The sequence below is a fragment of the Budorcas taxicolor genome, chromosome 13, assembly GCF_023091745.1.
Source record: "Budorcas taxicolor isolate Tak-1 chromosome 13, Takin1.1, whole genome shotgun sequence".
Taxonomy (NCBI): Eukaryota; Metazoa; Chordata; class Mammalia; order Artiodactyla; family Bovidae; genus Budorcas; species Budorcas taxicolor.
In genome coordinates, this window is record NC_068922.1 from 38,080,247 (window position 1) to 38,151,364 (window position 71,118).

At 46.7% G+C, this 71,118-nt stretch overlaps 2 protein-coding genes and 1 non-coding gene across 4 annotated transcripts; 1 reads left to right on the top strand and 2 right to left on the bottom strand.

Moving 5' to 3' along the window:
• Positions 1–18,929: 18,929 nt before the first annotated feature.
• SNX5 (sorting nexin 5) lies at positions 18,930–43,559 on the bottom strand. The gene is made up of 14 exons (XM_052650811.1): positions 43,485–43,559; positions 43,156–43,233; positions 32,965–33,069; positions 31,822–31,932; positions 30,870–30,991; positions 29,296–29,419; positions 28,477–28,572; positions 27,249–27,354; positions 27,090–27,165; positions 26,088–26,127; positions 25,903–25,989; positions 23,775–23,934; positions 20,810–20,895; positions 18,930–19,662 (listed from the first exon to the last, which is right to left on the bottom strand). The coding sequence occupies exons 2-14, from the start codon at positions 43,204–43,206 to the stop codon at positions 19,612–19,614; spliced, it is 1,215 nt and encodes a 404-aa protein (XP_052506771.1). The 5' UTR covers positions 43,207–43,233; positions 43,485–43,559; the 3' UTR covers positions 18,930–19,611.
• LOC128058930 (small nucleolar RNA SNORD17) lies at positions 37,495–37,730 on the bottom strand. Its single transcript, XR_008200531.1, has one exon. It is a non-coding gene; the product is annotated as a small nucleolar RNA SNORD17 (small nucleolar RNA).
• Positions 43,560–43,641: 82 nt separating the features above from the next.
• On the top strand, positions 43,642–54,185 carry MGME1 (mitochondrial genome maintenance exonuclease 1). Of its 2 annotated transcripts, none has more exons than XM_052650812.1 (5): positions 43,642–43,761; positions 45,759–46,340; positions 49,652–49,871; positions 52,593–52,725; positions 53,073–54,185. In XM_052650812.1, exons 1-5 carry the CDS (start codon positions 43,671–43,673, stop codon positions 53,232–53,234), a joined length of 1,188 nt encoding a protein of 395 aa, XP_052506772.1. In that variant the 5' UTR covers positions 43,642–43,670; the 3' UTR covers positions 53,235–54,185. The 2 variants fall into 2 exon arrangements, with proteins under 2 accessions (XP_052506772.1, XP_052506773.1); XM_052650813.1 differs by lacking the exon at positions 43,642–43,761 and adding an exon at positions 43,832–43,912.
• The last annotated feature ends 16,933 nt before the right edge of the window (positions 54,186–71,118 follow it).

A 71,118-nucleotide genomic window follows, 5' to 3' on the forward strand; every position in this document is an offset into this window, starting at 1 on the left:
AAAGCAGGAAGGAAAAGGATTGAAGTGAGTCCAGAGGGATCTGAAAGGACTGAGGGGGTGGGGAGGCCAGCTGGCCAGGGGAAGGGGTCAGTGGCAGAGGACTGAAGCTTCCTGTTTTCAGACTAATGGACACGGGTGGAGGGGGAGGAAGGAGAGGGTGGGAAGAATGGAGAGAGTAACTTGGAAGCATATATACGACCATGTGTAAAACAGATAACCAACGGGAATTTGCTATTTGAATCAAGGAGCTCAAACCGGGGGTCTGTAACAACCTAGAGGGGTGGGAAGGGGTGGGAGGTGGGAGGGAGGTTAAAGAGGGAGGGGATACATGTATACCTGTGGCTGACTCATGTTGATGTATAGTGGAGGCCAACACAATATTATGAAGCAATTTTCCTTCAATTAAAAATGAATAAGTTTGGGGGGAAAAAAGCTTTCTGTTCTAAGAAGGCAAACCACAGGCTGGCAGGAAACAGTCACCACACATAGATCTTAGGAAAAAACTTGCATTTAGAACATAGAGAGTAGTTGCCCAGCTTACTGGTAGGAAGGCAGACAACTCAATGGAAAAAAAAAAATGGGCAAAAGACATGAGTAGACACTTCACAAAGGATATACAGATGGCTGACAAGCCCATGAAAAGATGCTCAGCATGAGTAGTCATCCGGGAAATGCAAAATAAAACCACAGCCAAATACCATGTAATACCCACAAGTATGGCTAAAATTAAGAACTGCAATACCAAGTGTTGGCAGAAGGGAGAGCATCTGGAATTCTCATATTCTGCTGGCAGAAACTGAAAATTGAACAACCACTTGGGGAAATTCTGGAGTTCCTTTTAACATTAAACATATACCTACCCTGTGACCCAGCAAATCCACTCAGATCTTTCCCAGAGTGCAATTAAAACAAATATCCACAAAAAGACTTATGGCTATATTTTTATATACCACTCCCAAAAAGTCTTTGCAAGTGCCAAGGAGGAAAAACTTTTCTCTGACTTCTTAGCTTTGTGATTGGGGCCTGTAAATTAAGCTGAAAAAGGCACGGTAGTAAAAGAAAAAGCAGAGCTTATTTATTCATCCATGCAAGAGTCCTCAATAACAAGAGTAGTCCTTAGAATCTGGGCCTTATCTACTTACACACCTCACTTAATAGGGGAAATGGAAGAGGAGGAAAAAGACTTCTAGAGGAAGAACAAGCAGGTTTCTTTAGGAAAGAAAAATGGGTTTTAGGAAAACAAACTGGCCAGTAGAACATTTGTGATGGTGTTTGTTCATGCAGGTCCTTCCATTTTCTTCATACAGTGTGAAACTCTCCCAAGAGGGGCTTTTGGAAGGTTTATTCTTGGTCTCTCTCCTGCCCCAAAGAGGAAATTTATGATGATCCTCATTTCTCAGAAATTTCTCCTTTTAGTCAGATAAAGGAAGCTCCAAGAAGACTTCTTTCTGCATCTGTTGAATCTCAAATATCTTCAGTATAAAATAATCTTATATCAACTCTGGGGCTCTGAGCAGGTCTCACAAAGGGATGCACAGAAAAGTGATAATAGTGGTTATGTGTTTGTAGAGCAGGAGATGGAGGCAGGTAGAAACTGAGAGGTTGGGGACAGGAATAAAAGGAAAATATTTGGGGCACGTTTTTAATTTCTTTTAAATTCTAGACAGATATGAATGTGTTGCTCATTCAGAAAAATTTAAGGTCTAAGCATGTTTCTGATCCTTTTAAAGATAAGTTTCAACTCCCTATTTAAAAAAAGATGGATTTTTGCCTCATTAGCAAGGCCTGATAGGATCCAGCCATGAGGGAGGTGCAAAGATTTTATCATCATTTGCTGCAACTTCTACTGGGAAAGGTTATAAGAATCAGGTCACTCTTTCCACTTTGCCAGGAAGGATACTTTCAGCAATGTCTTAGCTATAAGTCCCAGGACTCTCCCTCATTGTCCCTCCTGGTCTCCAGGAACACAAGACCAGCTGGAGAAGACTGGGGTGGGCTGGCAGTGGGTCTCCAAGAGCCAGCAGACAATGGAAACCATCCCCCTTCAAGCAGATGTCAGCTTATTCCTTGTGTTTTACACACAGGTAAAAGGACAGGTGAAACTCTGACAAACATCTGCATCTTGTCCTGACATTCTGACTCACTGCTCTTAAAAGAATCAAGGTACTGTCAAGCTCAGAGAGGGAACTGTTCTTGATCTGAAGAAGACCCCAAAATAAGAATGCAAGGTCAATTCAAGGTTTTTCAGATATAGTTGGTGACGGGGTCTTACATGCCCTGAAATTTTAAAATACAAACCAGATAGGAAAAGAAAGGATCAAGGTTCTGATTCTGGGGACACATCCATTTCCAGAACATGCCAAGCACACTCCCATCCAGAGGGCATTAAACCCCTCCTCTCACAATCTTGTCACATTACCCCTGCATCTCATCCTGAGCTCATTCTTTTAAATGCACCTCCCTCAAAATACATCTAAGATAACCCTAAATATGTAAGTCCACCCAAGCGGTCTCTAAAACACATCCCTTTCATCATTTTAGTCTCTCCAGAGTCCATGTGCATGCATGCGTGTTAAGTTGCTTCACTTGTCTCCGACTCTTTGCAACCCCATGGACTGTAGCCTGGCTCTGTCTGTGGGATTCTCCAGAAAATACCAGAGTGCGTTGCCATGCTCTCCTCCAGGGGATCTTCCCCACCCAGGATTGAACTCAGTTCTCTTCTGTCTCCTGCATTGGCAGGCAGGCAGGTTCTTTACCACTAGCGCCAACTTCAGAGTCCTTACCACCCTCAAATTCTTTCTTATTTGTTCATTACCTGTCTCTAAGAATGTCTCCAACAGTGCAGCTATAACTGGCTCCTTCTTCCCCTTCCCCAGTGTTTCCAGCAAGTGCCTAGCACATAGTAAGGGCTCAGTATGTGCTCAATGGATGAATAAATGAATAAAAGTTCAACTTGAGATGTCTGCAAAATATCCAAGGAGCAATGTCAAATGAGAACTGTCTAAGGTCTACTGTACAGTACAGAGAACTATATTCAATATCCTATGATAAACCATAATGGAAAGGAATATGAAAAAAAGGTATATATGTGTATAACTGAAGCACTTTGCTATACTGCAGAAATTAACACAACATTGTACATCAACTGTACTTCAACTAAAATTAATTAATTTTTATAAGTATAGTTATGTTGAAATAAAGTTTTCAAAAGCAAAAAAAAAATTAATTTTAAAACACCAAGAGAACGAGCAAAAAAAAAAAACAAAGGAGAGCTGTTAAGTGTGGGCATCTTTAGAACAAATTCATTCTTTAAATCTATAGGAATCAGTGAACCACCTGAAGAAAGACTTAATGAAAGAAAGGGTCTGAGCTCCTAGGAACCCAGGCTTTCGAGGGTGAGTAGAGAAAGGGGAGAAAGTGAAGAAGAGCAAGAAGAGTCTGGCGAGGCAGAAGAAAAACCAGGAGAAGCCAGTGTTGTGGAGGCTGAGAGACAAGAGGGTTTGGAGAGGAACGAGTGGCCGCCTGTGCGGAACGTGACTGCAGGGTGGGCAGCATGGAGCCGGTGAGGATCTGGGCCAGGCAGGTCCAGTGTGGCGATGGGCAGAAACCAGCCGGCAATACACAGACGCATGAATGGGCCGGGGGAGGAGTGAAAGCCCAAGTGTCAAAGACTCTATGCGGAAGGTTGGCTGCGTCAATCGGTGGAAAAACTGGGTGTAGCTGTAGGCAGATGTGCATCCAGGGAAGATCCTCTTCTGCTTAATATTTTATTGTGAAAACTGTCAAACCTGCAAAAAGTTGAAAGAAGAGTATAACACACATCACTTCACCCTTTACCTAAATTCATTATTTGTTAACATTCTGCCTCATTTACTACCCCTCCCCATGACACACACACATAGTCATTTTGGGGTGCAGATACTCCTAAATACTGCAGTGTGCTTTTCCTAGGAACAAGACCATTCTCTTCCGTGAGCTCAATGCCACATCCCACTCAGAGAAACGGACCATTGAATCAATAATGTCATCCCGCGCACAGACCGTGTGGACATGCCCCAGCAACAGACACATTCTTTACACTTGCTTTCTCTTTTCCCATCCTGTAGCCAATCGGGGTCCACTCATTCCCTTTGGTTGTCACAGCTCTGTTCTCTCCTTTAATCAGAAACAGTCCTTGGTTTTTTTTTGTTTGTTTGTCTTTCACGGCACTGACACGCTTGAAGGGTCCGGGTTGATTGTCATGTAGCTCATCCCAAACACTGGGGACTTTGTCTGATTGTTTCCTCATGACTGGACTCAGGTTAAACATTTTTTGGCAGGATTACCACATAGATGATGTGAGCTTCTCAAGGGAGATTTTAAAGATGGAAAAAAAATACTCCTTGAATGATGTCAATGATTCAGTAGATCAGGGACAATGCTGGGGAGGGGCAGAAGTGGAGCAATGAAGGAGGTCATGATGTCTTTGAATTTGCTGGACGGGGGTTGGGGGGTGGTTGTATCATGGGGTCCCAGAATGCAGAATGAATGAATGGATAGACACAAGCGTTAGAGAAAATTCAACATCTATCTATAATTTTTTAAAAAACAAAAACTGTCAGAAAAATAGAAATAGAGAGGAACTGACTCAACTTGTGGCTGCTGAGCCAGCTAACAACTTCTGCACCCTCTTCAACTCTGAGGGTTTCTCTCCCTTACTGTTCCATGTGAGCTGGGATTCAGGAAGGAGCCGAGACTAACTCCTTTGCTCAGCCTACCCTGAACTCAGAAGGCAGGAGCTAGAATTTTACTCTCTGTTTGAACCTAAAATCCAAATTCTCTCCTTGACTGCTGGCCCCCTCACACAAGGCTTGTTTACAACCAGCCAGCCAGTCTCCTCCTCCCAGCCTCTCAGGTTGCAACTGTGCCTTCTTTCTCACCAGTCTGCACCTGATTCTTACTGTTCATTTAATCACATCTCACTGCAGGGCAGAGTGGGTGGTTTATCCCTCTGTTAGGAGGTAGGGCAGAGTCTGGAAAATTCACTTTTAAGTGTAGCCTGCCTGCCTTAGATCAACGTTGCCTCAGTTCAGTTCAGCTCAGTTGCTCAGTCACATCCGACTCTTTGCGACCCCAGGGACTGCAGCATGCCAGGCCCCCCTGTCCATCACCAACTCCCGGAGTTTACTCACACTCATGTCCATTGAGTCAGTGAGGCCATCCAATCATCTCATCCTCTGCTGTCCCCTTCTCAGTCTTTCCCAGCATGAGTCTTTTCAAATGAGTCAGTTCTTCACATCAGGTGACAAAAGTTTTAGAGTTTCAGCTTCAGCGTCAGTCCTTCCAATGAATATTCAGGACTGATTTCCTTTAGGATGGACTGGTTGGATCTCCTTGCAGTCCAAGGGACTCTCAAGAGTCTTCAACACCACAGTTCAGATGTCATATTTTTTACATTATGCAAGTAATATTTGGTTGTATTCTTTTCATAAACATTAAGCCCTTATGAAAGATTCCCCCTTTACTCACCACTCCCAATACAAGCAGACCTTGGTGATACTGCAGGCTTGGGCCCAGACCACAGCAATAAAGCAGGTCACACAAATTCTTTTGGTTTCCCAGGACACATAAAAATGTTCACACTGTCTCTTAAGTGTGGTAGCATTATGTCCAAAAGGCAATGTATATACCTTAATTATAAAGTACTTTCCTTTTCACTCAGGCCTGTGATACCGGCAGGATGGGCAAGTGTCACAGCCTTCATACTGCCAGGAAGCTCCATAGCCACTGACCAGTCTAGAAGTGGCATGATAAACAGTACAAGAAAGCCCATGCGGGCACAGCACTGAAAGCCAACCCTTTTGGAGGCACTTCTCACGCCAAGAGAATTGTGCTCGAAAAAGCAGGGGTTGAAACCAAACAGCCAGATTCTGCCATCAGGAAGTGTCCCAGGGTTCAGCTAATCAAGAATGGTTAAAAAAAAAAAAAATCACAGCTTTTGTACTCAATGATGGTGGCTTAAATTTTATTGAGGAAAATGATGACGTTCTGGTTGTTGGCTTTGGTCACAAGGGACATGCTATTGGCAACATTCCTGGAGTACACTTTAAGGTTATCAAAGTAGCCATGTATTTGTTTTGACCTTATACAAAGGTAAGAAGGAAAGACCAAGCTCATACATTCTGATGATGAAAGCACAATAGTAATAAATTTTCATATGCCAAAAAAAGTACTTTCCTTCCCATAGGCCACGTGGTGCAGCCTCCCCAAAAAAGTTCTTTCTTGATAAAAAATGATAACCATCATCTGAGCCTTCAAGGAGTCATAATCTTTTGCAGTACTAACACTGAAGATCACCACTCACAGATCACCATCACAAACATGATAATAATGAAAAATTCTGAAACATTGCAAGAATTACCCAAATGTGACACAGAGACAGGAAGTGAGCAAATGCTGCTGAGAAAGTGGCACTAATAGACATGTTCAACGTGGGGTTGGCACAAACGTCAAATTTGTAAAAAAAAAAAAAAAAAAGAACAATGCCTGCAAAGCACAATAAAGTGATGTGCAACCAAGCAAGGTGTCTGTACCAGACAGATGTGTCTGCACCAGACAGATGTGTCTGCAGTCGTTCTTATACATTTTCACATGTATTCACAAGCCCATAGGAAACATAAAGTGTTGTTTTATTGTGGGTTGTTTGCTTTTTTTTTTTTTTACATTTAACACATAAGAGCACTGTATCTTTTCAGTTCTGAGTCTCAGCCACTTTTCTATGTTAGGTCTTATAAATTTCTCACTTTTATTTTTTTTACCCTTACCTGGATTTTATACTGTGCACATAACATGTTTATATAGTCATTCTTTAATTAATAAATATTTAGGTTCTTTCCTGTTTGTTTTGCAAGCAGCACAGCTGAGCATCACAGCACAGGGTCTGTGGTCCTGTGCCCCGGGCTGGGGTAAACACTGAGAAACTTTTATAGCAATTTGGTAGAGTGATGCTATGTCAAATCTCACAATAAAAATCACCATCACAAACATGATAATAATGAAAAATTCTGAAATATTGCAAGAATTACCCAAATGTGACACAGAGACACGAAGTGAGCAAATGCTGCTGAGAAAGTGGCACCAATAGACATGTTCAACAGGGTGTATTGTATTTTGTAAGCCTTTGTGTTTTAAAAACTTTATTCCTCTAGCAATTCATTTCTACTGTAAGAGTAAAAAATGTATTAGTTTGTGACAGGTTGGAAATAAAGGCTGGAGCTTGCTCAGGATCACGGAGAAGTAGTGCTTTTGTGACCAGCCTCACCCACCCATGATGTCACGCTTCTGCAGATTCAAAGAAGTGATTCTCTTGGTTATAGGATGTGGACATTTTTGTATTATAATAGACCGTGTCAACTTGCCCCCTCAAAGGGGCTAAGACAGCCTCCCCCGACCTCCACATACACACACACACACACCAATCACTAGTGTTTTCTTTTCTTGGCCATCCTGAGAAGAATCTTAGTTTCCCCACCAGGGATGGAACCTGGGCCCTTGGCAGTAAGAGCACAGAGTCCTAACCACTGGACCACCAGAGAATTCCCACAGTTGAACTTTTAACTCACACGTTCCCGAAAACCAGGAAGGTGGGACTTCTTTTGATATGTTCATTGTCTCTTTCCGTTTCTTGGAGCCCAGGAAGTTAGCCAGGCCCTGGACTGTGACAGCCCTTTTTTCACATCATCTGCTTTGAAGTCCTAGGTGGTCCCAGGAGGTGGGCCAGACCAGGATGATTCCCTCTTTGTTCAAGGAGGCAGGGCTGCACCCGGGGCCCACAACGAACCTCAGACAGCTGATGACAGAGCCCAGGTCTCCCAGCCCAGAATTCTCACTCCAGACCCAGAAGGAAAGCCCAGGCCCAGGAGCTCAGCAGAACAGGCTGGGAATGCAGGTCAGGCTGTGAGGAGTCAGAATAAGAAGCCAGAACTAACTCTAACCCTAAGCTCTGTCTCCCTTCCCCACGCCCCCCCAGGGATCACCACCCTTTAGAAAGCCCTTGCCTTTGAATCCTTGCAACAGGTCAACTTCTGAGGGAACCCAAACTAAGGACTTCCCAGCTCTCTCAGGAGTTGGTAAGATCAGGTGAAGCTTGTAAACAAAGGTTAAGGTTAACCTCATGACCTCTCGGCACGCCCCCCTGTGCCACACAAAAGGAGCTCCTAGTCAGTGTGACTCCAGTGTCCTCCAGCTTTCAGACCCCAGGGAGCTCCCTGGGGGGACTCCAAGATAGAAGGGACAGGAACTGTAAAAGGCAGTCATTTTGGAGCTGATTTGGACTCTGCCTGGTTTGAACAGCTCCCCATACAAAAATCACAACTTCTAACTCCACGTGGCAGGGATTCCTTCAAATACACAGTTCTGCCAACACACCAGTCAGCTAAGCAATATGTTTTACGTATAGTCTAGCCCATAATGGATATCAAACAGAAGGTGTGACCTTGCCCTCAAAGGCCCACAGAACCCAAGCAGAATATCTAACGATTAGCCAAGCGAGAAGGAAGGGCAGCAAAATCCCAGGAAACCATAAGGAGCCAGAAAACATGGGGGCTGGTCCACAGGACTCAGGAGTCCTGATGGCGCTCCTAGCAGCCAGGGTTGCAGGACTGGCAATAAAGTAAAAAATGACTCTATCAGATTATCAGTCACAGAATAGAAGATCCCTAAGTCCACCTTGATAGAAATAGCTACCTGATTAAATAAGTCCATGGAGCAGAAAGGACAGCTCTTTTTTTGCTGTGGAAATCTGATCAATACAATCTGATCAATACACAGAGAGAAGGTGAGGAGGGAGGGAAAAACAGAGCAATGTTGAAGACAAGATCTGCTGGCTGATGGAGGCTAGAACTGTGGAAAGTTTGAGGAGAAAAGGCACCTGAACAGCCTCCAGGAATCTCCCCTGAGGTGTCTGTTCATGGGGCAGGGGTGAGAAGTGACTATGACCTTGCAGAGGGAAAGCCCCTTGGGACCTCTTTACCAGAGAGCCCAGTGTGTGCACACGTGTGCGAGTTCAGTCGTGTCCAACTCTTTGCGACCCCATGGACTGTAGCCCACCAGGCTCCTCTGTCCATGGGATTCTCCAGGCAAGAATAGCGGACTGGTTAGCCATTCCCTTCTCCAGGGGATCTTCCAGACGCAGGGGATCGAACCCTTGTTTCCTGCATGTCCTGTACTGACAGGCAGGTTCTTTAACCAGCTGAGCCACTGGGGAAGCCGAGAGCCAGGCATCATTGCACAAGTCAACACCGTGACCCTGTGGCCCGGGATCCCAGGCTCCATGTCTGCGGTGCCCTGGCCAGGCGCAGGCGCAGGTCCTCCACCCAGCTGTGAGGACCCCACCAAGCCTGGGCTGAGGGGCCTTTGGCCAGGTGACTGGTCAACACTCCTCGCGGGTATTCAGGTCCTGACAGACAAGGAACAGCTTGGGAACCTTTGCCAAGGGCAACACAGCAGAGACAGTACAAGCAGATGCGTGTGCAGGGTACTGGATGTGTTCCTGGAGCCAAGAAGGACTTTAGTGGAAAAGCTGGCGAGGTTCACGCAGGGCCTCAGCTTGGACTCAGGGTGTTAGTGTCAGTTAAACTTTGACTTGACCACTGGGCTACATGTTTGTAAGTTTGGGGAGGCTGGTAGAGAAGGATGGGAAGCTTTCTGTACTGTCCTTGCAACTTTGCTACCAGTACTTCTTGAAATGTAGTTCAGAATGAAAAGTGTTTTAAGAAGCAGCAAACGTCCAGTTTGCCATCAAAGTCCATCTTAGGAAAGGAACAATTGCCACACCTGTGTTGATGTGAGCGATGCTCAAAACTAGGGCGACAGACCTCAAAATATTCTGCTGTGTGTGGGAGGGAGGTAAGAGCCAAGGTCCCTAGGTTCCGAGGAGACAAAAATTACAATATCCCATCTGAACAGGATGACAGAGGATGAGATGGTTGGATGGCATCACTGACTCAAAGGACATGAGTTTGAGCAAGCTCCAGGAGATGGTAAAGGACAAGGAAGCCTGGTGTGCTGCAGTCCATGGGGTTGCAAAGAGTCAGACACGACTGAACAACACCAATATGAATAAATTTGGCAGAAAAAAATGTTCAGTGGCCTGTCCGAGGGCCAGTCACACACTAATCAATAGCATTTTGCAGCTCTGGGGTCCCAGCTGGGGCTTCCCCGGCTTGTGTGCCGCACCCACCCAGGCCAGGAGCTGGTTTCCTAGAAAACCACATGCAAATCTGTTTCACATCCTGTCCCCACAGCCTCCATGTGGCTTGTTCAAGCTGGGATCAGGAGCCCTGATGCAGCCAGGAGCATTTGGGGGACATTTGGGGGAAATGTGCTTGGGACCAGACTCGATGTGTGGGGGGCCAGACGACCGGTTCAATGTGAAGTGACCTGGGAGAGCTGTGCTGGGCCCAGCAGAGGCGGGGCTGTCCGAGGAGCCTGTTTGCAGAGAGGAGGGAGCCCCCAGGGCTGCCACGTCTGCTCAGCCCTTTAAGCAAATACTGAGCTGTTTGCAGCCAGGGGAGAAACAAATATTGATGGAGTGAGGAGCAGCCCAAGGCCAGGAGGCTCAGGCCACAGAGGGAGCCTGGCCAAAGAAGAGTCCTTGGAAGGAGCCCCGAGATCCCCAGGCCACAGAGCTCCCCTCTGCAGGGCCCCAGAGAGGGGCCTTTACACATGTTGCCCTCAAGGCTTTTTGGCTGAGATGCTGCTGGGGCACTTGGGATCAGTGGCCAGGATGGGAGCCACGCCAGGGGCTCGGTCGGTGGGCAGTGTTTGGCAAAGTCGTAGCACCAAAGGGCCGCCTGTGGTCTATGACGAGCACCAGGTCTGGAAGATCCTAGGTGAATCTGATCCTACCGCAGCGGGTGCTTCATGGGTCCCGGGGGCATCCTCGGGGGGCAAGGAGCTTCTTGATATGCATGCAGGGCTGTCATCAGAGGCCCCCGAAGGGCTCTGGGTAAAAATGTACTTTCCTCCCCCGAGCACTCCCGCCCCCATACCCCTCCATTCACCCAGAGATGGAGCCTTGGACTGTGCATTTTTAGCACCTTCCCTGGTGATTCTAAGCCCGTTCAGGTGTGAGGCCCGTTAGACCCGTTTCACAGAAGAGTAAGTCGAGACCCACAGCGGGAAGTGGGTGGGCACATCTTCCTTTGGTTGCGAGTGTGGGGGCAGGGCAGCTAGGGAGGGTGGAGGGGCCAGGCATCCTCCTCACCTCTCCCAGCCCCCAGGAGCAGCGAGCTTGCTTCTACCACTTTGGCCAGGAATGCCTTTCCCTCCCTCCACCAGGTTGTCCAGACCATCCCTCTGACCAGGGGGTCTCATCCCTGTCTATAGGACCCCCACCTCCAGCCCAGGAAGGAGGCCCTGGGGGTGGGGTGTCAGCAGGGGAGGGGAAAGTCACACTTGTGCAGAAGGAAAGCCTGCAAGACGATTGGGTGTCTCACCTCTCTGTCCTGCCACTCAGTGACTTCACTTACTTTTCTGTAGTTTCTCCCTTAGCATGTAATTTGGGGGAAATTAAACAATTTAAGAAACTTGGGGGACAAGAAGAAGTTTTCACGAAAAAAGCACAAACTGTGACATTAAACCAGGCTGAGTTGGAGTCTCCGTGGCCATGTGGCCTTGGGTGGGTCACTCTGAGCACTGGCTGCTCACTTGCAACACAGGGGATTGTAGGAACTTGCAAACGTGGCCTTGATGTTTGCAGCACCTCCATCAAAAAGCGGGGTCAAATAGCCCTCCCCTTGAATCTTATAAGTTAACAAAATACGTCAGAAGTGACTGTGCTGGGAGGGTGAGATGAATTGGAAGATTGGGATTAACACATACACTATCGATACTGTGTATTAATATAAAATAGATAATTAATGGGAACCTACTGTATAGCACAGGGAACTCTACTCTGTGCTCTGTGGTGACCTAAATGGGGAGGAAACCCAAAAGGGAGGGGATATATGTATATGTATGACTGACTTACTTTGTTGTACAGTAGAAACTAACACCACATTGTAAAAGCGATTATACTCCAATAGAAATTAATTTTAAAATGGAGAGACAGTGCTGGTTCCGAGCCCAGACTCACTCTCCTGGAAGCTTGTCCAGAGGCCATGAACATATGCTGGGTGAGGCTTGCTGAGGGCCAGGACTCCACAGAGCCGAGACCACCCTTCCCAGGCGTGGTCATTCTAAGCCCCCCGCCCCCCCCACCCCCACCCCGCCGGCCTGGCAGCCAACCTTGGCTGGTGGAGTAAGCCCAGGTACCAGAAATACTGCCTGTCTGGGTCTAGCCATTAAAAATCAAGAGCTGTTATTTTAAGCTACTAGGTGCTGGAGTGGTTGTTACACAGCACTAGCTAACGGAAACAGACCCTAAAAATGCCCCACTGGACAACCATCATCCTTGCTCTTTCTTTTTTTTAAATTTACTTATTTTTTAACTGAAGGATAATTGCTTTACAGAATTTTGCTGATTTCTGCCGAACATCAACAGGAATCAGCCATGGGTATATGTATATCCCCTCCCTCTTGAATATCCTTGCTCTTTCTTTCCTTTTTCCTCCACCTGGACTCTCTTCCCAAACACCCACGGGCCTCTCTCATCACCTTCAGGCCTCTGATGAGTGAAGCTACCCTTGGCAATTTCATGTAAAATAACGGCTCCAGCCCTGCTCACCCTCCCAGACATGTGTCTCAGCAAAGCAGCATCGCAACACCTCTACGAACCTGCTCGTTTGTTTACTGTTGCTCTTGCCCCCACACTCACAGCAGAATAAAGTCCAGGAGGGCAAGGATGGTGTGTGTTTCATCCCCTGCTGTCCCTCGTGCCCAGCATGTGGTTCAGGCTGTTGGTAGAGTGAGTGATGAGTTCTCCTCATGCTCCTGTGACTCCTGTTCATCAGGTTATAGACCACCCTGGGTAGAGTCATTCTGGGCATCCCCCCCTCAGCCTGCCTCACTCCAGACACTCACTGCCCTGGTCTTTGCCTTTGAACGCTGATGTCTTTAGAGTGTGAATGGGTCTCCACATCGCCTAGTGGTCCCCTTTCCCTCCATCCACCACTGGGGACGCTTTCACCCCTGGGTACACTTCCACTCTTACTTTTCAAATGGGAAATCAGGGGCTGAGTGACTTGTCCAAGGAGATGGGGGTAATTGGAGGCACGTCTTGTCCAGTGCTCAGTCAGGCCACTGGATAGAGGTGCCTCCTGCTTCCTGGCCCCGGGGCCCACAGAACCCCCAGCCGGGAGACCCCACCAGAACCCTCAAGGTTGCGGCTGACCTGCCCTCCCTGCAGTAGAAGCTCTGGCATCCCTGGTGCCTCAAGACGCTGACCTCAGCTCAGACTTGTTTAGTGTGAAGACTACAGCGGGGCTCTTGGACCTTGGCCTCGGGGCCCCTCTGCACTGAGACCTTCAGAGGCTAAGGGAGACGGGCAAGGAGGGGGTGCCCTGCCACCTCCGGGCAGCTGCCTCCTGCCCCTCAACCTCCCTCTCGCCCCTGTGGGCTCCTTGAAGTAGATACTGGTCATTGAGGAGCGCTTGTGTGCTCCGTCCTGTCTGACTCTCTGCGACCCCACAGGCTGTAGCCTGCCAGACTCCTTTGTAACTGGGGAAGAAAACCACCAAGTGTGAGTCTCTGGAGCTCCCAAGAGCGCTCTGTTTGCTGGGGTTCAGGCTCTTTACAAGATCAGGGCAGAAGGTGTGGCTCGGGAGGCCTGGCAGGGGGTGCGGAGGCCAGGGGGCTGGGGTCTGGGCCTGTGGACTCCCACCTCCAACCCACCCCACCATGGCCAAGGACTCCCAGCTCCTGCCCCTTTCTGGGTGGGTCCCTGCCTGGGGGAGCAGCTGGGCCCCGGGACAGAGGGCCCACTGTGTGTGCAGGGGCAGCAGTGGGTGGCCTTGGTGGTTGGTGTGGATCCTAGGGCACCTGCAGTGCCCGGCAGGACAGAGACCAAAGAGTGGCTCCCAGGGTGTGGGGTGTCCACAGAGCAGGGCCGGGGAGCAGAGGGCTCATGTGGTTGACTCGCCTCCTTCGGGGGAAGTGCTGGGTTGCCTCCTCCCCACCCCCAGCCAAGGGGCTTCACCTGCTAAATGGCCCCTGTGGGTATGCAGATCCACAGTCTGGGGCCGGGGTCTAGGGGCTACAGGGGCTGCCTGCCTGGCCAGAGAAAAGTCACCACCTGTCAACCTCTGACTGCCCTCTGGACGCCTGAGATATGAACCCAGGCAGAGATGGAATTCCTAGAATTAGCCCCCAGGTAAACGGCTTCCCAGATGGTATTTTTGTTATTGTTTAGTCGCTAAGTCACGTTTGACTCTTTGCAACCTCATGGACTGCAGCATGCCAGGCTTCCCTGTCCTTCACTATCTCACACTCAATGAGATGTAAGACATTCGATCCCTGGGTCAGGAAGATCCCCTGGAGGAGGGCATGGCAACCCACTCCAGTATTCTTGCCTGGAGAATCCCATGGACAGAGGAGTCTGGCGGGCTACAGTCCATGGGGCTGCAGAGAGTTGGACACAATTGAGCGTCTGAGAACCTGTTATTAAATGGCTCCAAACCAGTGGAACAAACAGCCCTAAATGGGAGTCTGCTGTGTGCACGGCCCTCAACCAAGAGCCGGTGGGGACAAATAAGGGGACAACGTCACTTTCAAGAAGCACCTACTATGCACTGAGTACTGTGCTTCCAAAGCCTTTGCCTGGACCACCTCCCTCAGTCTTCACAGCTCCTCCGACTAGTTGGGACTATTACCCAGGACAAGACTGATGTTCCAACGGCCCTTAGGTATACATAGGGGGCCCCAAACCTCTCCATCTTGGCCCTCCTGTTGTGCTCAGAGCAACCCCTCAACCACTAGAGCACCGCTCCCCCCCAACCCTGCCCTTGTCCCCATGCAAAAGTGCAGAGGTGTGAGCTTTGGGAGTGGCTGGTGGAGGGAGACAGAAGCAAACCAACTGGGTGATGAGAAAGCATCAGAGTCCTCACCCCCAGGAGACACAGACGTCAGAGGAACGAGCCTAGGAAGAAAATGAGCAGGAGAATTAAACCCCAACACGAGGCAGGGATGCAGGCGAGGGAACCACCCAGAGCCAGATGCTGGGCATCCGACTGCCATGCCCCTGCTCTCTACAGTCCTGTGACGCTTCTACAAAGCGTCTGGAAAAGCACCTAGAACAGCACTAGGTGGACCACTGCCTCCCACTCTACTCCAGAGAGCTTGCTAACAGGTTCTCCCTCCCCTTGCAGGGCTCTGCACACAGCTGCAGACCACCCCCCTCACCCCCAGAGGAGTCAGCCAGCTGGAAAAAGCAGCCCCTTCATTAAGGCAAGGAGGGGACTCCCACTGCAGCCCCCAGGTCCTGGGAAACTGCTGAGGAGACAAAATAAAATTAGAGGGAAGGGCAGTGAGCAGCTCACAGGGCAGGAGTGGGCGGTTCAGTCTCTCATCAGGCTGATTAGATGCGGTCCCAGCCCAGGCCCTGGGGAGATGTAACCCACCTCCTAAGGGGTTGAGGGCTTCCTCGCCAAAACCCAGGGAGCTCCAGCCACAGCCTTCTGGACAGAGCTTGGCTTCTCACTCTAGGAGGACCAAGCGTTCCCACAGGCACCCTCTGACCTGTGTGTCCAGCTGAGATTCATGTTCCTCATCTGTAAAATGGGTCTAATGAGCACTTGGCTCATGGTAATGACTGGATTCACCTAAACAAGGGGCCCTGATCCTGCCTCTACATTAGAACCAGGGGTGAGTGCTGTCCACTAACCCCCTACACTGGAATCAGAAACTTGGGGGTCGACCCAGGAATCAGCAATTTTAACACATTTTGTTCTTATTTTTTGGGGGGGTAGGTCACATAGATCTAGGAGTCTAAGCCTGGACACCAGGGGAGTCCCCGGGCTTCAGCATTTTAAGTCTCCCACAGTAGCTCTGAACCAGCTACCACCCCTCTGGACCACACTGAACCTTCCCATCCATCATACAGAAAGTCCCATTGGTCACCGTGGGTCTGGAGATACCTTCATTCACCTGCCTGGCTCCCGGGCTGGGAGGGCTTCAAGGCTGGGCTTAGCTGGCCCCTCCTGCACATGGCCTGGCTTCTCCCAGCATCCCAGCTGGAGAGACAGATAGACAGACACTGGGAGAGACCAGACACAGCAGAAAGCAAGGCTTCCTCCTGTCCCTATGGGAAGGTTCCACCCGCACCCACCCACAGTGCTGCTCTGTCCCATCCCATGGATTACAAGCATGTCACCAAAGCCAGCCTGGGTTCGAGGGGAGGGAGATCAGACTCCTGGGGCGGGTGGTCCCATTATAGAAGCACATATGGGGTATGGATGCCTTGGGAGCAAACCTCCTCAGGGCAGCGTCTGAAAATCAGGTGGGGCTTTGCAGTTGAGGACTGGGCCTTTATGTCGCATCAGAAGGGTCTTTTGTAGACGAAGGTCATAATCAGACACGGCGAGTAAACTTGGGAGACAAAATAAAATTAGAGGGAAGGGCAGTGAGCAGGGGCTTCCTGACAACCCTGACCCCTGCCGCCCTCCTCAGCTTGCCCACACTGGCCTGTCTGGGGCCCTGACTCTGTCCCAGCACCGCTCTGTGGGACAAGCGCTCTGCGGCAGTGCAGACAGGTCCAGAGGACTGAAGACACAAACAAGAAACACTTGTGCAGCAAGCCCCACAGGCTTCGCAGCAGTTTCCTTCTGGAAAAATCCACCGACTTGCCACTGTCTGGGCCAGGGCAGCTTCCTGGAACAAATGGACTTCATCCATCACCTGCCCGTGGGCGTTCAGTGGCTGTTTCCCCTGGTCCTCAGGAGCCTCTTCCTGGGTTCTTCCTCCCACTCTTGCCCTTAAGTCCATGCCTGGCTACTTGCCTGCTAGAGACTGACAAGGTTGATGATACAATCAACTGCCCAGAGCAGAGATGAGTGACTCATCCCCGAGTGACTCGCTCAGCTGTCTGCAGGCACCTCCCTTCCCTGGCAGGCCAGGCCTGCAGGGAGCTGAGCATTCCATCACTAGGCCAGGAATTAGCATATTAGGTCTGAATCTGGGAAAAACTGGCCCTAGCCTAAACCTAGCAGGGCTTTAACTTGCTGCTCTGGAATCTCGCCTGGTCTCAGAACAGGGAGAAGTCCCCTCCTGTGACCTTGCAGTGTTTTTCAGTTGTTGTTGACTCTTTGCAACCCCAGGGACTGCAGCACGCCAGGTTTCAGACACATCATTCCCACCCCAATCTTCAAACTGTACCAAAATGACAAGTCTGCGACATGGGAGTTAAAAAATAAGGCCAGTCTTTCCTGACCCCTCAAAACCTCCACCTCTTTGACTGATGCTAAAAACCCTCGTTAGGCTGAGGGTGCACCACATGAATTAATGCAAGAGCTGAAAGGCAGGTGTAGGATGAGTGGCTGGAGGATGGGATTACGGGCTCTCTTTTCCCAAGATTACAGGTCTCACAATTTAACAAGCTTTAAAAAGAGGTTTTGTAAAGCAAGAAAGACCCAATTAAAATTAAAATCCTCCTAAAATGGCTATGCTAAATCTTTGTGTCTAAGTGAAGCCTTTGCAGGATGGGGAGGAAGGCTGCTGGAAGGGGGGTAGGGCTGTGTGTGAGGCCCACCCTCACCTCCTCCACACTTGCCTGCAGGGGGTCCTGCCTTTTCTGGTGGGACTGACAGTCCAGACAAAAAGATGCACAAGTGTTCAGGCTTCTGGACTCCAAGGCTGAAGAAGCCAAGCCCAGGATCATTTTCTGTAAAATACCAACCACCACATGCATAGGTAGAGGGGAAATCAGAAACATTCAGTAACCGACTTTCATGGGATGCAGTATGATTGAGGATTTCTCCTTCCTAGCTTATAGCTTGAATTCCTTTCTAGTAGTCAGAAGTAAAGATTATAAACAGAAAAGTGAACACCTTTTGAATGGCAACAAGGAATCACTTGGCTCTGTCCGTGCTGAGGGGTGTGGGGGTGGGAGCCTGTCCTCTCGGCACCCAGTTCTCCTGGCCCCTGGGGAAGAGCCCAGGTTTGCAGAAAGGCAGTAATGGCTCCAGACATGGGGTGAGAGGCGATAGGACTAGAAATGCCCCCACCCACCCAGAACCTCATAGAGCTTCACGACCAGTGAGATGTTAGTGCAGAAGGTAAACACAACACATTACCTTGAGGGGCACCTAGTGTAAAGCTCTGCTGCACTACAGACCTGGCTGGCTCAGAATGGGAGCCCCTTGAGCCACCAAGCATGACCAGAACTTGGTCCCCAGCATCCTGGCCGCCTTTACCACACCCAGCAATGGCTGTCCAAACCCTGGTTAAGCCCTGAGGCAAGGTGGGCCGGCAGCCACAACTCATGGGTCCAGGTGCAACCCCAGACACACCTGAGTGTTGGTTACCGGGATGCCAGGTGAGGACGGAGACACAGTTAGGAACCCAGACTGTTTAAATCAACAAGAGCAGGAACGACTTGTGTCCAGGCCTGTTGAGTAAATTTTAGCTGCACAACTGGCTGGGAAGACAAAACTTCAACATCAGTTTAACATTTGTTCAAAACCAATGTCTTACAACCCCCACACCAGTTATAACTGATTAAGACTGCTAAAAGCAGTGGGGTGGGTGAACTTTCTTACAGTCTCCAAGTATATCTTTCAAATAATTATAAAAGATGTAATAAAACTTCAGAGGTGGAAATCTGGCAGATACCACCTCAAGGCTCAGTGACGGATGATGGGGCAGACGGACCCTTATGAACAGGCCTGTCCCCTGAATGTGAAGATGAGAAGAGAGGCCAGGACAGTGCCAGGCAACTACCCCACCACCCCAAAGCTGGGCTGCAGCCTCGACGCACTGGGCCTGTTTCCCCCAGAATCACTCCACAGACAGGAGAGCATGGATTATTTTATTGGATGCTTTATAAAAAGTCCAAGCACGCACATACTGTGCCCCCACCAGGAAGGGAGGGGTTCACATTAGTTGTTCTTATACCCTTAAGATAAGCCTCTCCCCACAAATATTTGTATCCCAGCTACAAAAATGGAGTTGCAAAGGGTATATATAAAGATACGGTATTTTTCTTGCTCTTGTTATAGTACAAACAGCTGAAGGTGACTACCGATCTGTGAGTAAGAAAGGGGAAATCACTTGACAAAGGGATGGAATGTCTGTTACCTGCAACGAGTAGCTGACTCATCTGCCATTAACAGGTACCTACCCTAAATTACAGGGACACGGGCACATGAAACTTGAGATGACATGTGCGGGGCCCTTGCTGATTACACTCGCTCCAGAAGGCACGTGATTCCGCACCCCTTCTTCATTACTACAAATTAGAGGAGAACCCAGTACTTAAGATTCTACCCACTGAGGTATTAACTGCATCAAGATTAGTTATGTCCAAGGAGCATGCAATAGAAATATTTTTAAACCAACATGGTTAAGTGTTAAGATCTTTAGAAATCAAAATATGTATTCACATAATTTTAAACTGAAGTCAAGATAAATCAAGTCAATCTTCTGTGGTAATGATTTGAGTGCAAGTGATGCTGGCTTTCTTCACATTCAGTCCTTCACTCAGTTGTTCTTGAACAGGTCGATGCAGCTTTGCAGGAGGGACACGTTGTTCTGGAAGAAAGGAATCCAGTGAATGCTCCAGACCTCCCACCTCCAAGTCACCTGAGCTCAGGCCTCAGCCCCACGGACGTCTGGGCTGGTGCTAGTTTTCCATGCAGTGACACCTGAGCCACAAGTCCCCTCACCCTGGTCACTGCCCTCAGCACCCTCACCCCACGCCCACCCCAGGTCTGCTCCCACTGTAGCCACGCCACCCCACTCATGTGGCTGAACCTACACGCGACATAAATGAGAGGTCAAAGGCCTTGGAAAGACTGGATAAAAAGTTGCTAAAAATCAGTTGTGGGTGAGATTACAAATGATGAATATTCACATAGGACTTGGCAGGATATGTTTTACAAAGTTTTCACTTCAAAGGATTTCAAATAACTTAGAATACTCAGAACATTATGTATAGATGACATACAGACGATACTTTAAAACTCAATTTAGAAGGTCAGATATGGTAGGACTTAAAGAACCAAGTGAGGAAACATCTCTGTTGTGGTCAAAATAAAGGAATTCAACACACCACAGATGTCCAGTCTTCCTGCTTTAACCAGTGCAGATGAGCAATGACACTGACCCAACCGTCCTGGACCAGACAGCACCCTAGGGGGTCAGGATCAGCTGCACCCAGCAACCACCCAAAGAGCTTCGGGCCAGGGTACAAAAACCCTGAAGAGCTCGGGCAGGACTCTAACGTGCTCCAGCACTGCTCTCCATCTCTTCTGAGCTAAATTATCCTTCACACAATACATATATAAGGACATTTTTCTTCCTTTTTAAACCAAAAAGGAATTAGTAACAGAAGTCTAAAGTTAGCAAATTGGCAAATTTAAGCTTGCAACTGCTATGATGGCTGCTTACAAATTACTAGGACAAGCCCTCCACAGCATGGCCCACAGGGCGTCAGGAGGGAAGCAGGGTAACTGCCACCAAGAATGCTCTTCTCACAAAGCAGCTTTTCATCAAGACTACATTTCAGATTTCTGGTTTGCAGTGGAAAAAAATACTCCATCAAGTGGCTCCCATCCACCCACAGGGGGGAGTAAGACCACAAAGCCAGCCCCAACTGCATGACGATACTGAAATAGTGAATTGGAAGTTAATTTGAAAAACACCTTCCAAAGCTGACTTGTGTGAAGATAAGACTTACCCTGGCATGCTTTATTTCCAGTTCAGACATTTCCATTAGATTCTTCCTGAACGCTGCCACTCTCTTCCGCTTGAAATTGATTAGCTCTACAAAACAACGTTTACCAAGAAAAACTGAGCAATTTCCGTCTTTAACTTCCATACCTCATTTTCACAAACAAAATGATCTCCAGAGCTCTGGTTCCCACCACACCTCACCTTTCACTTCTCTCTGCCATCGGAACACACACCTGACATGGAAACTGTCCCTGAGCACCTGGGGTTCCCTGAGCTGAGCTGCTTGGCCTTTTCCCTCCAGGATGCAGTGTGTGTGGTGAGTGGGCGGGGAGGGGGCCACACTGACTTGCAGCAAGGGTCTTTTTATGGGTTATTTTAAACTTCCTTTGATCAAATCCCCCTCAGCCTCAGGGGGTGCTGAGGGTCTGAGAAGTAAACTCACACTCTCGAACCTTACCTACACAGCACTGAGTAGAAAAGAAATGTCACGTTAAGAGCCACGTAAAAACTCAGAAACATATACTGACGTTGATGACAGTAGTTCAGACGTTATCAGGCTGGTTGTGCAGGACGTCGTAATAAGCTCTCCTCCGTCCCTCCAGGACCAGGCAGAACTCAAGAGACACCTATCCGTCTCCCAGGACGCCTGCCCACCATGCTGCGCTGGTCCAACAGCTCCCATCTAGTCAGCCACAACTTTAGAGCCTCAACCTCGGGCCACGAGGCTGAGAGCCCCTCATCTTGGTACCCTACAGGACGCTGCACTTTTACAGGCAGTACACCCAGGCTTATCAAATGCCATCAGCACAAACCTTCCGCAACAGAGTTTGGCCTAAACTGGCACCATTTTAAGAAAAACACAAAAATTATCAAAGCCACTAACTCTGGTCTATATAGTTACCTGAGATTTCAATGCAGTAGCTTTGAAGTGTCCTTTTTCCTTATACATTTAAATTAGCTGTTTTTTCTTTTAAAGCTAGAGTTTTACTTTAAGTACAGGGCAGTGAGGAGGAGGTGCCTCTCCAAAAGAAATCCCAAGGGCAGCCGCATGGGTGTGTCCACAGGCCACGAGCAGAGATTCTGCACAGAGGAGCCCAGTCCCTCCCAGGGAGGGCCCCACGGTCCTGGCCAGACTCAGCCAAAACAAAGGAGCAGAACCCTCCAGATCCACGGAGGAGGGGAACGTTCTGAGAGAACAGTCTTATGATGAGATATGGATTTTACATGGAAACCTAGAGTTTTGAAGGGGGAGGGTGTCTTGAGGATAAATCCAGTACGCAATCCACCGTAACGCACATTCACATTCTGTAAGACCACACTCTTTCAACTTTTGCTCTGCTATGTTCCACAGCCCCTAAGAGCTTCACGGTAGTGAGATCCCCTATGGAAAAGACTACCTATTACACTTATGTTTAATGGAAACGGTATGCCATCTCCCAATAAAGTTATAAAACTATGTTTTATCTTCTTGTTTTTGACATGTGGAATCTAAGTTTCCTGACCAGGGACTGAACCTGTGCCCCCTGCATTAGAAGCATGGCATCTTAACCACTGGATCACCAGGGAAGTCCTAAATTATTTTAAAAAGCCCATTATCCAGGAATGGTAGAGGGCAAGAAAGAACCCTGGAGATGGACCAGAATTGAGTCACTATCATGGACTCATGATCCCTGAGGAGCAGGTGTGTATGCACACACCCTGACACTTCCTCACTGTCAGTGGAAGGGTCTAGGAGAGGCAGCACCCCAGAAGCAACGGGCACACAGTGTACTCAACATGGGCTCCTGGAAGAAATGGTGATTTTCAGGGCTGGAGCAGAAGTCTAAGACTAAAACAGAGTATCTAAACGCTCAAAAATACGGGGGTGTCATAGCACACGCAGCTTAAAGGCATGCCCATGGGCTCACTCTGGACAATATAAGCACCAAAATAGCTCAATACACTGAAAAATTTTAAAACTTCTGGAAAATAGGAATCCAGAAGTCTAGTAAAAATGATTTTAAAAAAGTAAGGGAGAGAAGGGAAAGCTTGTGCTAATAAAGGATAGACAGCACTGAAGGCTGGCCTGGAAAGGAGGGCTGGAGTGCAGGAGAGACAACTGCCTCTGGCCACATCCAGGGAGGAAGGGCGATGCCCAGTCTCAGTCTCCTACAGTCTGTTCATCAGCAGCTTATAGGATAAAAAAGTCAAGTACACAGTGGACAAACCCCTGACCGTGTCATCAAAACACACAGATATGAGGGGATGATGGACGCAACAAATCCTCAAATGTGATGCCCTCAAAAGGACACAATTACACAGCACCCAGAACCCAATCGTGAGGAAATAGACCAAACAAAAGTGAGGGACATCTATTAATATTTGTAAAAAGAAATCAGTCTTCCAAAAGACAAATGTGATTTAAAACAAACAAACAAACCAACCAAAAAAACCAAACTAAACCTGAGATGTGTTCCTTCCAGGTTAAGGGAGATTTTAGAGTGAAAACTAAATGCAACCCACAATGGTAACTGCATTGCAGAAACATAGCCAAGTTTTTACAGATAAAACAACTAAGGATATAACTTAATCTCAAACAGTTAAAAAGAAACACCCAGATGTGTTTATAAAATTACAGTAGGAACTCATGAACGTGTGCAGGTGGCACAGAGGACATGTGCGCATCCTCTGCACCATTTGGACAACTTCTCTCTGTAAACTTTTAAAATTGTTTCCCAATGAAAAGTGAAAGTAGGGACTTTCCTGGAGGTCCAGTGAGCTAAGAATCAGCACTGCAATGGCGGGGCTATGAGTTGGATCCCTGGTCAGGAACAAGGATCCCATGTGCCGAGGAGCAACGAAGCCAGCCAGCGTGCCACAACTGGAGTCATGTGCAGCCACGAGATTATCTCACATCCTGCAATGAGGATCTGACAGAGCAAATACAAATATTTTTTAAAAAGAAAGCAAAAAGAACCGGCCTCACTCACCTTCTTTTGCAGATTCAGAGAGCTGTTCAAACTTCTGGCAGCATTCCTGCTGGTGTGTCTCGGCCAGCTTGACATCTTTGCTCTTTAACCGGGCCTTATCCAGGGCTTTATTTGAATTCTCATAGTCGATGAGGGCTTTGGTGCGTCGGTATAAGAGATCCTAGAAGGCAAATCAACAGACATGATACATGGTAGTTAAACCTATACTGAAGAATCTCTAGAACAAACAGGAAGACCATCTAAAGTCTCTAAGAACAAGACAAGTACCTTGGTTTACTGCCTGAAAGGTCAGACGGCAGCCACCTCATGTACTTCCACCCCTTAAGATCTCAACATGAGGCAGGGAAGGGCAATTAATTAATGCAATGTTGAGTCTTCCCAGACTTCTCTACATGCATCAAGAGAAGGAACCAAACAGTGATGACCACAGGGTTATTTCCCAAAAGAAAACATGTCAAAAGACTAATCGCTTAAAATAAAACTAAACTATGGGGAAAAGAAGTTCTACTTCCTGATGACCTTTCCCCATTAGCTTAAAATTTTATGCTGCCTAATTTAGTACATTTCATATAAAAATCATTATCAACAACCTCAGATATGCAGATAATAATACCACTCTAATGGCAGAAAGTGAAGAGTAACTAAAGAGTCTCTTGATAAGGGTGAAAGGAAGGGAAAAAGTTACCTTAAAACTCATCCAAAAAAAAAAAAAAAAAAGGTCATGGCATCCGGTTCCCAGCACTTCATGGCAAATAGATGGGGAAAAAGTGGAAACACTGACAAATTTTGTTTTCTTGGGCTCCAAAATCACTAGACATGACTGCAGCCACAAAGTTAAAACATACTTGCTCCGTGGAAGAAAAGCTATGATGAACTTAGCATATTAAAAAACAGAGACACCACTTTGCCATGGTTTTTCCAGTAGTCATGTATAGATTTGAGATTTGGACCATAAACAAAGCTGAGAGCCGAACAATTGATACTAACTGTGGCACTGGAGAAGACTCTTGAGAGTCCCGGGGACAGCAAGATCATCAAACCAGTCAATTCTAAAGGAAGTCAACCCTGAACATTCACTGGAAGGACTGACACTGAAGCTCCAATACTTTGGCCACCTGATGCGGACAGCCAACTCAACGGAAAAGACCCTGATGCTGGGAAAGACTGGGGACAGAAGGGGGCAACAGAGGACAGATGGTTGGATGGCATCACCGATTCAATGGACATGAGTTTGAGCAACAGACGAATGTGAGATAGTGAAGGACAGGAAAACCTGGTGTGCTGCAGTTCATGGGGTCGCAGAGTTGGACATGACTTAGTGACTGAAAGATAATGACATAAAAATAATTTAAACATGTCGTTAGGACAGTGTAGACAGTGAAGAATGCGTGTTCCGTTCCCAAATGTCACTCTGCTTACACTTCATCTTGCTTTTGGTTAAGCGATGCTTCATGACTCAAAGGATGCAGTGACAACTACAATTCAATAAAAGAACACAAACCCCAAAGCCCTTCCTGCCTCAGAAAGAGCCCCTTAGGTGTATGTCCACTTATGTCCCCATCCAGCAGCATATTAACTCCCCAAACTCTTATCTGTCTGTATTAACTCCCCAAACACTTATTGGCTCCAGGCCCCTGAAGAACACACACTAAGGACTTGGTATCACACCTAAGAAGGCACATCACTGAGAAGATCTCAATCGAAGATGGACCTGGGAGACACACACACCCTCAGAATAGAACGAACTGAGAGACTAACTCCCACAAATACCTGAGGCACAGAAGACCCAGCCTGACCTCCCCTCCCGAGCAGTGGGCGCCCAGCCAATGAGCTTCTGCTCGGGACCAGCGCCCTCATGCCAATGACATGCCTTCCCAGACTCTCTGTCTTTGCACTCCTTGCCCCAAAATACAGCCCACTCCAGACCTTCAATGCAATCTCCTGTGGCTTCCCATGCAGCATGCAATTCCTCTGCTCTTCCTGAATAAACTGGCATTTGCCTCAGTTTACTTCTTTACTTAGGGTGACATCACTTACATGAACGATCCTAACAAATTCCCATCTCCCTGCATTTCTAACCCAGAGAATGCACTTGCATCACCAGGCCCTGTTTGGGAGAAGCCCTCACCTTGGCAGCCTCTATGTTGAGCATGTAGTATCGCAGGAGCTCTGTCAGCTTCAAGTCTTCATCTGAGGAGACTCGACTCTCCACTTTCTGTTAAACAACAAAACAAAGCAAAGGCCACCGTCATCTAAGCAGGAATCTACAGACTATAAAATGTATACTATGAAGACCAGCGTAAAAATCCTTACCCTAAGTTTTTCAAACAGTTCAGCCACCTTCAACAGGTACCTGCAAATATACACAATTCTGACTTAAGGTCTTAAATACACTACCACCCACTAGACCAAGCCTAGTAGAACAGTCAGTCATTCATGGTAACAGCTGGGCAGTGGCTCCAGGACCCAGCCCCACCCTGCCCGGACCCTAGAATCCAGATGCTCAAGCCCCTGACATAGATAATACATGCACATCCTCTTATATATGTTAAATCATCTTTAGATTACTTCCTGTGCCTGATAAAATGTAAATGGATGCAAACAGTTTTAAGTACAATGTAAATGCTATGCAAACAGTGGCTGATGTGCAGCAAATTCAAGTTTCGCTTTTTGGAACTTTCTAAAAAATGTTTTTCTATCTGCAGTTTCTTCTAGTTTGCAGATGCAGAACCCATGGATATGGAGGGGACCAACTGTACCATCTCATACCAGAAATAACCTGAATAGAGACAGTGAAAAACCTCACTCAGTGACAAATCCAAACAAATTAATCAAACCACCCGGTGGTTCAGGTGATAGAAATCTGCCTGCCAACACAGGAGACAGCCCCTGGTCTGGGAGGCTTCCACATGCCGTGAAAGGGAAACCAAGCCCGTGTGCCACAACTACTGAGGCTGCATGCCTAGAGCCCTGAGCTCCACAACAAGAAGTCCACGCACCATAATGAGAACAGCCCCAGAGCAGTCAACGATTAACTTAAAAAACCACGAAAACAGACACATATATGTCTAACAGCAATCAAGTCCTTGACAACAGTTACCACACTTGGTACAGAAGTGCCCTGAATTCCCTATAAATGGCTTAGAAGTACTCCTGTTTGGAGGGTGTATAAAATGCATGCTGGAGACCATCCACCCTCAATGGGCTTGTACTCAAGACAGAACTGAACTATGCAGCCCTTATCCATCATACTCTTAATTGAGCAACAGTTTTCAATTAGGGGATGAGAGAAAATGTCTCCCAACAAAAACTTACTTCTTGATGACTGTAGGCTCCTCTAAAGCCAGACTATGCAAGCAGGCTGCAGTGTGGATATAATCATCTGCGACATCTGTGGGAACAGGGACAGCCCTTTCATGTGAACAGAGCTGGCACTTGAGCAGAGGTAGGGGGCTAGTGGGTGAGTGCACTCACTTTTATGAGATCTGGTCATCCTGTCAGCCTTTGCACAGGAATCCTTGATCCTGTTGTAATAGTTGATGAGGAAAGTCTTCTCTTGCTCAAAAAAATCATCTACCTCCTAAAAGGGAAGGAAAAAAAGTTTCAAAGAAGCAAAACTTCTACATAAGGATATATATTTTATATTTTAAAAATAAGCTTGGGCATAAGAAGTTTAACCTCTAAGACCACGGAAATTTAAATAATTTTTAAAATTAACATTTCACACCAGGGATTAGCAAAAGTGAAAGGCTGGCAAGAAACATCGAGAGAACCATTTTGAAGAGCCACTTAGCACAGCCCAGTAAACCTTGCTGACCTCCAGCAGCAATTCCACTAAAGTGGTGGTCCAGCTAGGTCTTGCTACCTTGCCTTAGATACCTGCATTTCTGAAACATGGCCTGGGATGCAATACTGGCATCTGGGGGGCACTGACCAGGGATGCCGAACACCCCTACTACAGACAGGTATCAGCACACCGTCACCACCGCCCAGAGACAGCCCAAGAGCTTCCAAACTTCTGACAAGGCCTGTGTTACCCACATCCTAGTCTCCTTACTCAAGACCACAGGTGGCAAAATCAGACACCAGACAGTAACTGAGGAGCAAAGAAATAAACCACACCTAGGACGCTACTGAGAAACTTGGACATCTATTTATGTTCCAGAACAGCACTGTCCAACAGAAATAACGTGAGCCAAACATGCCACTTAGAACTTTCTACTTAGCAGCCACAGTATAAAAAGAAACAGGTAAAATTACTTCTCATATTTTGTTTTCTTCATTACCAAAGGCCTACAAATACAGTGTGTAAACAAAACAGAAACCTTGGTCCCTTAATTACACCAGGGCACCGCACTGGTCAGGTGCTCAGCTCCACACAAGGCAGGGGCTGCAGGGACGCGCAGCTGTGGAGAGCAGCACCAAAGACTGGCCACGTAGCTTATGTTCTTAAGGATAATGGAGTGTCGCTTCCTTACAACAAAAACTGAAGCGTGAGGCTCTTATCCCTTCTCCTGGGAAAGAACAGGTATTTTGGGAAAATGAGCCAAAGTTCAGTAAGTTGATAAAAATTACCAAAACTTGAAAATATTTCCATTTTGAGAAGCTAATACCATTTGTTTCACAAATACCTATTCTGAAGAAAGAAAAGGTCACCTATTTACACAAAGAGAATTTTCTTAAACAGCTAGAAGCCACTTACTTTAACTCCTGAAAAAAGAACTTCATCAGCACTTTTCACCACACTTTTAAAAAAGCCACCAAACATCTCTTTAGTATTTTTTCGCCTGACACTTAGCTGAAAAGAAATTCAAAACAGTTAATGGTACATGTGTTTTCCATCAAGTTCTGAACACATCTATAGTAACTGTTCACTAGTATAAGCACACCCAAGACACCTTAAACCCCATTGTAACAGCATCTAAAATATTAAGCAAAACAACTAAACCTAAGGACAGGTGATAATTCTATGACTCAGGAGGTATTCTGAAAAACTATCTATGCGTCAAGTCTTGTGTGTGAGTGCTCAGTCATGTCTGACTCTTTTCGACCCCGTGGACTATAGCCCACCAGGTTCCCCTGTCCATGGAATTTTCCCAGCAAGATACTTAAGTGGGCTACCATCTTCTACTCCAGGGGATCTTCCTGGCCCATGGATTGAACCAGAGTCTCTTGCATATTCTATGACTCTGGAGATACTTCGAAAAACTATCTAGGCATCAAGTCTTGGTGCCCTTAAATTCTGGGTAGAATTGTTATGCTATTATTCATTGGTTAGAAGACTATGAGGAAATTTGTAAGTCAGTGCTTGACTCATATATAATAAAGAAAAAGAATGTATCCTTTTAAGGCAACCATGTCTCCTTTCAATGAAAAAAACAAATGTGGATCAACTTTCAAATAACCCCAAAATTAACTGAAGGGGTAAGGAAAATCCAACTCTGAAAGTCAGTTTTTCAGAAACTATGTATTTTTTTGTACATTGCAATTAGATTGTGGAAATGGAATTAAAATAACTTACATCTTGATCATATTCCAAGAACACGTGGAAGTTGCGGTCCTTACTGAGAACAGGGTGGGAAGAGAGCCGCTGGAGAAAGACTTCGTGTGAAGACACTGTCTTCTTGAAGACAGCAAGGTACTCCCTGCAACACAAGGCACACAGTGCCGCTCAGCCCACCACCCAGCACCACTCCTGGGCGCCAGCGCACTCCCCCACCGCCACACACACCACCTGAACTGGCCCCAAGCAGCCTGGCTTAATGCAGCATCCAGCTAGGTAATGAGGAAGCTCTAATTTGGGAATTTTTGGAACAGCCATGGAAGGGGATGGAGCCGGCAATGGCAGCCCACTACAGCACTCTCGCCTGGAGAATCCCAGGGACAGGGGAGCCTGGTAGGCTGCAGTCCATGGGGTCGCACAGAGTCGGACACAACTGAAGCTATACGACTGAGCGACTTCACTTTCACGCATTGGAGAAGGAAATAGCAATCCACTGCAGTGCTCTCGCCTGGAGAATCCCAGAGACGGAGGAGCCTGGTGGGCTGCCATCTATGGGGTCGCAGAGTCAGACACAACTGAAGTGACTTAGCAGCAGCAGCAATGGAAGGGGAAGTGGCATAACCAGAGTTGATGGACACATCTGTCAAGCCCAAACCCACGTGCAATTACAGCACACAATGGCTTCTTTAAAACCAGGACAGTCCTTTAATTCTGCAGCCATGTACACAGCCATGAGTCTAACAAAGCTGGGAACTATCAGAAATTACAAAGTGGCTTCATCTCAACCTACACACTCTACACTCAACAGCAGGAGACCAAGTCTCCAAGTTTGGTGCTCTATCCTCAGAGCTGCCCGTGCAGGCCTGGCAGGAGTGTGAGCCCGAGCCTAGCTCACCTGGGCCTGTGGCAGCATATTGGCAAGAACTGCTGAAATGGACCCCAATGAATAGGAGACGGGCAAGAGGAAGGAGCAGGATGATAGTTCGTGCAAACCTCCAACTATGGCATAAAGAATCCATTTTTATTTCAAAGAATTACAATCAGATTAAAGTAAACTTCTTGCAGACCTGGACTTCTTTCACGCCATCAATGTAGCCATTGTTAGAATGCTTCCTTGTTAACAGTACTTGCTACAATCTAATTTCAACTGTATTTCCAGTAAATAAACGTCAGGGAAGAAAGCTTTTGTACATTACAGTCTAAAGTTTAGTTCTTCACTTTGCCAGACCAACATTCCATGACTAGCATTGTTTACAAAGAGAAAAATTAGTCTAAACAGTATCACCAGGTGGTTCAGTTGCTAAGTCGTGTCCGACTCTTGCAACCCCATGGACTGTATGTAGCCTGCCAGGCCTCCTCTGTCCGTGGGATCCTCCAGGCAAGAATACTGGCGTCGGTTGCCATTTCCTTCTCCAAGTATCATCAGGGAATCATCTAAAGACCAGGCCCCCATACCCCCATGCAACTCACTGACAGCAGCCATGCCATTCATTAACTGCTACACTTGAAAACCTTAGCTGGCAGATTCTCTTTGCTGTACAATGTCATTTTTCTCCTCAGAAGACAGGGCCCCATCAAGGAAAGTCACTTACGCTTCTAGCTCTTGCTTCATCTTGGCAAATTCTTCTTTCGTCATTGACCCTTCACCCTCTCCCAGCTTCTGCATCTTCTCTCGAGGGCCATCGAAGTCAGGCTTGGTCGGCGCCGGCGGGATCTGCAGGCAAGGTACTGACTTCCTGAGCACCCTCACGGCCCACCCCTCACCCCACAGGAGGCGGGGGAAGCAGGGCTCTCTGAAAGTCAACTGTGCTTTCTCTTACCCTCGTTCCTTTTGGCCATTTAAAAAAGAAGGGTCCTCCCTACAACTGGGCACTCACTTTGACATCTGTTCGGTTAACAGCTTAACAATTTATAAGGCAAACTGTATATCCTGCTGCAACTATCTAATTGATATATTACAACCAAGGCTAAAATAAAACCAATGAAGAAGCACCATCCAGGTAATAATCTCTGGACTCACAAGTAATTTTTTAATTCCAGGACAAAAGATTCTAATTTTGCATGAGCATTCTTAAAAGCTTCAGTACTGATTTTAACTATTTGGCCAGATTCTTGGCCTGGCAGGTCAAGCCACATTTCTCTGTCATTTAAAATCAGCTCTCTTTCTGTAGCCAGGCATCAACTCTCCACAGCTGAGCACAAAGACAACTGCCTTCTCAGCAGACTACACACACCAACCACCACCACCACCAGGATCAATTCAACTCGATGGCTGAAAGGAAATGCCACACCCAAAAGTAGACAAGACTTTACACCACGGAAATGCTTACCCTTAGACTGTAGACTATAAAACTGTGCTTCTAACATTGTTTTCACTTACTTTAGACTTTACCAGTAACAGCTAACATATACTCTAGTTGACAGATGAACTCAGACTATTTTCACACCCATTATACAAAGTGGGTAAATCTCTCAAAACAAAATGAATACCAAGGTATTAGAAACTGGCTTCGATAATTATCTGATGATTCAAAATGCACTTACAATAAGCCCAGCATAGTCTGTAGTTTCAATAAGAGTGTCATGTAGCCACACAAAGTCTTCATGTTGCCTTGTAACAGAAAACTCTGGGCTCTGAAACGTGGGCAGTGTGGTCTGTAAAGAAAAAACAAAGTGACAGTTAACTACCATTTTCCGAAAAAGTGGTTTGGGTTTCATGCAGTGCACAATGGGAAAAACGCACAATAAATCATCTGGTTTTTAAGAGATCTAATAAAGAACAAAGTGGCAACACATGACCTCCCTACCACTAGGAAAGTCAGAGCTAAGATTCAATGTGTTCTTCAAAGAATTCTAGTCACACAACTCCACCTTTCAGCTTGACTCAAGACAGATATACGCACACTGCCTCCTGAGGAACAGGTATGCTAATCACGCACCAGGGCAGCAGAGAAACCCATGAGGGAGAGGACCTCAGGGACACACACGTGCTGGGGGAGGCACCCGCCAAAAGCTCTCGCTCCAAACGTCCTGCCTACGCCACTCTATCTAGACCTATACCTCAGTCCCTCACCTGTAAGATGGCCATCAGAAAAAATCATAATGGAAACCATGTCCAGAAAATCAGGTCCATGTAACCCCTTTAAAACAGTGCCTGGCATAAGACAAGCACTGAGTACACTTGACTAGCATGGAAGGAGAAAGGCTAAAAATGTTCCTGAAAGGGCTCTGAGAAGTTAAACTTTCTGTCATTTTCAGACTGGCATAGTGCTTTTGTCAAATTAGAAACCTGGAGGAGAATTAATACAACATGGTAAATCAGTTACACTTGAAAATGAAATTTTTAAAATTTGGAGAAAAAGTCTTGAATCATAACAGGTTAAGTGATGGCCAAGAACTGAGCAAAGATGGGAAAAGCAAGCACTTGCCACGCATGCAAATTAGAAACAAAGGTGGAGCTGTGCAGGACTGGTGTGCTTCCCAGGCAGAACATAAGCCCCACTCACACCAGCAGAGTGGGCCCAAGGCTCCCCCACAGTGCACAGGGCTGTAACAGGAGCAGGCATCTGATGAGTGAGGAGGGGCCTCCCTCAGGAGTGCTACCCTTCAGCAGCACTTCAGCTCACGCCCACTGTGGCAGATGTAACCTGGCACTGTTTTCACTACTGCAGTCATTCTGTCACTTACCTTGGTATGCACTGTAAATTTGACTTTATCTCTCTCACTGAGTGCATCAGGTATGTCAATCTGAAGCGAGGGATCAACATTCAGGTCCACTGACACAGATCTCAGCTGAAATACATTTTTTAGCTATTAGTCTCAAGTCCACTTTACTCCTAAAAGGCATCCTTCCAGAAATGGGGAGCTGGTAATAACTTTTAGCAATCTATCCATGGCCATTTAGCACAGTCAGCTGAGGTTATCTATTGCAACTGTGGGGACAACTGCTCTTCAGTGCATGGGTGCGTCCAGTGGAGTCCCATAATCTAAAAAAAGCAACTATGTGATTCTCATCTCATGTACATTACATACTTTGTATGAAAAATACATTTAACCAAATACTTAAAGAACTGTACTAAGAAAGCTTCAAATAGATAAAAATGAAATCGTGAACTTCCTACATACATGCCCAAATTACAAAAACATTCAAGAGGTGTTAGAAGCTGGGATAATCTAGAGACAGAAGGTACAAAAACAGTCATGTGGTGTGAGATCTTGGATGGAGAAAAAAATCTGCTCCAGAGTGGACCTATGTATATTCAGGGACTGTCTCAAGGAGATGAGAGATCTAGAACAGATGAGCTGTAAAAACCAACAAAGGTATAAACTATCAGAATTCCACTGTGATTACATATAAATAAAGCAGAAGGGTGAGTACTACCATGGAAACAAAAATAACTTATTTTTGTGAGCTGGAAATTCAAGAGGAAAATAATACTCAACTCCAATTTTGCCAGTTTTAAAAGAATTCTTTAAAGAAGTGTATTTTTTGGGAAAAAGTGGCTAAATGGCTTCTCTTAAAAAGAAAATTTCTACTATATCTAAAATATGGTAAATTCTTTCATTCTTAAGACAGATAGGCTGACAGTGGATCTGAAGGCCTGTCAGATGAGAAATTGCATGGATTAAGCATCTCATCCCTCCCCAGGCCCACAACTGTAAGCTGGAGCTGAAGGGAGGCTGCCGGGACATTCTGGGTTACTGAACACAGGAAGATGGAGATGCCAAGTGGAGACTGGACCTAAGAAGATGAGGGAACAGGGAATCCCAAGTATTTCCCTCTGAATTCTTTTCTTCAAAATAAAACCACCAAAGACAGGAAAGTTGGTTCCATCAAGTATAAAAAGATTAAATATATTTTCTAAAAATGTATGGGATTACTTCTTACTTCTTTGTAGTATCTCAGGAAGAGTCAGTACGTCCCGTTTTTCTTCAGCACTGTGACTAAGAAAAAAATTGATTGCAATAGCCAGAGTTAGCCTTGTAACAACAGCTTTCCTAGCTAGAAGAACTAAGCCTCATGTTCTTACCACCAGAACTTGATTTTAACATCAGCTATTTGTGAGACCACAACATACTTAACAGTTCCTGCCATGTCAACCTAAACATGTATTTCAAATAAATTCTTGATGACACCTATGAAATATTTGCTTGTTTGGCTTAATTTTCACATGTCCATTTATAAAATCTCTGCAAACAGAGATAAAGCTTCAAGGTCAGGGATACTTCGTCAGAGCTGTGACTCTGGCTCTTGACATTTCTGATAAAACCTCCCTCTTGATAATTCATGACTGGGCAAATACAGTATTCAGAAAGACCTCACAACACACACACAACTCACAATAGTCTGACTGCAGACAGTACCGGCCACCCGCCTGATCTTAATGTTTCTATGTGTCAGAATCGGTACATGAATAAAGCTGGTCTGGTTAATGGTGGAAAGAAAGGGCAGACCGGGGGCCAAGACTAAGGAGCATTTTCCTGAGCTCAGCAACACGGGTCACGTTTCCTGAGACTCTGCTGCCTCAAGAGGTCACAAATCCTGGCTTCCTCTCAATTTCTGAACATGCTGACAATTCCATCTAAGTGCTAAGCCCTATAAGCCAGCAAGCACCACCCAGCACTGCCTCCGGAATTAGGGGTGGAGCACCCAGGGGGATGTACATGGGCTCATCACAGCAGGAATCAAAGCTGCAATGGGCTTCACAGGTGGACGCTGAGGTCGGCCCTGTTCCCACACCTCCACCACACAGGTAACCCCAGACTTCTCACTGTTTTCCTGTCTTCCTTTCTGGTCAGCAAAGCTATTTCATTTTTTACTGTGAGATAGTGTGATAAGGCAGAGAAGGCAATGGCACTCCACTCCAGTACTTTGCCTGGAAAATCCCATGGATGGAGGAGCCTGGTAGGCTGCAGAGTCGTACACGACTGAAATGACTTAGCAGTAGCAGCAGCAGTAGCAGTGTGATAAGGACACAAAGTTAACAAAGCCCATTCGAGGTTGGAAAGACTGCACCTTAACAAGACATCAAGCACCCAGCTTCTTAATCTCACCCCTTAACATGATATAATACCCTTCTCCCACAGACAAAGCAATCAACAATTTAAAAAAATCTCACAACAGATAACATGAAAAGTTTGCATTTGGGCCTTAAGGAATTGTCTGAAAAGTAAGGTGCAAAATTCTGAGTATGCAAACCCTCACCAACTCAAAAACCGCCCCTATTCACAAGTCAAAGGAACTTCCTTGTACTGTAGCTCTCCAGACAAGGAAGAGATAAATCACAGAGGAGTAAAACGTTGAGAAATGTTTCAAGCGTCTAAGTCAGCACTGTATCCTCACTCCGGAAGTATCCAGTGTGATTAAAAGCTCAGCACTCCTTTTTCTGATCCATCAACAGAACCAACACCCCACAGTCCCATGCCACAGTACCTCCTAAATACATAAACCAACAGGGTGGAGGGTACAGGAGCAGGTGGCACGCCTCCACACAAAGCCCCTCTCACCACCTGTTCCCTAGTTTCAGCAAGAATCCGCAAGCTGCCTCAGCCCCATGGGACGCGTGTGAAGGGAGGCTTCAGAACCAAGTCTAACCTTAGGCATGTTAATTTTGTTTCTCATCCCCTTAGGCCACTTGTGAGAACCAAATTTAAAATATATTTACTCTATGTGGAAGGCAAGTGGTAAAGGACTACAGTGATCTTTGTGAGAAGAACAGGGAGTAAACAAGCATTTCTTCATTTGGAAAACAAAATTTTAACTGTTTTAAGAAATCTGGGGGCCTCCCTAATGGTCCAGTCGTTACCAGCTGGTGCTTCCACTACGAGGTGTGCAGATTTGCTCCCTGGTCAGGGAATCAAGATTTCACATGCCTCGTGACCCCGCAGAAAGGGAATCTGAATGCTTGATAAGAGAACTTGAAAAGGAGAAAAACTAAAACCAAACCCCTGTGCACTCCCTCACCTGTTCATCAGAGCTGGGGCACCTGACACTCCCCAAAGGATGGTCTGCAGAGTTCTGAGCTGCCAAGGACACTTAGGGTCTGGATCTCACACCTGACTCACTTGGTACAAGGCCAAGTTAACACCATCTGCAAAACTCCCTCTTCAAAAGGTGAAGCGGTTCAGAGATGGCAAAGAGTACACCTCTGTGGCTGGACAACACACAAAGCTAGATTCAGAAATTCAGAACCTTCTGTGGAAGATAAAAGTGTAATAAACGTTACCACTGGGTACAGACTCCAGTTTACGCTACTACCATAAGGCCAAATGACCAAAAAAATGTGAAGAAACCATCTCCACAGTGACTCTCATCTGCTAGAATGGGGTCTAGCTTAACATTACTTAAATCTAACCAGTTCTGTATACATGCAAGAAATATGCCAGCCCTGGTTTCCAGCTTAACGTGAATGTTACATGGAAATCGCCACAGGTAGAGGAAAAGCCTGCCTTTCACATTTAAGTGCCTCTCCCTTCTCTAGCCCCAGAGCAGAAAGCACCCAGCCAGCATGGGCTACACCAGGTTCTTCCCATCAAACTGATGCTCTCTGAAGGATGCTCCTTTGCTATCCCTTCACCTGACTGCCTAACATACCGAAGACCCCTACTGGGGACAGGACCAAAACCACAGGTAAACCCATGTAAGCAGCATGGAGCCATTATTTCATTTGGAAAGGGAGGGATGCCATGCCTAGTCCAATACACTTTAGTAAGGAAATAAATCCAAAAATGCTCTGCTGCAGAAAATCCAAATTACTGGATTTGCAGCAAGTTCTGAACGCAGACTCACATGACGCAGCCTTATGAAACAGACACTGCTCTGTCACTGTTTCCGCTCACAGGAAGGAAGTGTTCTGTAAGAAATTCTAGTATCACATCTATCTTTCTCCCAATTTCTCTTTATGGTTTTAGTTCTTCTGCCCTGAAGCTAACTGAAACCTGTCTGTGTTCTATGCCAGCTCAGCCCTGGAACACCAGTACAGGAAAAACTGAACTATGAACAACACAAGAGCTCTGCCCTTCCAGGCAGCACTGTAGCTGTGGTTCATCTCCTCCCTCCACTACTGTCTCTCCCCTCCCTGTAATTCCAGCCCTGCTAATATTGTACCTCAGTCTTCAAGGAACACAGAACCAAAGACTTCGAGAAGATCTCTCTACTCACAAACGTAACAGCTATGGAAAGTCACTAATTAAAAACCAGGTAAAGAGCTGCAGCAAGTGATCAGATTTCCACCACTCATCTTGGTGAGATGAGCCCACAGGGACCCATCCCTGCTGACACCAGCCATTCTTACCGGTAGTCCACCAACACACAAGCCGTCCACAGTAGAACACAGCAGACTGCAGGGCATTTGGCAACCACGTAACCCAGAGTTCCTAGAACAGGAACCCAGGCTTGGAAGAAGGTCAGTGCAGCGCACTCAGCGAATGGATAAACTGAATCATCATTTCACAAGGCTGCAAGCCCATGAGCTAGTCAGATGCCAAGATGGAACCAAAAAGAGATTAAGATGAATCATTGGCTAAAGTGAAATTCATTGAGAAATCCACCTAATTACAAGATATGTGGATTATTTTCAAGAGTTCACAAGGTGAACAGCTGAACTACAAGACCTATAAACATCTCCTAGCACAGAAATTCTATTGAGAATCAACATACCACTGCTACAGAGGATGTAGCTGCCACACACGTGTGCACACACACAGACTAGTTTCTTCCTTTCACAGCTGCTGCTGCTGCTAAGTCGCTTCAGTTGTGTCCGACTCTGTGCGACCCCACAGACGGCAGCCCACCAGGCTCCCCCATCCCTGGGATTCTCCAGGCAAGAACACTGGAGTGGGTTGCCATTTCCTTCTCCAATGCATGAAAGTGAAAAGTGAAAGTCACTCAGTCATGTCCGACCCTCAGCGACCCCATGGACTGTAGCCTGCCAGGCTCCTCCGTCCACGGGATTTTCCAGGCAAGAGTACTGGAGTGGTTAAAACCCTTCATCTACTGCTTCCCTGATAGCTCAAGTGGTAAAGTACCCGCCTGCAAAGCAGGAGACCCTGGTTCAATTCCTGAGTTGGGAAGATCCACTGGAGAAGGGATAGGCTACCTACTGCAGTATTCTTGGGCTTCCCTGGTGGCTCAGCTGGTAAACAAGCTGACTGCAATGTGGGAGACCTGGGTTGGATCCCTGGGTTGGGAAGATCCCCTGGAGGAGGGAAAGGCAGAATACTGCAGTATTCTGGCTTGGAGAACGACATGGACTGTATAGTCCATGGGGGTCACAAGAGTCTGACACAACTGAATGACCTTCACTTCACCTACTATTTGATCTCATGAAGTCTCCCTACCAAAAGTTCCCACTCTATCAAGTCCACAACTCTTTACAAAGCAGTCTTACTTTATGTTCAACCCAAGATCAAAGAGGAAAATTTGAGAAAAAAAATCTACCTTTACCACCAACGAAGATTACTCAGCAACATGGACAGAGCTGCCTGAGTTTAGGATTGTGTCGTCTGAGTTTGAGACACAAAAGGCAACAGAGAGAACAGAAGGCTGCCTGTTCCTGGTGGAATTCTTGTGTTTAGGTAAAGGTACCACACTTCCCAGATCTTTCAGATGTAAGTATTTTAACCTCATTTTATCACTCACCAGCTACCCGGCACCCCCCAGCACACATGTGAACTTTTTATGTCCTGCTGGCAACACTTGCATTTGTGCCCCATACCACGGGCACTATAACTAGACACAAGGGCTTGTGGAGCTACCCCTCGCAAACAAGTAAACCATAAACTCTTCTGACAGAAAACACGTACCACAGGTTAGCATAAGCAACTATTGAGAAAACTACAGTTTTCTCTCCAGACCATGTATCAGTGTCTGAACAGTTTACACCAAATGTGTAAAAAGAAAGAGGGGAAGTCAAGCCAAGGACCCAATGTCTGCACTGAAGGTCAGCTGCTCTTGCACCTTCACTCTTACCTATGTATTTATGTTTTGCCTTTGGGGTACGAGACAGTTGAGAAATTTCACTTTCCCCTTTTAGAGGGGGAAATCTCTTCGTAAGAGTTACTCCGTGGGGACTTCCCTGATGGTACAGTGACTGAGACTGCGCTACCCAGTGCTGGGGGGCATAGGTTTGATCTCTGGTCAGGGAGCTGGGCAGCTAAAATACATAAATAATCGTGTTTTGTGTTTTTTTAAGGAGTAACTCAATGGCTAGTTAGAAAACATACAGGTGTTGGGGGTGAAGTATCCTTTTCAGGGTGGGGGTTAAGGAGCAAGTTTCTCACAGTAATGTAAAGATACTTCTCAATTTAGACCCATAGAAAACAAATCTGCTATTCATGCAAGACAAGCTGTCCCAGCATCCCTTCCCTCTATAAAGCTGGGTTCACTGAAAGGTTGCTTCCGTAAATTCTACCTAACTTCACTGCCTGTGCCTGTCACCATTGGTCAATGGTACTATATCCTAATTTCCTCAAGCAATCAGGACAACAGAGAGCAATACATTTAAAAAGCAGGCTTTAAAACCACGTTCTACCCTGCAGCACAGTCTCAGTCAACTCAATTCTGCCCCACACCACTTTGGCATCAGAGCCTCAGGTTTCCACTGTCCAAAGTGACCGCGGAACTCCAACAGGCTAAGCGCAGCAGCCTTTGTAACCCTCCACTACCCAGAACCCTTCAGCATCTTTTGATCAGGTTCCTCAATACTGAGTGAAAGCTAATTCTATTAATGTCAAAGATAGTCGACAATGCTTATGTTTTATGCTATTTCTTTAGAATTTCTCAAACATCTAAAAAACCTAGAAACAAATTGGCACATTAAAGATTAGCCTCTAACATAAGCTGACCTACCCACCATACCATCTTAGAAAGTCTAAACTGGTGATTCTCAACCAAGACATCTGACAATGTCTGCATTTATTTTTGACAGCCACTAAGGAAGCCCAAAATGTCTGTCAGCAGTGCTCAGATTAAGAAACCCTGGTTCAAGCTGAAGCTCTACATTATTAGATCTTAGTCTTACTAAGTCTCATACCAAAGAACTCAGAGCTCAGAATCCAAAAAATTCTCACATAATCTCCCTGGGCCATTTCTTCCCACAGCAGATCAAGTGGGCAGATCGTGATCTGTCACGGTAATACTCACAAAGGGAGATCTTAAGACACTCTGTGCAAGTTGCTGATCCAGAACTAAGGCGTGGGCAACTCTGAGAAGTCATACTTCTCGAATTTAAAGTCGTGCCATAAACAGTGGAAAATTTCAGCCCACAAGAATCAGTTACTCTGGACTTTGCAGTATTGGTGAAAATTCAGGTTGTCTCTGTAATGTAAGTTATAGGACACTCCATCTAGGCTGGTAGAGTGGTGTCCCTACAGACAACTTCCACACATGTTAATTGCCTACAAACCAGAGCACCAGCAGGTAAAACATTAATGACTGGCTCTGAAAAGGAAAACACCATCCAAAGCCTAGGTAACCAACTAGTGAAGTTAAGGTGAAAGTAACAAGGCTAGGCTGCGGTGGGGAGCGGGCTTACAAAGCTGTGTACACTGGCACATTGACTTCAGCTCACTAACAAGAGTCACAAAATACCCTAGGAGACAATCAGGACCCACACTCCATTCGCCACAGGTTGGCAAGACTCACAGGATCACAACAGACACACAGTCTGTGGGTGGGAACCTAAGTGTGATGTTTAGAGGACCTTGACGTCAACAGGAGACCTGGAGAACATGCAAATAACTGGAGGCCTGAATATCTCAGGGGAACAAGGTTCTGCATAACCCAATTTTTCCCCCTAACCATTAAAAACTACAGACACCTTAGGATGTTGATCCAACCAGTGTATGTTTTGGCCCGGGCGGGGGGGCACCTCAGTACTGCACTAATTTCCTGGAGATGAACCTAATGGTATCAAAGTTTTAGTTAACTGTTCCAGGGGCTGGACTTGGCAAAACCTTACTTTTCTAAACTTAAGGACCATAACACAATCTTTCCCATCAGCACAGGATTAGTTAAAAACCAAATTAATCATGCAACTGCTTTCTGGGCAAGGGACAAATCAACACCATCAGCTCAAATGGAAACCACTAAATGGAAGCACCAGGCTACTGGGTACAGGCCAATTCTCCTGTTTTGCAAGCCAAAAATTCTGTAGACGGATTAAAAATCCTCGCGATCAACTATGCTCCCTGACTTATTAGTGGGGCCAACTTTGAAGAACCCCTATCCTCATGGAAATCCCTAAGCAGATAATCGCAAAGTTTAAACTTCTAATATTTTCAGCAAAAAAGCAAAATTTTTCAGTTAACTAACAACGCTGTATTACAGCAATGTAACTGTCTGCCCAAGATCTGTCCGTCTGTTATTTCACTCTTGTCCCATTTGGAACTCCCTTTTTTTGGTGAACATTAAAAACCATTTTAATGTTGGTTTCTTAAAAACCTCAGAGCTCAGTTGGTAAAGAATCTGCCTGCAATGTGGGAGACCTGGGTTCGATCCCTGGGTTGGGAAGAGCCCCTGGAGAAGGGAAAGTCTATCCACTCCAGTATTCTGGCCTGGAGAATTCCATGAACTATACAGTCCATGGGGTCGAAGAGGTGAACAAGCCTGAACTTTCACTTCAAAAACCATCTTAATCCACGTCACAGGACCAGTATCCCAGATGAGAAAGAAAAATGAAGCTGTGTTAAGAGTAACATTTAAGTTTCCTATTTCCTTACTTCTCCAATTAAAAAAAAAATCGGGGCAATAATTCTATATAGTCCTTTCCTGTAGTCACTAAAACCAGAAGGAAGTAGCCTTCACAATTCTGTCCTGCTGGAGGGTCAGAGGGTGGTGAAGGTACTTAAAACCAATCAGGGATATACAATACAAACAGAAAAGTCGACTGAATTTTAAACAGCAGTGTAAAACTAATTATGGGTCGAAAAAGGAGACGCAAGGTGAGGGATATCAAAATTTCTATTCGGTCACCTAAACTTCTAGAGAGAAAACTATCTTTGGAATCGTCTAGCAAAAGTCTTCTCAAGTTCCCACTTCTGGCTTTAGGGAGGGGGGAAAAAAAATTCTTTCAGCTTTGAAAGAAATAAAAACACCCCCAACGAAAACGCTCTCCTCACACTTTCAGTAACTAACCCAGCAGCGGTACAACCGTCACCTACTAGATGAAAAGGTCTGTCCAAAGACCTGTGGACCATAAAACGTGCTTTGGTTTCTAAAGCGATGACTTTCAGACTAAATCTGAGAGCACCTCGAGTTTCTAGATTACCGTTTTTCAATTTTCTGTTAGAAAAACTTTTCTGTTGACGGTTCTGCACAAACCGCGGTGGCTCACACCAACCCCTGTATTCTCCAAAGTAACTGGCCAAGACAGGACCAATAAAAGCGAAGACCTAATTCGATCTTTAATCGGCTACGGTGATAGGCATTTATTGCACTGGTTACCTTTTAGATCTCCAGATGCGAGTGGCAGGGAAGAATAATTTAACATCCACACACGTGTAAAGGGCGAAAAGTTCAGCTATTTGAGAACCTCATAAAATGACCCAAGTCCCGCAGCGGCGCACTGAGCGCTTAGTGAAGTTGCAGGGCACACGAGTCCGACTTCGGCCTGGGCGGAATTTCCCCAGAATTTCTGGAAGGGTGGGGGCGGTTCGGAGCTCCTTTGCACCGTGCAAAGTGGGTCTCACGTGCACCGCCGGGCTCCCCGGGGGAGAGCTGTGTACCGCACAGGCGCAGCGTGCGCCCGAGTCCCGGAGCGCCCCGGACCACGCGGAGGGAGGGCGGCGGGGTACCCTGGGGGCCCGTGAAAGGAGCGTGGGGCCCAGAGGCCCGGTGGGGCCTCCCGGCCCGGAGCCCGAGCGCGGCCAGGGCCTCACCTTACTGCGGTCCTCCTCCTGCTGCTGCAACACCTCGGGAACCGCGGCCATGGCGACGCGGGTCTCGAGCGGGGCCGCCTGGGTGTGCGAGGAGAGAAGAGGCTGGGCCGCCGCCACCGCCGGGGCGCCTCTCAGGGGAAGGGGCGGCCGCGGCCCCGCCTCCGCCAGCCTCCCTGCCCGACGGCGGAGGGAAGCCTCGAGATTCCGCCACCGTCCCAGCAGCCCCGGGAAAAGCGAGCGGCGCCCCCACGTGCTCCCCCAGGGCGTCCTCCCCCGTCCCCGCTGCCGTCCATCTTGGAGCCGGGCAAAGAAGCGACGTGGGAGCCTACCCTCGCTCCGGGCCACCCGGAAGCCGCCAACCGCAGGGCCGCCCTGGGGACGCGGAAGCCCAGGAGCTCTAGTAGCGAGGCGGGTCTCAAAAAAGGGCGCGCGCGCCTGTGCCGGAGGAATTTATTACTCAGCCAGAGCCCAAGATGGCGACGAGCTCTGACGTCACGAGACCTCGCGAGAGAGGAATGGCGCGATTTGGAGGCGCCCGCGCTCCCGCCGGAGGGAGAGTTTCCCCCCGCACTGAGCGCCGGAGAATGGACGAAGCTGGGGGACCAGGTATAGGGGCGGGGCATGAGCGCCGCAGTGCTTGCTGGGGCCGCCGTGCCTGGGCGGGGCCTAGCCTGAGGGCAAAGCGCGGGACGGACGAAAGGATCAGGCCGCGGGGTCGTTCGCGCGCTGAAGCTAGCGGAGGGCACCGGCTTCTGAGGTACCTCCCTGCCGGCTGTTCCCTACTGTGATTCTCGCGCGAGGGTCCGCCGCCGGCCTGGTCCTGTGGGGCTCCGCCGAAGCGCGTACATGGCGGCGGGGCCCTACTGACCGCCCCTGGCGGTTCAAACCGGTTGGAAGCGCGAGTTCCCAGTGTTGAATGGATCCTAGCGGCGCCCACTGTAGGGGGTGTGAGGGGTTAGATGAGAGCTCTCCCTCCATGCTACTTTTCAGAGAGTCTGGTTTTCAGTCTTATGGTTTCCTGGGGAGAAGTGGGGAGGAATAAATGGGAGATTTGGGAGTGACATATTGTTGCTCTTGTTCAGTCGTGCACGACTCTTTGCGACCCACGGACTGCAGCCCAGCAGGTGGACTGCAGCACGCCAGACCTCTCTGTCCTCCACTGTCTTCTGGCGTTTGAGCAAATCCACGCCCATCAAGTTGGTGACGTGAACTTCCCTGATGGCTCAGACGGTTAAGATAGTGATGCTCTCTCACCGTCTTATCTTCTCTTGCCCCCTTCTGCCTTTGCCTTCAATCCTTCCCAGCGTCAGGGTCTTAGTGGAAAGACCCAATCTTTCCTTATTGGAAAGACCGCTCTTCACATCAGGCGGCCAAACTATTGGAACTTAAGCAGCAGCCCTTCCAGTGACTATTCAAGGTTGATTTCCTTTAGGATTGATTGGGTTTGATCTCTTAGCTGTCCAAGGGACTCTCAAGAGTCTTCTTCAGCACCACAATTTGAAAGGGTTGTGACACATACCCCACTACTTCTGAAGAAGGAAATGGCAACCCACTCCAGTATTCTTGTCTAGAGAGTCCATGGGGTAGCAAAGAGTCGGACACCACAGCACATAGGCAAACAAGGACCTGCTGTAAAGCACAGAAAACTCTATTCGATACTCTGCAATGGCCTATATGGGATAAGAATCTTAAAAGAGAGGGGATATATGTGTATGTATAACTGACTCACTTTGCTCTACACCTAAAACTAATATAACATTGTAAATCATCTATACTCCAATAAAAATTTTTTTTCAGAAATCTGATGTTTAGGGATTAATGGTTAAACTGGTAGTGTGACCACCAGGCCCTTCTAGCGTCCTGTCCTGTGTTTCTTTGTATCACACAGAGCTCCCTTCATAGGCAGCAGTTGGCACCATAGTGAATTTTAGGGACACGTCCCAAGCTGTCTACTAGTTCACGTTTAACAAATGCTGGTCCTTCAAAAGTAGTTTTGTACAGATAGTACCAATTCCAAGCTCAGCTGCAGGACAAGACAAGAAATTGACTGATAAGTTGTTGAGACAAGGAATAGCAACTTTATTTGGAAAGCCAGCAGACCTAGAGGATGGTGGACTAATGCCCCAAAGAGCCATTTTTCCAGAGTTAGAATTGAGACTCCTGTTGTCCTAAAAGAGGAGGGAGTGTCACTGGTTGTTGCAAACTTCTTGGTGCAGGAATCCTTTGTTGTAGCTGCCCGGGGAGGTCTGGTCACAATGCTCCTAAAAACCTCGAACAAGACAATTATTTTCTGTTCTGTAACTTTTTATGCTTGGAAACATGTTAATACCTTTAAAGATCAGAACTCTGAGGATGGGCTCTCCTGTATATTCTAAGCTATAGGCATAACATTCTCCTACAAAAGGTGTAAAGACCATATTAAGCCCCGGCAGGGAACTACGGTTAGAATTAAAAGAATAGATCCAATATGGAGTCAGGTTTGTTCTCTGTTAAACATGTCTAAAAAGTTATTGAATACAATTTTAAAGAGCAATATACAGTTGCAGCTTTCACTTTCATGGTTCAAACATTTAACACATCTAACACCACTTTCTGTTTGATAGGAAAGCAAAAGTTAAAAAGGCCTTCAACATTACAAGTATACCAGAGGGAAGTGAAAAAACGTCTAAAGATGAAGGTATTTCAGACCATCTGTAGACAGCTTCAAAGTTCAAAAAGGTTTTTTGTAGAAGCAGCCCCCTGTGTTGTTTTCTCCACTTCCTCTTATTTGCGTGGCCGGAAGAAAAGAGCGAACCCTTATGAACAAGTGGACCAGGAAAAATACTCTGATTTGGTCAGGTCTGTCTTGTCGTTCAGAGGCCATGCTCAGACTCCACAGACTCTGTTCGAGGAAGATGCTTTACTCTATGGACCGGTGAGTAAGAGTAAGGCCCCAAAGCAAGAAGAAGAAGCAGGAGTTCCACAAAACTGGTTTCCTCTGTTCAATCCAGAGAAAAGCATAAAACCAGACCCAGCAAGGGATCCTCCAGTTCCTCTGAAAATCCCTTTGCAAAGGAGTTCGATACCAAGTGTGACCCGAGTCCTGCAGCAGACCATGACATCAGAACAGACTTTCTACCTGGAGAAGTGGAGGCAGCGCATGATTCTGGAACTGGGAGAGGATGGCTTTGCTGAATATACTTCAAGTAATCTTCTCAATCCTGATGCTTACAGTTGTTTATGTTTCCCAGAGTAGAAGGCACCCCTATAGCTAGTGAGGAGCTGCTTTCAGATGATAGTATTAACAGCATTTTTTTATAACTCACTTCTTTATCATGACAACCCTATGAAGCACAGTTACAATTATCCCCATTTTACAGATAAAGCAGAGAGATCAAGCACTTTGACTAAAAGATGTATAAAATTCATTTGTTTTATAAGCTATAGACTTAAGTATTAGAATTTCCTGTTTTGTTTTGTTTTTTTGATGGAATAGTCAATCATCACATAATGGAGTTCTGGTTGTTGCTAGGCATTCTGTTCAGAATCTAGTAAATGCCCGCTTGGTCTGCTTATCAGCAGAGACTGACTCATACATTTAAAGACTGGCAATAAGTCAGAACGTGTGATCTGTGTTTAGATCTTAGTAAACTGAGGTAGATGTTCAGAGCCTGCAACTCCTGTCCTAACTCACTAACTTGGACAAACAAAGAGAATAGCTTTTGTAAAACAGATTCCACCCAAAAGCAAGGTGAAAGAAGAGATGGTTAGTACAGGTGAATTCGCTGCTGCCCCAGCAGGATCACAGTTGTTAAAGCTAAGTTTGCACTGAGCATCCTTTAGTCCACGCTTCCTAGAGTGCAGGACATGCACCCATACTGGTCCAGAAGCGCTTTAATTTTTAATACAGAAGTAATACTTTGAGGCATCTTAGAACAAAGATATGTGTGTGCATAGCACATTAAACTTGTGGTCACATGTGTTTTAAAGGAAAAATGTTAAGTATTTAGGTGGCGTTTGGATATGGCGAAAATGGTCAAGCCCCAAATAAATTCCTCAGCTGCCTCAGCCAAGGACTGGATGCCAGAGCTGACTACCTTCTTAACGTGGTTAATTAGTAACAACCACCAAATTTCTCAGCTTGTTAAATGAGCAACATTTTTTAAAAATATTTTAATGGCATTTTAAGTTTTTTATCTGAAACACTAGCATTTAAAATGGACATTGTTTCCTATGGAAAGTTTTGTTTTGTTTTATTCTCTTTAAACCAGAAATATTACAGCTTGTGGGAATCTAAGAAACCTGCTGGGATGTTGCATACCTAGGTCTGTAGCTCTTGGCAGAAGTACTTTGCTGGCTCTTCGATAAAGGGGAGGAGTTGTTTGGTTTGAGCCAGCCCACTATCCCAGGCAGAAAGAAAACTGGTTGACTCCATGAAGTCAACTTTATAGATCTAGATTACTATGATATGATTTCTCCGTCAATTTAGGATCAACCTTAAACAGGCAGAATTAATTTTTTTTTTTTAAATAATAGGGCAGTCACATACAGATTCATGTCATGGCCCAAAATAAAGAAGAAAGAATAAGAGCAGGAAGGGACGTCCCTGGCAGTCCAGTGGCTCCACTGCAGCAGTGCTAGTTCCATCCCTGGTCAGGGAACTAAGATGCCACGTGCTGCACAGTGTGACCAAAAAAACCCCAAAACAGGGTCATTTTCCCAAGCACCAATTTACCTTTTGAAGATTGCAGAGGATAAGAAAGTCTGACTTTGATTTATACTTGTGTTGATCCTAGAGGGAAAGCTGGCGGTTATTTTTTCCGGGTTTTTTTTTTTTTTTTTTTTTGCTACATTGAATATTTTTTTAATTCTAAAATACCCATGCTTGTCAGTTAGAATATAGGAGATTCATGATTTTTTTGTTGTTAATATAAGACTTGAAAACACTGCACTTTTATTCCTTTAATTTATTCAAGGAACACTCTAACTTAATTGCTATCTGCAATAACTCTTAAATCTTTTAAAATTTATTTTCACAAGTTGAATCATGTTTAATGTTCTTAGCTTTACAATCCTAAGGGATCCTGTAACCCAGATCCTCGTGTTTGTTGCCTCGCACCTTACACATGAAGAGCTCGCCAGGGATAAAGACTGCACTGGAGAATGGGTTGTCTCTTAGCTTGGCTCTTGATAAAGCAGTTTTTTTCCTTCCTGTTTTTAACATGTTTGTGTTCTGCTTCATTAAAGCTAATCTGTAGATGAAAACTACACTTCTTTTCCCTGGGTTTTAATTCCATAAGTCTTAAACATTTGTAGGCCTTTTATGTACTGATAAATCCAATTAAGCCAGGTAAATTTGGAGTGGAATAACTTAGGTCCTCAGTTGAATTTCACTTCGCTTTCTAAGTTGTGTCCCTAAAGCAATTCCATTTTTTGCCAGTAATAGAACTGACCTTTCAAAACCTTTGTAAAAACTAGTTGGCAAAGGTAACATGGTTTGACATTGCCTCATTAGCTGAGATGACTCCCCATTTTCTGTGGGTGTCTCCAAGCACATATATTTCCTCCTCTGTTTCTGTATGTCACTCTACCTGATGGCCCCTGAGTTTTCTTCTTGCTCTTCTGGGTGATGGGCTGGAATGAGCTTGGACTCTGAGGCCAGGCCCATGCAGCTTTTTGCTTTTGGGCAATTTAATAGCCACTGCCTGGGCCTCATTAAAATGGGAGTGAAGAGCCTTATCTTGCCAGGTTGCTGTGTTTGAAAGTGCCAAACTTAGTGCTTAGCATAGCAACACCCTCTGTCTTTCCTTCCTTAATCAAGAGTCAAGTGAATATATAATATATCTCGCACTTGTTGAATATGTTTGTGTCCTCTTTTCTTAACTTAAAAGTGTATGAGAAAAAAAAAACGAGGACAGAGCCACTATCTCAGGCTGCTTTCATCCTAAAAGCAAGCGCAGGTGCAGAATGTCATGTTTTCCTCCCCTCCCCCAAGCCCCACAATGTTAATTCCTGCATGCCTTGATTTTCATGCCTGTCCTGTCACTAAGCCTATTGGTAAAGGACGCCTCCACCAGTGTTCATAAGTCAGATTTGGTTGTAAAAAGAACTATAAACAAGCGCAGTTCTCTAAATGTCTAACAACTATCATAGCTGGTTAACTTACTGGTTACCTACATTAAATGAATTCTAAAATTCACAGTGCTATGTGAATTCACTAGATATGGTCCTGTAGCCCCCAAATCTTCAATTCTAGCTTTGGCCTAATTCTACTAGAAATGCTTCAGTTTAATCCATTGTATTATCTAAGCTCTTCTAGTCCCTTTTGTTCTCAAAGTGCATTCTTAGGCATTCTTAGGAGGCTGAAATATGGTTTCTTAGAGGTTATCACTTAAAGGAAATTCATGTGATTTTTAATTTCACTGTTCAGAGTCTTATAGAGTATTTGTTCTTTAGTACTAGCTTTGTTTGGGATATTTTGTTTGTTGTTGTCCCTTTCCTCTGATTTTCTTTTCAGACATGTTTTTACAAGGGAAGCAATTTCATGGAGCCTTGGAAAGCATACTTTCACCCCAGGGGAACTTAAAAGAGAGAGATGAAAGTCTCCTTGAATCTGGCTACGTCCGAAGTGTGCAGCATGTTTTGAAAGACATCAGTGGAGTGCGGGCCCTGGAAAGTGCGGTGAAACATGAGACCTTACAGTATGTGGGTCTGCTGGACTGTGTGGCTGATTATCAGTAAGTATATTTGGTTTTTCACATCAAGTGTGGAGGTGAGTTAATTCTGTGTGGACGCATGGTTCCCATCCAGCACTAGTTTTTCCTCTCAGCTCCTGCTTCAAGGTAGAGCCTGTGCAAAGTCGCATCAGGTGAGAGCCACATCATCCTTGTCAATCTATGTGCCCAAGTCAGGGTGTTTGGCGGAGGAAAGGTGTAACTGTCCAGTGTGGCTAGGATGGCCTGTTTTCCAGCATGTCCCCCCGCTCCCTACGCTCAGGCAAGGTACCAGCCATAAGATCCAATCTGATTCCTGCATTGTTTTTCCTGTTTTGCTAAAAATGACACCGTGGTCTGTTGGCCCTGAAAATCAACTTTCTTCAAGGCTTCCATGCAGTGTTTGACATGCATAGGAACACTGAGCTCACTAAAACTTCCTGTGATCTTTAAATTGCTGCTGTTACCGTTTTCCCCACTTATTCCAGATTTCAAGGGTAGATATAATCTGCAGATATCCATATTCCCCAAAAAAAGCATGTGAGCAATAAAGAGGGTGGGGGCAAAATCTGTTAGTATAACCCATGGAACTCTAGTTAAAAGATACTGGGCTCTGGAGACAAGCTGCCTGAGTTTGGTTTCTGGGTTTTCTTCTTAACTTTGGGCTACTTACTTAGCTTCTCTGTACCTCCATTTGTTCATCTGTAAAATAGAACAAATAATAGTACCTACCTCACAGGTTTGTTACAGAGGTTAAATGAGACATTCCTGGTACAGTACTTAAAATGCATACTATCTGCTCAGAAAGTGTTAGCTTTGTTATTTTGACCCTCTTCTCTCTTTTTAACTGCTGTTTAGTATGAATGAACTGTATCTACTTCCATATTGGGAGCTCTGGGTTATTTCTAGAGTTTCACAGTTACAAACTGTAGCAGTGACCAGGTCTCCTCGTGTTCTGTCCGGACAGTTTTTTCCGGCAGGTGCACAGGTTCATTGGTTTGTTTTGGTGAGCAACCTATGAGATATGAATAAATCCAGTCGATCTGAAGTAGGCCTGGGCACGAATAGTTCTTAAATTCTCCAGGCACTTGTCACTTGTACCCGGGATATCAAACCATTGCTCTATGGTACAGACCTGAAAGGGAAATTGCGGGGTCACAGGAAACGGGTGTTTTAACACTGTGTCTCATCATTCCAGTCTGCGTTTTAAAATGAACTAGGCTAAGCACCTTTTCATTTGTTAAAGAGCTATTTGTGGACTGTCTTACTGCAATTTTAATTTGGGTTTATACTATTAAGAATTTTTTACATAATATTAAGTTCTATAAGTTATAGCACATTTCTGGAAACAGTGGTACATGGGAGAAGTCGATACTGTAGGATATTTTGATTTTATCAAGGCAGAGAACTGGGAATGGTAGTCCCCTGGGGATGCTGGGACCTCTCTTCGTTTGCAGAGATTGTCAAGCTTTACAGTATGGAAAACAGTTACAAAGATGATGTATTACCTCCACATCTGCACCATCCAGTAGGGTAGCCGTGGGCCCCATAGGTCGCTAAGCGCTTGACTAGGGCTGGTCCAAATGGACATGTGCTGTAAATACACAAACTAGATTTCAGTGAGTTCGCACAAAAAAGAATGTAAAATATCTCACTAACAACTTTTTAATGTTAATTATATACTGAAATGATCATATTTTGGATATATTGGGTTAAATAAAATATTAAGATTTTACCTGTTTCTTTTTGGATGTAGCTACTGGAAAATTTTAAATGGTGTGTATAGCTCACATTTTCTTTCATTTAGACAACGCTCCTCTAGCCTGGTTTTATAAATACCTTCAGTTCAGTTCAGTCGCTCAGTCGTGTCCAACTTTGTGACCCCATGAATTGCAGCGCGCCAGGCCTCCCTGTCCATCACCAACTCCCGGAGTTCACTAAATACCTTGCATAGGTTCTAACTCCAGGGCTATGTTAACAGGAAGATCTCCCCCTGAACAGCTGGTTTTGAACCTGAAGTCAAGGCAGAGCAGTAAGCGCGCTTGAGGGTCACTGGTTCTCAACCCATCTGCCCTGCAGTCCTTTTGACATGCGGTTGGCAAGTGTAAAACCCCACCAGGATAGGGGAGAGGGAGGAATGTACTGGTTATTTTACTGAAAAAAAAAGAAGTGGCAGGACTTTTTTTCTTTTCCCAAGATCCCTAATAGAAAATAATATATCCCTTCCCTGTGTGTAAACTTCTACGACAGGAACCAGGTCTTCTCATTTGAACTTATACATATTGCTGCTACTTTTAAGTGTTGATGGACTTGAACTCCAGCTTTGGTTTCTGAGGTGCCATGATGCCTGGTCCCTTACAATGGGGACTTTGCTGCTGGTCTGTTGTGGTTCATTCTGATAGACGTTTGAAGCAAAGCAGATGTAGTTTCAGTTCCCTTGTCAACTATTAAACTGTGGAGGTCCAAAGAGAAGCCTAGAAAGTTTAGAGGCTTGCTCTGGGGAGACTGGGCCCTCGCTGCAGCCCTGTGGTCAACCCCTTCACACCTCGTCACTGACCTGAATGAGGGGCTCAACACCTCTTCAGTTCCAAGGAAAGCTCAGGAGGGCTGTCTGCTTGGAACTGGGGGCAATGGAAGCCATAGTCATTGGGTGACAAGCAGCAAACTATAATAAGAAAAGGGTTAACCTAACAGAGTCTCAGTTTGAGCTGTCACCTTCAAGGTCTTCCTTTGGTTTCTCTCTAGGGGCAAGCTTTGTGTGATTGATTGGAAGACATCAGAGAAGCCAAAGCCTTTCATCCGAAACACATTTGACAACCCGCTGCAAGTTGTGGCATATGTCGGTGCTGTGAACCACGACGCCAACTACAGCTTTCAGGTCAGGACGCAGAGCCTGGCTTGCTTCAGGCTTTGCCCATGCCAGGCCATAGCGCCTTCAAGTTCTGTCCTGTATGTATCCAACTGCTTCCTCTGTTCTGTCCTTCTGCACTTCACAGAGCACTTTCCCCACTTCCTGGGCTTTTTGTTGTTAATAGTTCTTTAATGATCACAGCGGGTTCTTTATGTTCATCTTTCTGTTCTTGTGTATCATCAGCCCGACTTAGAAACTGAGGTGGGAGCTCTCAGTGCTGATTGTTTTGCTCTGGGCTTGCCCTGGAGTGAAAAGGGGGCGAGCTTCTATCCTGCTGCCGCTGCAAACTCTGAAATCGCCCTGCTCTTTCCTAGGTTCAGTGCGGCTTGATCGTGGTGGCCTACAAAAACGGGTCCCCTGCCCACCCACATTTCATGGACGCCGAGCTCTGCTCCCAGTACTGGGCAAAGTGGCTTCTTCGACTGGAAGAATACACAAAGAAGGAAAAGAGCCAGAATATCCAGAAACTAGATTAGGGGCAGGAAGCCTCATGGGAACAGGAAGTGCTTGATCACAGTCGGGAAGTTGTGTCGCTGTTTGCTGTGATCTAAGATCAGGTGCCATAGGGTCTGAGAGCTGCATCAACACAGGCGCAACCAGTAACTTGTTGGAATTATTGCAACTAAAAAGGTGAAGCCAGAAAAGTTAAATTCAAAGAATTGGACTCGTGCCCATAAAAGACCAGCTCTGCTATCTCTGGCTGGCATTTTCCTGGATAAGGGGCAGGCAGCACTGGACTGGCACAGTGTTGGTGACTCTCAGACCTTCTGTGTCCAGGGCAGGACATTCAGTCTTCGCACTGAGACATTCAGGGTGGTGAGGTTTGGTGCTTTCCTGGGACACACCGTGGGGATGGGGCCACACACCCCCAGGGTGTGTGTGTAGTGAGAATTCCTATCAGCTAACTGCTTCTGCCAGTGGAGGTTCCTAAATCATGCCTTAGGTTTTGGGGTTCCCTGTATTTCATATGAGGAAGAAAGCATCCATTTACCATTTTTAAAGAATAAACATGTGATCTCTTAGCCTCCAGTAAACATTGCTCTCCGGAAAGATGGTGCACACTCCCCGTATCGTTGCATTGCCCCTTGGCCTTCTTCCAGGTAATTCTCAGAAGTGGCTGGGCCTTCTCTGAGAATCATACTTCTGGGTATTTTGGTAGCTATCTTCTGGTTTCAGTCAAGGAACCGTGTACATGGAGAAAATTGTTTATGGAATTTTCCAGCTACGGGGAATAATAATGACATGTTTTGGTTTCTTTTTTTCTGTGATCAGTGATAAAATTGATTAGTAGTCACTGGGTTTGGGAAACCTAAATAAACGCCCACTACCGCCCTGAGGGATGGCTCCCTGTTTCATGGAGTAGGTTAGCACTTAAGTTACAGTTGCTATCTTAAAATAGTAGGTGCTACAATCACTTTTTGCTTTCATTAGCCATTAATTATAAGAAATAAAAGATGAAGTAAAGGCTTTTGGTTTTGCTTTTTATTTAAATATGTGCATTTACAGGGTGATTTCACAAACCTGGAATTGTTTAGATTTTGTTTGTAAATTCAGAATCTTAACCCATCTTAATCTTGACCCAGTAGCTTTGGGGTGTGTTATATGTATATGCACACACGGTCACCTCACAAGGAACGTGAGCTTTGAGTGGGGCGGAGGATTGAGGGAGACTTTCTGATGAGTCCCCACACCTCTCATGCTTTTCAAGCAGCTGAGTGAGTGAGTGAGTGAAAATCGCTCAGTCGTGTCCAGCTCTGCGACCCCATGGACTATAGAATCCATGGAATTCTCCAGGCCAGAATACTGGAGTGGGTAGCCTTTCCCTTCACCAGGGGATCTTCCCCATGCAGGGATCAAACCCAGGTCTCCCACATTGCAGACAGATTCTTTACCAGCTGAGCCACAAAGGAAGCCTCTCAAGCAGCCTATATTCCTGTAATTTCCAAAGTCAGGAATCACGTGAGACTATTCGGAGTGTCCCAGCTGGTGTGGCCCCAGCCCCACCAAGCACCACCCTGGAGTTCAGAAGCCCAGACCCAGCAAGTTCTTTCTGGTGAAGATAGTCACACCCTGGACCTGTCATTCTGCACCCTGCGCTAGTTCAGTTCAGTCCCAAGCTAGTTCAGTTCAATCACTCAGCCATGTCTGAGTCTTTGTGACCCCGCGGACTGTAGCGCGCGAGGCCTCCCTGTCCATCACCAACTCCCAGAATTTACTCAAACTCATGTCCAATGGGTCAGTGATGCCATTCAACCATCTCATCCTCTCTTGTCCCCTTCTCCTGCCTTCAATCGTTCCCAGCATCAGGGTCTTTTCCACTAAATCAGCTCTTCACCTCAGGTGGCCAAAGTATTGGAGTTTCAGTTTCAGCATCAGTCCTTCCAATGAACACCCAGGACTGATCTCCTTTAGGATGGACTGGTTTGATCTCCTTGCAGTCCAAGGAACTCTGAAGAGTCTTCTCGAACACCACAGTTCAAAAGCATCTGTTCTTCAGCGCTCAGCTTTCTTTATGGTCCAACTCTCACATCCATACATGACTACTGGAAAAACCATAGATTTGACTATATGGAACTTTGTTGGTAAAGTAATGTCTCTGCTTTTTAATACGCTGTCTAGGTTGACCATAGCTTTTCTTCCAGGGAGCAAGTGTCTTAATTTCATTGCTACAGTCACTGTTTGAGTGATTTTGGAGCCCAAGAAAATAAAAATCTGTCACTGTTTCCATTGTTCCCCCATCTGTTTGCCATGAAGTGATGGGACCAGATGCCATGGTCTTAGTGTTTTGAATGTTGAGTTTTAAGCCAGCTTTTTCACTCTTTCACTTTCATCAGGAGTGTCTTTAGTTCCTCTTTGCTTTCTGCCATAAGAGTGGTATCATCTGCATATCTGAGATTACTGATATTCCCCCTGCAATCTTGATTCCAGCTTGTGCTTCATCCAGTCCAGCGTTTCGCATGATATACTCTGCATATAAGTTAAATAAGCAGGGTGACAGTATACAGCCTTGACGTATTTCTTTCTCAATTTGGAACCACTTCATTGTTCCATGTCCGGTTCTACCTATTGCTTCTTGACCTGCGTACAGATTTCTCAGGAGGCAGGTAAGGTAGTCTGGTAGCCCCATCTCTTGAAGAATTTTCCACAGCTTGTTGAGATCCATACAGTCAAAGGCTTTAGCATAGTCAATGAAGCAGAAGTAGATGTTTTTCTGGCAGTCTCTTGCTTTTTCTATGATCCAGCAGATGTTGGCAATTTGCTCCCAAGCTAAGGTGGCACCAATTGTGCCATGAAGGACCCTCAATCTGCCCAGGAAGCCCTGCTGGGAGCAAGGACAATTACAGCCTCCCTGCAGCCCCCACCCCTCAGCCTCCCCAGTGATGGATGCTCAGCCCTGGGGGTGCGGGGGGGTCAAGCAAAATGCAGTTTCACTGCCGAGGCTCAGAAGAGCACATCTAAGGAGCCACAGCTTTTCAAGAGTCGCCGTGGCTGTTACCGGTGTCTGGATTCCTCCTGCTCCCAAGTGTGACGTGGCGTATTAACCTCCAATGAAGTGAAACAGGACTTGCAGCAAGGAGAGAGTCTAATTGAGGATAATTCAAACATTTTGAAAAGGAGGTGCAGATAGCTCTCACAAAAGTGCAGAACAGCCAAACTGCCCTGAGCTTCGAGAGCATCCAGTAGATGCAAAGCTGTCTGCTCAAAAACTATTCCCCTTTTCATCTGCAATCCTACACTTTTTTTTTTTTGGCCTGTGGCTTGTGGAATCTTAGTTCCCTGACCAGGGATTGAACCCAAGCCCTGGCACTGAAAGTGCAGAATCCTAACCACTGTACCACTGGGGAAACTCCCTATGCCTTATTATTATTAATGCATTTAGCAGCTAGCAAAAGCTCCATGGTGGCACTGAAAGCCAAATTTCAATTTTTTACCCCCCTCAGACTTGGCTTCTTGCTCAGAGCCATTAGCCCCCATTAATCTGGGACCATTAATCTCTATAAACCTCTTCCAGTTCTAGGAAAGCTTGTCAACAAAATTCAACATAATGATTTTCGTAAGCATTCACCCTAGTGAATACAGGAAGCAGGTTAGTCCTAAGTCATTGTGTTTCTAGGTAATCCATTTGCATGGAGAATCCCATGGACAGAGGAGCCTGGCGGGCTACACTCCATGGGGTCACAGAGTCGGACACGACTGAGAGCACATAAAGTCATTCTTACTTAATTTGCCTACAGGCTTTAGAAGGAGTTGGAGGGGATAATTTGTTTTAATCACTGATCTTTCCACCTGAGCAATGATACATTTGATTATAACCTACCCGACCGTCCTCCTACACACAAAAACCAAAGCAAGGTAGGTTGGACCTTTTATGTTTTAAGAAATACCTTAGTCATTTGGAGTTGGTGCCTAAGGAGAAACACTGTCTTAAATCAAACCAATCAGTTACTAAGTAAAAGACAGAAGTGACTCTCCTGGGTTCCCACCACCTCCTTCCTTTCCTTCCAGGTTAACAAGATGTCCTGGCTGGCATCTAACTGCTCAACTTGAAAGCTATTTACACTAAAGAGAATTTCTAGGGAGACCACCTTATGTGAACAAAGTCTTCCCTGGTGCCTTGACAATCATAGCTGTCAGGTTTAAGAAATGCATTTGTGAAGATCAATCATAAAACACTATTTGGAGTTAGAGTGGGATTTGAGATTTTTCCTTTTTGCTCAAGAGGTTTAGGGAGGGAGATGGGGAGACAGAAAGAAAAAAATAATAGGCATTACACATAAAAGCCCTTCTCCTTAATCCTGTTTCCCTCTCCCTTGCGATGTATGTATGCCTGTTAAGTCACTTTAGTCGTGTCCGACTCTGCAACCCCGTGGACTGTAGCCCGCCGGGCTCCTCTGTCCAAGGGACTCTCCAGGCAAGAATATTGGAATGGGTAGCCATTCCCTTCTCCAGGGGATCTTCCTGACCCAGGGATAGAACTCGGGTCTCTGGCATTGCAGGTAGATTCTTTAACCATCTGAACCACCAGGGAAGCCTCCATCATAAATAAACACCATCATAAATTTGGTGCATTCTCTTTCTAGCATGTCCTTTTGCAGTCTTAAAGCTTACACCTGTGCTGGTCTCCATGCATAACAGGCAGTTCTGCTTTCTGTGTTGGTTTCTACCTCTGTCTCAACATGAGTCTCAAGAACATCCAGGTTGATGGCCCTAAATCCAGCGCAGGGCCCCCAGCCACTCTGCATGTCCCCTCCTACTTCACAGTCTCACCCGTGAGCTGTTAGACTGTTCTCTCCCGCCGACAGCGCTGCAGTGAGCACGCCCACGTGTGCCTGTTCACAGGACACGCGAGGCACATGCAGTGCAGCGGAAGCAGATATGGGTCTTGGCCCTGCCACTTACCAGCTCTGTGACCTTGGGCAAGTTACCTGACCTCTCTGTGGCTGACTTCCTCATTTGTAAGTTGACAGGAAATGAGAGCATTTCTTTGAGCTGTGCAGATTAAATGTGGCTGCATGCCTGGCACACGACAGGCTTCATCTTCATCAAGATAAGGCCTGCCGTGTCCACCGGATCCCCATCATGCCCGGCGTGAGCATCACTGCCCAGTTCCCCCACCACTGTGATGTCAGCTCCAGCTCCCACCATGCTAAGTCTTTTCAGTCGTATCCAACTCATGGAGACCCCGTGGATTGTAGCCCTCCAGGCTCCTCTGTCCATAGGATTCTCCAGGCAAGAATACTGGAGTGGGTTGCCATTTCCTGCTCTGGAGATCTTCCCGACCCAAGGATCGAACCCTCAGCTCTTAATGTCTCCTGCATTGGCAGGTGGATTCTTTACCACTAGCGCCACCTGGGAAGCCCTTCCCGCTCCCACCAGTGCTGCTGAAATGTCCTGCTTTTCTGCATCTTCACTATTAAGAGCGTGTAACATGCTAACACGATGGGGTGAAAATTTTTACTTTATAGCTTCAAAAGTGTTATTGCTTGAATTGTCGTTTGTGTCGCTAAGTCGTGTCCAACTGCAACCCCAATAAATGTAGCCAGCCGCTAAGTCGCTTCAGTCGTGTCCGACTCTGTGCGACCCCATAGACGGCAGCCCACCAGGCTCCCCCATCCCTGGGATTCTCCAGGCAAGAACACTGGAGTGGGTTGCCATTTCCTTCTCCAATGCATGAAAGTGAAAAGTGAAAGTGAACCCTCCGGCTCCTCTAAAATCTGTGTTAAAACGGGACTGCCACCTAGTGGTGGGAGAAGATGGCCTGCAGTTAGGGCAAGAAGCCCAAGTACGGGTGAAGCCTAAGTACGGGTGGACCCACGCGTACCTCATTGGGCATTTCAGTCATTCACACACATCTGCAGTGAAGCAAACCACATGAGAGTTCTTCTCTTCTCTTCTTCCCATTTGAGGCAGCTTGTGATTCCTCACTTTTTCTGGTATGACACTGTGGAGACCTGGCTGCCCAGTGCTGGAGTGGGGTAGATTAGGAACAAAGCTGTTTACAGAACGGTGGCTTCTGAGGCTCCAGCCGGGGAGGCTTTCCCTGAGCAAACATCGTCCCATGGGGGGAGATTCAGGAGCAGGAAGTCATCAGGGCTGTGCTGAAAAACTGCCTCCCGGGGCTGAGCTGAGCCCCAGTCAACGTCCTTCCAAACCAAGACCTTGGACAGTCTGCTCTGAAGACTTCTAAGATCACAGCTGAGAAACATGAGTGCACGAAAATGTTCAGTCACTAAGTCATGTCCAACTCCTTGCGACCCCATGGCCTGCAGCACGCCAGGCTTCTCTGTCCATCACTGACTGACTCCCTGAGTTTCCTCAAACTCCTGTCCGTTGAGTTGATAATGCCATCCAACCATCTCATCCTCTCTCACCCCCTTCTCTTACCCTCAGTTTTTCCCAGCATCAGGATCTTTTCCAATTAGTAAGTTCTTTGCATCAGGTGGCCAAAGTACTGGAGCTTCAGCTTCAGCATCAGTCTTTCCAATGAATATTCAGGGTTGATTTCCTTTAGGATTAACTGGTTGGATCTCCTTGTAGTCCAAGGGACTCTCAAGAGTCTTCTCTGACACCACAGTTCAAAAGCGTCAATTTTTAGGTGCTCAGCCTTCTTTATGTTCCAACTCTCACATCCACTCATGACTACTGGAAAAACCATAGCTTTGACTAGACAGACCTTAGTCGTCAAAGTGATGTCTCTGCTTTTTAAAACACTATCTAGGTTTGACATAGCTATTCCTCCAAGGAGCAAGTGTCTTTTAATTTTGTGGCTGCAGTCACTGTCTGCACTGATTTTTGGAGCCCAAGAAAATGAAATCTGACACTTTCCAACATGAAAATATTAATCCATACTAATCAAGGTTACTATACGTATTAAAAGATCTCTAAAAAAATGTTCCGTGAACGATAGGGTGTTAAAAAGCAATGACTGGGACTTCTCTGGTGGCACAGTGGATAAGAATCCACCTGCCAATGCAGGGAACACGAATTCAATCCCTGGTGCCAGAAGATTCCTCATGCCACAGAGCAGCTAAGCCTGTGTGCCACAACTATTGAGCCTGTGCTCTGAAACCTGGGAGCCGCAACAACTGAAGCCCGTGTGCCCTAGAGCTCATGCTCAGTAACATGTGAAGCCACTGCAATGAGAAGCCCGCTCACCCCAACTAGAAAGACCGCACAAAGCAATGAAGACCCAGCACAGCCAAAAATAAATAAAATTATTTTTTGTTAAAGCAATGATTAACATAACACTGTAAAGAAACTGTACTCCAATAAAATTTTTTAATTAATTGATTTCCACGCTTAAAAAAGCAATGATGCTGAGATGTCATATAACATGTCTGTAAGAAGTCAGGACTGTCACTAAATGAATGGAATAGAAAACGATAGAAAAAGAAAGTCTAAACAACAAGCAAAGGTCAATTGTGATTAGAAACATCCATTCAGGCCAGTCCCATCTATAGCATGGGCTCCCATGTCTCTGAGTTATTGTTTGCACTGAAGCCTTTGCCGAAAACAATTTCCCTTCATCCCTTTGTTTGACCAAGCCTTAGCTCTTTAAGTGCTTGGACCTGAACCCCAGCCTGCCCTGACCAGTACAGAGCAGAGACGGGGAGCCTCAGCATCGGGCGGGCTGGATCCAAGTCCAGCCTTGCAGTGTCAGGCAAGTCACTCCCCTCCCCTGTGTCTCTCTCCTCATCAGGTAACGGGGACAGTTCTGACCCCAGTGCTGTCGGGAAAATTAATTCAAGGAAACGTGTGATGATGCTGGAGATGGAAGGGGTACTGGACAAGCATCCATTCCATCCTCCTTGGAGCTGGCACCAATCAGCACGTGACGGTTCCACCCTCCTCTGGCCTCCTCTGGAGCCACTGTTTTCACCACCCATTTGCATTCTTAGTTGTGTCCTACTGTTTCTGTCACTTCACCCTTCCAGATGTCTGTGTCGCCTCCCCATTCACAGGACACATCAACAGCGCCTGACAGATGCGGGGTCTTCAGTACATCCGTGTATGCGCTCATTAAACTGCCCCACATGTGAGTGCTTCTTTATCCATCACCACAATCAGCAGTTACACACAAGGTGGGGGATTTTTTAAAAATCCAAGACTTGGTGACCGCCACAGAACATGACACAAGGGCCAGGTGGGCACAAGATGTGAACCTGTGTGCATCCTGAATGCAAAACCAAGAAAGTGAAAGAGGCTGATAAAAGTCACATGAACAATTTTAAGAGAGATGAGTGGAAGGACAAACAACGAAAGGGAGCTAGCCTGCCCGAGAGCAGGAGAAGACCTGGTGGGTCAGAGTGGCCCCCAGAGACATCCTGCTTAGTTCTGGTCAGCTCTCTGCTGAGAGGCTGTGGCTTCACTCGTGAGCTTGGCAATGTGAAAGGCAGTGTATGTAGATCTGAGCTCTTCTCTGGTGGCTCAGAGGTTAAAGTGTCTGCCTGCAATGCAGGAGACCTGGGTTCAATCCCTGGGTCGGGAAGATCCCCTGGAGAAGGAAATGGCAACCCACTCCAGTATTCTTGCCTGGAGAATCCCATGGAGAGAGGAGCCTGGTGGCTACAGTCCACGGGGTCGCAAAGAGTCGGACAGGACTGAGCGACTTCACTTTCGCTTTCCTCTCACTTTATATGTAGATCTAGGCTAGAGGAGACAGGCCTGAAGAGGGGGCTTTGTGAGGCAGGATAGAGGAGGACAGGATGAGAAGAGCACAGGGTGCGAGTTAGAGGTTTATTCACCCCTTCACCCAACAAATGTTTACTGAGTGTCTGTTTTGTGACAACTTGGGCAAGACACCAAGGACACAAGAGAGACATGGAGTTTACAGTCTAGAGCTACAGAAATAAACTCCACCTCTTTTCTCGTTGCTGTTTTATTTATTATTATTTTTAAACTTTTTATTTTGTGTTGGCAAATAGCCGATTAATAACACTGTGATAGTTTCAGGTGAACCGCAAAGGGACACAGCCATACATACGCATGTATCCAATTCCTCTCCAAACTCCCCCTCCATCCAGGCTGCCACATAACATTGAGCAGAGTTCCCAGTGCTTTACAGTAGGTCATTTTTGGTATCCATTTTAAATATACCAGTGTTAAACTCTACCTCTTGAAAAGAAAGGCCAAAACGTTGCAAAGGTGTGTGAATCCAGGAAAGGGAAGAAATGGGGCTGTTTTTACAGTCCACCATGCTAATGGCATGACCCAGACAAGCTACACAAAGTCTTTGAGCCTCAGTTTGTAAATGGACAAGATAATAACTACTTTGTAGGGTTTTTATAGAGATTAGAAATAACAAATGTAAAGTCCCTTGCACATAATCGATACTCAGTAGTAGCTGTATTATTGTTGCCAATAATGAAGACGTATCATCTCTATTGGGCACGAGTGTTTCCTAAACTTCTGTCAATCCTGTACCACCACCAGGACGTTCACCATACCCAAGGACCACTTAGGCAATTATTTACACAATGTTTTTCTTTCAACACTCTCTTATTTGAAGAAATTTATTTCAAAAGCAAACTGTATCTCACCACCACTCTGAAAAGGAGCTATGACCTGCTGTAAACAGGAGGCAATGTAAAATAAAGACAACAGAAATAAAACAGTGCTCTTCATTCTAACTCAGTTCCCTTGCTTTCTAAAGGTCAAATCTGAGGCCCACTTTCTCTTGGTTAAAGAAGCGCCAAAAGCTACAGCCTACCGAGGTTTCCTTCTTAGTATATTTGGAGAGATAAGAGGCCTTTTTCGTAGTGCGCTCAGGTTATTTGGAGCAGCACACAGAGTGGTCTCGAGTCGTCAGGAAAACACTGAGTCCAGACCAGAGACCAGAGGGAGAGAATGGCCTGTCTGGCCCCCTACCACCCTCATGACAGCTGTGGGCCTCTGAGGGGCTCTAAGACGGGGGACATACCGTGGGACAAGGTCTCAGGTGTGCCTCCTGGACCTGTCACTTCCTAGCCACGTAACCTTGGGCCCATCCATTGGTATGTAGGAAACCTTGGTTTCCTCAATGGCAGAATGCAGCTGGTAACTTCTTACGTGCCTCATGGAGTGGCCATAAGACCCAATTGTGAACGAACTTGTATGTCGCTTTGCTTCTTAATCTGTAAACTACTGTATAAACAGAGCTGATCATGTGGATAGTCCCCGAGGCCAGGCATGAAGAAGTGGGGGCAAAAGGGTGAAGTTAGAGGAAGGGAGAGCCTGCCTGCTAGCCGCTGCTATAGACAGATGATCAAGTGCGGGCACACTGGTGATGGAATCAGTGCCCTTACAGGAAGAAGCCAGAGAGCCGGATTGCTCACCTCCCCCATCTCGGGGACACAGTGAGAATTTGGTGGCCATCTGCAACTGGAAAAGGACCTTCACTAGAACATGTTGACCCCTGATCTTGGACTTGTGGCCTCCAGAACTGGGAGAAATACATTTCTGTTGTTTCTAAATCACCCCATTTATGGTACTTTGTTATAGCAGCCTGAGCTAATGCTTCTTAGTAAGAAGCTGAGAACTTTGGCCTACAGGTTTCATGGTGTTGCAGGTGGACCAAAGCTCCATGGGGCTAAATGCCCCTGGGGCCACCCTCAGCCAACAGGTCACACGTGGTGGATTAAGAGCCAGCTCCCCACCCCTCGGGGTGCCCTGAGCCCCCAGCAGTAACCTGTTTCTGGTTAACCCTGAGCTGTCTTCTCTTTCCCTTTAACTTCCCTGGGACCACATCACAGCCCTGTCTGCTGCCCGGACAGTCGTGAGCTGGTCAACTGGATGAACGGACAAGACGCTTGGCAGCAAAGGACAGGGGCGCAGCTTGCCCACCGCCCCATGCAGGCTGCTGCTCCCAGCGTGTCCAGACCACACGGGGCACGTGTGCAGCCTACAGCTCCGGCACAGGAAAAGCGCTTCTCAGCTGTCCCCACCAGCCTGCTATTTGTCATCCCATCCATCTGCTGTCCCCACGAAACACTCCCCCACGTCAGCTAAAATGGTGCACTGGGCTTGGAACTGGTTGAGAAAACGTCAGGCGGATGGAACCGAGGAGAAACCCGAAATAGCAACCCTGTGGACTGTCGTGGTGGCCACAGGACTCGAGCCTCGGCACAGAAGGCCAGACTCCGGGGCCCAGAAGGCCTCTCCAGAGGGGTTGTTCCATGGTGTGGGGTGCAGGGAAGGCCCTGGGAGGTGTGAGCAGTTGGGTCATCTCCCTCCACCCATCTACCTGAGGCCTGGTGCCTCCACCCCTTCTTCCAATTTCCTTTCCCTCCTGCTTCTTGTCCCCTCTCTGGGAACAGAGGCAATTCCCCAGATATAAAACAGGATATGTTTAAAGCTGCTATTAAATATGTTTATCTATTAGTTTTCCAATCAATCTTCCATGTGGCAGGAGTACAATAAAAATGTGTGGATTCTTGGAACTTCCCTGGGGTCCAGTGGTTAGGACTCTATGCTTCCACTGCAGAGGGCTGCAGGTGGACCAAACTAAGATCTCTGTGTTCTTGCGAGCTGGAGACTGGATGTTTTTTTCCTCAGAGGAAAGGGGTCATTCTCACCAAGGCTGTTTTGATCTCAGAAGAGTGGGTCCTTACACATTCATCCATTCAACAAGTATGTACTGAGAGCCTACCATGAACCAGGCAGTGTCCTCAGCCCCAGGGATAACATGATGAGCAGAACAAACAAAATGCCCACCTCGTGGAGATTGCAGGGCAGTGGGAGAGACAGGTAGTAAACAAATGCATGTATAAATGTCCTGTTTTAAGTGCTGTGAAGAAAAACAACACAGAGGAAAGGAAACAGAGAGGCTACCTCTTGAGTGGTAATCAGACAGTGTTCCAGTTCCATGGGGCCGCATGACAGGCCTCCTCAAATCTGAGTGATGGAAACAACAATCACTTTATTATCATTCAAGATTCTGTGGACTGACTGGGTTCAGCTGGGTGGTTCTTCTGCTCCCCGTAGAGTATTCCTGGGGCTGCTGTCGTATGAGGCTTCGCTGGGTGGGAACATTGCAGGTGATTCATTCACACACCTGTATCTCGGCTGGACGATGAGAAGCCCAGGCCCTGCTGGGATGTCAGAAGAGCTGAGCCCCTCTGCGTGCAGTCTCAGGGCTGTTCCCTCTTTGCTTGGCCTGTCCATATGGCCTTTCCCACAGCCTTTCCAGCAGGGTGGTCAGACATCTTATGTGGCAGCTCAAGGCTCCCCAAATTGAAAAGTAGAAGGTGCCGGGACTTCCCTGATGGTTCAGGGGTTAAAAATCGCCTGCCAGTGCAGGGGACACAGGTTCAGAAGACCCCACATGCCATGGAGCAACTAAGCCTGTGTGCCACAACTACTGAAGCCAGCTCCCTAGAGTCCATGCTCCACCACAAGAGAAGCCACTGCAATGAAAAGCCTTTGCACTGCCACTAGAGAGGAGACCCCACTCACAACCAGAGCAAGCCCTCACAGCAATGAAGACCCAGCACGGCCAAAAAATAACAAAATAAATTTTTAAAATAAATAAAATTTTATTAAAAAAAAAAAAAGCAGAAGCTGCCAGGCCACGTTAAGGCATAGTTCCAGAGTTGGCTCAGCATCACCTCTGACACATCATGTTGGTTAAAGTAAGTCACGGGACCAACTCAGAATCCACGTAGAAGGGGGGCTGCATGGGACGGAGCACTGAGGGGCATGGTTCACTGGGTGCTGGTCACCCAGAGGCCTTGATGATGGTGTGACATTTGGGCAGAGGCCAGAATAAAGTGAAGAGGTGAGCATGCAGCTATCCAGGGCATGCAAAGGCCCTGAGGCAGGGATGTGCTTGGGCTGTGAGAGGAAAGCAGAGTCCACTGTGGCTAGAGCTAAGCTCTGGGCCGTGAGGTCAGGGGCAGCCTGCAGGCCAGGGAAGGGGACCGGGGAGTTGTGACCTTCAGGACCCACAACAGTCACCTGGTCTCAGTGCTGCTGGATCCTGGGCTTTCAGGTCCAGACTCCCCATCACTCTCACCAAGGCCCCAGGACAACCCTGTTTCACCTGCAGCCTCCCCTCCGCAGCTCTGCGTGTGCCTCCTCTGCTGGATGACGTCTCCACAGCTCTGAACACCCCTACACACTTCCAGGTTCTACTCATTTATCTTACCTCTGTGTGCATGTGCACTCAGTCATGTCCGACTCTTGGTGACCCAATGGACTGTAGCCCACCAGGCTCCTCTGTCCACTGGGATTCTCCAGGCAAGAATACTGGATGGGTTGCCATGCTCTCCTCCAGGGGATCTTCCTGACCTTCTGTAAATCAAAATGTGCTGTGAATAGACAGGCAGGGATTTGGGTTGGCTTCGTGTGCAGGCCCATGAATAATACATGTGTGAGTAAACTAATCAGTCACTCCCTGCAGCACCCCCACCCCCGTCCTGATCTAACAACGTTTGGGCCATATGGGGCGGGACTGCCTAGTAAATAATGAACAACTAAATTAACTTGGCAACAGAATAGCTCTTATATTAATAGTTCACTCCATTTATCTCAGTCACCTTCCAGTAAGCAATTATCCAGGGAGAATGAAGAAGTAAAGAAAATAGCCTTAGAAATAGCCTCAATGGAGACTGCGGGTCACAGAACAGCCTCCACTTCACCTGTGACCCCAGTGTGCCCTGCAAGCCAGTCCTCAGACTAACTATCACAGCCTAGAGAGTCCTGGGTTAAAGGCAGAGGGGTGGTGAGAGGACATGAAGAAAGTGAAGCCAGGGCAGGTGTGGCCTCCTGGGCTGCAGGGCAAGGAGACAAGCAGTCCATGGGCCATGGTGGCTCGGGAAGCCTTGCCCATAAATGGTGTGACAGCAGGTGATGTTTATAAAGTGACCGGGTCACTCATAACAGATCAGATTGTGTTCACCGTCTTCCATTTAAGATGAGGAAGTACACACATCTGGGAAAGATTTTCATTCGAAGGGACAAGCAGGTGCTCACCTACTTGTGACAGAAAATGTGGTAGAAAATACCTGTGAAGTTATGCCCACCCCACTGCACCCCTCCTTTCCAATGGCAGCTCCTTCATAGTCCCTGTTGCTGGCCCCTCCTTTACTCCCTACCCCCACGTTGGCCTGCCCACGTGCCCATGAATGAACCCACAGCATTTCTTTTCCCTGGAACATTGGCGTCTAGCCTCATGTCTTCATGCCCTCTCTGCTCTAGCAAGGCTCGGGCTCCCCTATCCAACTCCAATCTCGAGGCAGAGCTCTCACCTTCCCAGACTCCTGGACATCTCATCAACTTGAAATGATCCAAACCAGAACTCCGGACTCCAAACCTCCCCGGACCTAACTCCTCATGCTTGGTTATCCTCATATCAGTAAATGGCACTTCGACTCTTGCACAAAAACTCTGGAGTCATCCTTGACTCTAGGGTGATGATTGTGTCATTCATATTTAAACTGAAACTGCCCCAGACAAAGAAAGATGTATGGTCTGACGATAACCCACATCCAATTCATCAACAAACCCAGTTAGCTCCACTCTGAAAAATATAACCCGGCATCTAGACATTCTCACCACCTCCTCCACTATCACCCTGGTCCAAACATTCCTCATGTCCTGCCTTTATTTCTGCAGTGCCCTCTGAGCTGGTCTCCCCACCTCCACCCAAGCCTCCCGCCTCCAAATCTGTTCCCACAGCAGCCTCAACCAGCCTACTCCAACCTCAGTGAGATCACTTTTCTCTTCGGCTCAGAACTCTCAATGGTCTCCCAATTCATTCAGGAGAAAAGCTGCCCTCTTTGCAACAGCCTGCAGCGGCTGCCTGCTGCCCCACCTCTCTGACCTGTCTACACTCGCCCAGCCCTCCTCAGCCCCTGCTCTCAGACATGCTGAGCTGAGCGCATGTTTGTCCCAGCCTCAGGCTCTCCTCTCTGCCCTCACTTTCGTCAGGCCACATGTCCCCACCCACCTCCCCAACACAAAACACCTAAACTCCCACCTTTTCTGTCTTCCCTCATCCCTCTGTCTTCCCTTGTCCCACCGTCCTTGCTGTAGATGGCAGATTTCGTTGCCTAAAAAGGGCCACAGAGAGACATGGACGGTTCTCATTAGCTCATCTAGAACCATCCTCCCACCAAAGGGGAAGACTCATTTCCCTCCCCTCAATGTGGACCGGCCTTAGGGACTTGCCTCTGACAGAAAACGTGGCAGAAGTGACCCAGCAGGGCTCTGGAGGCAGCCTCCTCACAGGAGACAGCAGCCTGATGCTCCCTGCCCAACATTTCCTAGGAAGCCAGCACATCAGAGGAAACCCGCAGAGAGACAATGAGGAGAGACACTCAGGGAGGCACACGCAGGCGACAGCCAGCATCAGGTACTAGATGCTCAAGAGAACCAGCCTTCAAATGGGCCCGGGGCCCAGACTCCCCACAGTGGAGGGCGGCCGTCCCCGCCGGCCCGTGCTGTGCCCTGTCCCCGTTCCTGCCCACCCCCCGCCCCGAGCCAAGTTTGGCAGTGTTTATGGTCATAGTAATGGGACACCAATTCTGATCTTCTCTATACTGTGTAACATAGGAGACTTCCCTGGTGGTCCAGTGATTAGGACTTGGCACTTTCACTGCCATAGGCCTGGGTTCAATCCCTGGTCCAGGAACTAGGATCCCACAAGCCACACAGCGTGGCCCCCCAAAAAGTATATGTTTATTGCTTATTTCTCATCTGTCTTCCCCCAAGAGAGACAGTACTCCTGGAGGGCAAGGACTTGGCTCCATTTCTTCCAGCCTTGGTATTTAGTACCGCACACACAGTGGGTACTCAGTCAATATTCGTTGAACACACGAATCTCTGCTAATTAAAGAAAACTGCTCCTCACTATAATTCGCAATACCTTCTGCCGAGGCATAAGACCTTTTCCTGAAGACAGCGTTCTCTGGTGTGTTTTGGACCAGCTCCCTGTTAAAAAATATCTCTTGTCAGCCATCTGGAAAATGATAAAGTTGGATCCATACCTCCCACTATACGCCAGGAAATGGTCCAAACGGATCAAAGATTTATACGTGATAAAATGAAACCATTAAAGTCCTAGAAAAAAGCATGACAGAATTCAGATACAACCTTAGAGTAGGAAGGCCTTTCTAACTACGATTCACACTCCAGCGGCCATAAAAGAAAAAGATGGATCAATTCAAACTACAGAAACATCACAAAACTTCTGCTTGGCCAAAAAAAGCCAGCATGAGCAAAACTGAAAGATGAATGATGATCTAGGAGAAAATCAGCAAACAAACAAATTCCTGCTGGTTGGACAGAAAAGAAGGCCAACATCCCAACAGAAAAATGGGCATTCAGGCAGTTCCTGGGGAAAGGAACTACAAACAGGCCTTAATCAAATGAAAAGCATGCAACCTCTTTCTCTCACGCAGAATAAGGAAAATGTGAAGCAAAACATGTGAGAATTGCACCATAAAGAAGGCTGAGCACCGAAGAATTGATACTTTCTAATTGTAGTGCTGGACTCTTGAGAGTCCCTTAGATAGCAGGATCAAACCAGTCAATCCTAAAGGAAATCAGCCCTGAATATTCACTGGAAGGACTGATGCTGAAGCTCTGATACTTCGCCCACCTGATGGGAAGAACCAACTCATTGGAAAAGATCCTGATAGTGAGAAACACTGAAGTCAAAAGGAAAAGGGGGCAGCAGAGGATGAGATGGTTAAATAGCAGCACTGACTCAGTGGACTTGAACTTGGGCAAACTCCAGGAGACAGTGAGGGACAGGGAGGCCTGGCATGCTGTAGTCCATGTGGCTGCAAATAGTTAGACAAGATTTAGTGACTGAATAATAACAACAAAACAAAACTATTTGTCCCCTATCAGCTTGGTCTAAATCCCAAATCATGGCAAAACAAGGTCAGTAGGGTGTGGGGAGAGGGCAATCTCACACTTTGTTTGTGAGACTGCTAATCAAATTGGTATATCTCTGTGTTAGGGAATTGGGCCATATTGATCAATGCTATGGAGGGTCTATCCTTAGCCCTAACAATTGCATTTCTGGGACTTTATCCTACAGACATGTCTGCACATATGTGAAATAACAAATATACAAAGTTACTCATTGCAGCATTCTTCATAGTAGCAAAATATTGGAAAAAACATAAATGCCTATCACTAGCAGTTAGTGCTATATCCACAGGCTACAATAGCTGCTGCTAAGTCACTTTAGTCATGTCCGACTCTATGCGACCCCACAGACAGCAGCCCACCAGGCTCCCCCATCCCTGGGATTCTCCAGGCAAGAACACTGGAGTGGGTTGCCATTTCCTTCTCCAACGCATGAAAGTGAAAAGTGAAAGTGAAGTCGCTCAGTCGTGTCCAACTCTTAGCGATCCCATGGACTGTAGCCTACCAGGCTTCTCCGTCCATGGGACTTTCCAGGCAAGACTACTGGAGTGGGGTGCCATTGCCTTCTCCGGGATACAATAGCAGGCAGCTATAAAGGAGAATGAGGCTTCTTTTTTGTACTATTATGGTAAGAGCTATGAGATGTATAATTAGAAGAAAAGTATAGTGGTGGGGAGAGGGATAAATTAGGAGTTTGGGATTAGCAGATACAAACTATTATATATAAAACAGAAACAACAAGGTCCTATCATATAGCACGGGTTACTATATTCAATCTTTTAATAAACTGTAATGGAAAAGAATACGAAAAAGAATATGTATATGTATAAGTAAATCACTTTGCTGTACACCAGAAACTAACGCAACACTGTAATATAACTATATGTCAATAAAAAATAGAGAAAAAAAGAAAAATGCAGGGTTCCAAAGAGTATGCATGATGCTAATTTTAAAAAACAACGGTAGAGAACAAGGACACATATGTTCATATTTGCTTCTATA

Excerpts from the sequence above, each read along its gene's own strand:
- SNX5 (XM_052650811.1), bottom strand. The coding sequence starts at position 43,206 with ATGGCCGCGGTTCCCGAGGTGTTGCAGCAGCAGGAGGAGGACCGCAGT. Across the intron at positions 30,992-31,821 it reads CAGACTATGCTGGGCTTATT|ATCCCGCCGGCGCCGACCAA; the intron begins GTAAGTGCATTT and ends CCTTGCCTGCAG. Across the intron at positions 27,355-28,476 it reads TTCTTTTTTCAGGAGTTAAA|GAGGTAGATGATTTTTTTGA; the intron begins GTAAGTGGCTTC and ends CTTCCCTTTTAG.
- MGME1 (XM_052650812.1), top strand. The coding sequence starts at position 43,671 with ATGGCGCGATTTGGAGGCGCCCGCGCTCCCGCCGGAGGGAGAGTTTCC. Across the intron at positions 46,341-49,651 it reads CTTTGCTGAATATACTTCAA|ACATGTTTTTACAAGGGAAG; the intron begins GTAATCTTCTCA and ends TTTTCTTTTCAG. Across the intron at positions 52,726-53,072 it reads ACGCCAACTACAGCTTTCAG|GTTCAGTGCGGCTTGATCGT; the intron begins GTCAGGACGCAG and ends GCTCTTTCCTAG.